General features: G+C 40.0%; 1 protein-coding gene across 1 annotated transcript; it reads left to right on the top strand.

Annotated features, from left to right (window-relative positions):
• The first annotated feature begins 19,374 nt into the window (after positions 1–19,374).
• On the top strand, positions 19,375–65,294 carry LOC126273467 (probable 39S ribosomal protein L24, mitochondrial). The gene is made up of 5 exons (XM_049977028.1): positions 19,375–19,906; positions 45,339–45,521; positions 48,793–48,995; positions 59,777–59,913; positions 64,756–65,294. Exons 1-5 carry the CDS (start codon positions 19,811–19,813, stop codon positions 64,890–64,892), a joined length of 756 nt encoding a protein of 251 aa, XP_049832985.1. The 5' UTR covers positions 19,375–19,810; the 3' UTR covers positions 64,893–65,294.
• Positions 65,295–72,089: the final 6,795 nt, after the last annotated feature.

The following is a 72,089-nucleotide window of genomic DNA, read 5'->3' as shown; positions in this document are numbered from 1 at the left end:
TCTCTGCCATTATCTGTGCATAGAATGTAGACTCTTTTCCCAGTTCTCCTTTCTACTAGGCTTTTCAAATCACGAATTCACTGTGTGATATGACTTCTGTTTCTCAGAGTATACATGGTGAATCACCTAAAACTTACATCGCAGATCTTGCGGAAATGGAAAGTACTATTGATGTACTGTTTTCATGAAATGGAGCTCGTATTGTTAACTAGTCAACAGAGTGTTGATTGTAATAATACTTAGAAAGTGTTTTTTTGCCCATACACTTTTTAAATGGAACAATACCTATTGACATTAACAAGCTGAAAGTAGGGTTAATTAGAATGTCAGTGTTATTTGTTGCAGGATTGTAGTCTGAGTCGTTTACGAGATATCATATTTTGAAAAGTTTCCACATCCGGCATTCGTATAATACTTGAGGTAGCACACGGTAAAGAACAGCACAAGTGATACAGTAGTTTAATATAGTAGTTACGTGGCTTCTGATCAATGACGAGGCAACTGACGATCTAAGGTTGTGTTCAAAATGATCATCGGCAGCGGCAATACACGCTTCCAGTCTGGTATGGAATGACTGCTGCACATGTGCTAGTGTTTCAGCAGAGATGTCTGAGCAGGCTGCAGTAATACGTCGTTACATATTATCGAGTGCAGTTGGTATGTCCTTGTAGACAGCATCTATCACAGGTGTCAAATCTGAGGAAGACGCCGGCCAAGGTACAAGTCCTCTGCATCCATTCTAACAATTTTGGAACAATTCGTGAAGGCTTGCTGTAGTACTTCGTGCACTTTGGGCTGGACGGCCATCTTGTTGGTACCGCAGGTTCCTCCTGGTCTGCAGAGGAACAGCGCCTAACATTCATGGAAGATGGTTTGCTACGAGGGTGCGATACGTTTACCCATTCAGTGTTCCGTCTACGAAAAACTGGTCTATGAGCCTACGGTTCACTGTCCCACACCACACGTTTACACTGCGTGGACCCTGACGTTCCACCTGACGAAGCCAACGAGGATTATCAGCAGACCAGATGTGCATGTTTCGGCTGTTTACCTAGCCAAGATTGATAAATGTGGCTTCATTACTAAACAAGGTACATGATGCATCTGGAGTATCTTGTCTTAGTGCCCAGAAGTTAACACGATTCTCACGATCGTTTCCATGCCGCTCTTGATGAAGAAAGATGTGATAGGTATTGAACGTATGTCGATGGAGAATGCTTAGGACGCTTTCCTGACTCACGCCACTTCCTCGTGCCATTGTGCGGGAGTTAACATGCGGATCAACTGCAACAGCAGCAAGAATCTTAATTTCCCTTTCTTCTGTCGTCTCCTGTTTCTTTCTGTCACGTTGTCTATGAGTTACATTACCACTATCACGTAACTGATTGAAGAGGTTCATAAATTATTGCCGAAATGGTTGACACCTATTGGGATATCTTGCCGCATACACCATTCAGGAACGAACTGCATTATTCCCTCACTCTCCAGACACCATTTGGTTGCTGTGTGTATCAAGCGCTGAGACTCTACTCTGCCTGCTACCGTAATAACAGGTACACCAGAATTTCATCAACACAACAACGGAAATTTAGTTTTCCGTAGAATGCTAAATACAGAGCTCACAAGGATGAACGCTAAATATCAGGCTCGCGAGTCTAGGAACGCGAGAAAAGGTCAAACCGCACTTAGTGAGCTTATTGTTTATTTGCGTTACTAGGTGTATTGTACATAGGAAACCATACTAGACTAAAACAAAAAAACCATAGAATAACCAGCATACAAAAAGTAACAAAAGTAGGAATAAAAGCTCTGCACATCGTGTGAACATAACGCAGTGCCCCCAGCGGAACGTGCAGAACTACTTGCGCGCATACAAGAATTGACCCTTGCACTCTGGTTTACACTCGTGCACTGACACACCACGCGCCTGATGATGCCTATGCTCTCTACATCAGCCCACTCGGCGAGAGTGGAGCGCTATCTAGAAAGCACGTAGAAAGCACGCCGTGAACTGCACGTGACGGCCAGGTCTCGTGGTGCGATGTGGTTCAGAAGCTGCTGGCGAAGGCGGCGCAGTTGTCCGGGTCGCTTCTGGGGTACAGCTGGACGCTGGACCAGGCAGCATAGGAGATAAAAAATGGCTCTGAGCACTATGAAACTTAACATCTGAGGTCATCAGTCCCCTAGAACTTAGAACTGCTTAAACCTAAGGACATCACACACATCCATGCCCGAGGCAGGATTCGAACCTGCGATCGTAGTAGCCTCGCGGTTCCAGACTGAAGCGCCTAGAACCACTTGGCTACACCGGCCGGCATAGGAGATAATGGTTGTCGATCCACAAGTGGTGGCTGTTCATGGAACAAGTAGGCTGGCTTCCCTCAGTGTATGGTGACTTGTTGAAGAGAATGTCCATGGTGCAGTCTCCCGTGATAACGACCAGGTATGCACCAGCAGAATGCAGCTGGAGAGCCAGTCTGATGCCGTCACTATGCAGTAACATATGTGAGCACAAGCTGAGGTATTTGTGTGCAAACAGTGCGAACAGTGGACTGGTTGTGAGGAATGTATCTTCTCTACACGCTCTCTGACATGCCCAACGAGTGTAGATGGATTGATCTCTTGTCGCGGAATGGCTTCTACGAAATCGCAGGGTAGTCTGTTTCCCCATATACTAGCTCTGCCAAGGAATCACCCTGGTCTAGTCTGTAGGCGTTGTGATGCCCGAGTAGGACGACTGGCAGAGCCTCAGTCCACCTGGCTGCATGGCACATCAGGGCGGTGCCATTGTTCCACCATTCTGTTACAGGCAGGATGGTGGTTGGCTGTCCGATGGCTCATGCTGTAAAGTGCTGCCAGTTTTGCGAAAAATTTGGACTCAAATTGTCTGCGTCTATCGGTTGTGACAGGGAGAGGACAGCCAAACTGTGAAATCCAGTGTGTTTCAAAGGCGTGCGCCAAGGTTTCGGCCGGAGTATTATCTATCGGAATTGCTTCACGTCAACGAGTGAATCTGCCGAAAATGGTGAGCAGGTGACGCTGTCCATTCGTGAGCGGTAGCGGTTCAACGACGTCGACGTGGACATATGTAAAGTGTACTGTGACACGGGGAAAAATACCTACTTGCGCAAGAAAGTGCCTGCTAAACTTGCTGTGTTGGCACTGTGGGTAGCACTTCGACCACTCTCTGCAATCCGTCCTCTGAGTGTAGATCCCATACGCGGGTGGCTCAGGTTGTGCAGGGTTTCAAACACTTGCCGACAGAATTTCAGAGGCGGTATGGACGTGGCTTGGCCGTGGACACTTGGCAATACAGTTGTTCGCCAGTGCCAGAAATTTCCACAAGCTGTAGTTGTAGTGCTGACCACATGTCTTAGCTGCGCGAAGTGGCCTCGCGGTTAGAGGTCACTGATTGCGCGGCCCCTCCCGCTGGAGGTTCAAGTCCTCCCTCGGGCATGGGAGTGTGTGTTGTTCTTAGCATAAGTTTTAGTTTAAGTAGTGTGTAAGACTAGGGACCGATGACCTCAGCAGTTTGGTCCCTTAGGAATTCACACACATTTACATTTTTACCATATGTCTTGTAACAGGTCTTGAAGCTCTGGATCTGACCTCTGTGCTTCTGCGAGTGCTGTACAGTACATTTTAGAGATGCTTCCGATGCAAGAGGGCAGTTTGCCACAATGTTGCCCATACCTGAGGTAAGCTGGACGTCTGTGGTGAATTAGGCTACGTACAGCAGCTGATTGTATTGTCTCGGCGAGCAGCTCAGATTATTTTGCCAGAAGTTTTTGGTAAGTAAATATTGTGAAGGTGCAAGCTTAGAGATGGGGACAGATGTACTTGCTGACTTTGTACATCGCCATTAATTCCCTGTCATACACGTTCACGCTCCATTTCCTCTATGAGGCGGCCATTGTTTTAGAAAAGAAAGCTAGCAGTTCCAAGTCTCATGACATGTTGTTGAAGTACACTGCCTATTGCCATCTGACTCGCATCTACTATCACAGCCAACAGTGCATTCGGCTCAGAATGTGCCAACAGTGCTGCATCCGCTATCGCTTGTTTAGTCTTCTCAAATGCCATGATCATCTCATCTGTCCAGGTAACGGCTAAGTTGCATTTGCCTTTGGGGCCACCAGCGCGGCTGTCAGTGGCTCTTGAATTTCAGCTGCATGTGACAGGTACCGCCGATAAAAGTTCAATGCGCCTCAATTGCTCCTTAATTCATTGAATGTGGGCAGCCTGGGCAGCTAACGATAGCCTCAACCTACTCTGGCAATGATAGCGAGCCTGAGCGAGTAATGCAGTGGCCTAGAAAGTCTATCTGCTGCTATCCACCTCACCATGTTCAGCACGATTCCGAGTTCACGCATTTGCTGGAAAACTGTACAAGATGTTTACAGTGTTCTTCTGGTGATGCAGACAATACTAAGATGTCTTACAGGTATGTGAGGCAAATCGACTGGCCATGCAACACTAAACTGACGAACCTCTGCCACAACTGCGCCACATTCCGGAGGCTGAAAGTGATACTTTCAAATAAGCCAGATGACTTAATAATGGCTGTCTTTGGGATGTCCTCGTCTGTCATCGGAATCCATGTGTAGGCCTTGGCGCAATCTTCTTCTCTGTACACACAAGTGTCGCTCAACACATAATTGTAGTCGTGGAGTAGAGGTAGTAAGTATCTGTCAGGAATCGTGCAGGCGCTCAAAGCTCTGTAGTCTCCGCAAGGCTGCCACGCACCGCACTTCTTAGAAACGAGGTGCAGTATCGAAGACTAGGGGTTCTAATGCGGACGTATAGTGCCCTCTTTGATCAAGTTATCGAACTCGGCTTTCGCTGTCTTCAACCGGTCCACCGTTAATCTTCAAGATCTTCAAGAGATCAGAGGCCCCTCAGTCGATATGATGGACAGTGTTGTGTCGGACGTTGTTCGGTACGCCTGGTGGCTTCTTGAACGCCAGAAAGTCTTTCAGTAGCGTCACATATTCGTCGTTCACAATGGTTATCAGCCAGCCAGTCTGGGTAGGTGCCTGGCGTCGGAAGCCTGCGGCTGTCAGCCCAGTGGTCTGGTCTACAAGGTAGGCAGTGGACGTGTCTGGCAAAAGATTATAGTATCCAAAGAAATACGCGCCTATAATTGGTTCATTCACGTCTGCACAGTGAAATTCCATGGGAAGGCGTGGCGGAGGCCGAAATCCAGCTCTATTCTGTGCAGGCTGTACGTGGACATAAGAGAGTTATTCGCGACAGTCAGGGAGAATGTCGTACTCAGTCGGCAACAATGTAGCAGCGTGCGCGATTGGATGCATAACTCGCAGCTGGTTCTATCAGTTACTTACGGCCGGTGCGTTGATCGCTGATGAATAGGCACTGTGACGTTGGCTGGCAATCTGACGAAGCCCCTACGGTCGATTGACGCTGGCGTTTGGTAATGCGCACGGCTTGGTGCAGCGATGCGCACGTTCCCCGAAACGCCGATGGTACCAGCAGAGATCCTTCAACGCATCAGCTGTCTGCACAGGCGAGTGAGAGGCGGTCCTCCTGCGAGAGCGCCTTCTATCCCTTTGTCGGCTACGATCTCCACCGATGCTGCAACACGTTACCGGCTGGCTAACCTGCTGCGTCAGCTAATCGACTTGCGCAGCTAACGCCTCGTACAGGGTGGCGCAGGGAAACGGGAAATTTCGAAATAACGTAATTTCCATGAGTAAATTCATAAAACTAGTAATTTATTAACGAAAGTGAATGTATTCAGTATGCCATTATTCAGTATGTCTTTACAATCAAAAGTGTCCAAAAGTGTCTCTTCACTTTTTAAAGATGACATCGGAAAGATGTGCTCCCATTCGGCGTTCACAGCCTGTTATGAAAACTCTGGAATGCGCGGTGTAGTAAATCTTGGGGAAGGGCAGTGATTTCGTTTTCAGTGTTCTCCTTCAGTTCATGGATTGTTGCAGGACGTGTACAGTACCCCCTGCCTTTAATATATCCCCACAAGAAGAAGTCGCACACACTAAGATCAGGGGATGTCGCAGGCCGTGCAATGTCACCGTTACGTGAAATAATGTGCCTTCCAAACAATTGACGAACTGCTGCCATCGATTGTCGAGCAGTGTGTGACGTGGCTCCGTCCTGGTGAAACCCCATCTTTTCGAAGTTAAGATTAAGATCGTACAGTGTAGGTGTAAAGAATGTTTGAAGCATTTCAACATACCGAGCGGATGTTACTGTCACTGCACTACCATCCTCACATTCAAAAAAATAAGGGCCGATCACACCATGACATGAAACAGCACACCATATTGTGACCTTGGCGCTATGTAGTGGTCGCTGCTAAAACTCACAAGGATTGTCCTGTGCCCAATAACGAAAATTCTGTTTGTTCACGAATCCGTTCAGGTTGAAATGGGCTTCGTCTGATATCCATAAGTAACCAAGGAAATTCGCGTCCTCGTTGATTTTAACCAATATGTGGCTACTAAACTCCATACGTGACGCTGGGTCTCGTTCATGTAAGTGCTGCACAATCTGCAACTTATACGGATGGAAGTCTAACTCGTGCAGTATTCTTTGTAAGCTTCGTCGCTTAATCCCTAGCGAAGATGCATGCTGTCGAACAGAGCGGCGAGGACTTCTCTCGATTGCAGCTCTAGAAGCTGCAATGTTCTCTGGGGTACGTAACGTTGGAATGCCACCTGGAGGTTTATTTTTCAAGGCAGATCCTGTTTCTTCAAAATCACGCACCCACGTTGTAATCGCATGCGCAGATGGGACACCTCCATGACGTCCAAGCTGGTAATGCTGTCGAAATGTTCTCTGCGCGGCAGTCGCACTATCACCATTTTTGTACAACGCTCTCACAGCTACTGCACGTTCCGCACCAGTCCAATTCTCCATGATTACTAAATGGTAATGCGTTCACATCAATTGTGCAAAGTTTTAAATATCTAGCGGCGCTACAGTGCTGCCAACTGTAAAGTTCAAAATTTCCCGTTCCCCTGCGCCACCCTGTACTAAGAGCGCGCTACTGTGGTGTTTATACTCACGCACTGCGAAGCCGATACCATAATGTGCCTCATCGGCCTATTCTTCCATGGCGTCTAGCGACATCTTCGACTGCGTCGCAATAATCGCCTTGGTAGAGGGAGGCAACCGACTGCTCCAGATAGCTGATTGGGTACCGTGTCTGCGACGATTTTGCTTCTAAGATGCCGCTAGTACTTTGACGGCCTTCGGTCGCCGATATCCTCTTGCACCTGTCTAATTTGCTCCTCTAGAGATGCGGGAACACGGCGGATCACTTCCGACCTCAGGTGGTCGTATGCATTCGCTTCAGCTGGCGCGACAATGACGTCTTGAACTTCTGCCGCGTGCTGCTGTTCCAATTGGTTCACGACCAATGCGAATTTAGAAGCATTTGCAGTCACAACAGAAAAGAAAAAAATTTGTCTGTACATCGGCGAACCACAAGGCCTGGTTAGGCGGCCAGAAAGATGGTAGTGTCACGGGTAGTCTGGATACAGTCGGGTTCACAGTCTCCGCGCTTCCATCCATTGTGTTGCTTATTTGTATTACTTATGCGCAGGTGATCTATCATGTTGGGGTCACCAGTCTGGCCACTTGTATGACAGTCAGGTCTTGAGATCTACTATGCTTGCTACAGCAATAATACGTACAACATAATATCTTCAACACAACCACGGAAATTTATTTCGTTGTAAAATGCTAAATACTGAGCTCACGAGGATGAACGCTAACTATCATGCTCGCGAGACTAGGAAAACGGGAACAGATCAACTGCAATTAGTGAGCTCGTTGATTATCTTCCATAGTAGATACATTGTACACAGGAAACCATATTAGAATAAAGATGAAAAAAACATAGAATAACCAACGTACCAAAAGTAACAAAACAAGGAAAACAAATAAATACCCTCAAGAAAGGAATAAATACTGTGCGCTTCACGAGGACAAAACACACTGCTCCTAGTAGAGCCGACCGCTGTGGCCGAGCGGTTCTATGCGCTTCAGTCCGGAACCGCGCGACCGCTACGCTCGCAGGTTCGATCCTGCCTCAGGCATGGATGTGTGTGAAGTCCTTAGGATGGTTAGGTTTAAGTAGTTCTTTGGGACTGATGACCTCAGATGTTAAGTCCCATAGTGCTCAAAGCCGTTTGAGCCAGCTCCTAGTGGAACGCGCAGAACTGCTTGGCGCACGAGCGAAAATTGGACACTTGCACTCGGGGTGACACTCGTGCGCTAACACAAAACACGCCAGTTGATGCCTGCGGTCGCTACAACCAAGGGTTTGCCGGTTTTTGCCACTGGTAAATCCCATCGTCCACTCACGACGTACTGCACAGACTGTCACACATTAACTCACCAGCAAGTCGCACTGCATTTAAGGAACACACAAGCATACTGTACGCAAACATAACAATGTCGTACCTAGAAACTATGCAGGTTGAATGGCACAAAAAAGTACGATATGGATACTTTTCCAAATACGATGTCTCGAAAACGACTCGCGTTAGAATCCTGCAACAAACACCACTGCCATTCTGATTTACCCCACATTTAGTTTGTTAATGTCAACAGGCATTGTTCCGTTTAGAAAAGTGTATGTTTGCACAAAAATGTACTTTATAAGTGTCATTACAATCTGTTGATTGCCTAAGAATACGAGAGCCTGACTACAAATCCATTCTGTGATAACTACACATGAAAAGCAGTTTCCACTTCCGCAATATTTGCAGTGCAAGTTACATGTGATTCACTCCACTCTGTTCGTAAGTACTTGCCTGCAATAGTAGCCGATTAAAATAAGGAAGAATTTAGCTTCTTCAAGTAACCAAGTTTGCATCAGCCCACATAAAAATGAGAATATACTATCTCGACAATTTACATAGTTTTAGAGAATGATCGTGAATAATGAATTTGTATTTGTTTGCCCTCTAAGAAAATTGTGCATGGAGTATATACTAATCAGTCATATAAAAAACTTTCCGATCACATGGTTGGTCTTTTTGGTACATTCAATTATCTGGTAATGCATTAGCAACCATATCTTTAGACGTCTCGTAAATACACTCCTGGAAATTAAAATAAGAACACCATGAATTCATTGTCCCAGGAAGGGGAAACTTTATTGACACATTCCTGGGGTCAGATACATCACATGATCACACTGACAGAACCACAGGCACATAGACACAGGCAACAGAGCATGCACAATGTCGGCACTAGTACAGTGTATATCCACCTTTCGCAGCAATGCAGGCTGCTTTTCTCCCATGGAGACGATCGTAGAGATGCTGGATGTAGTCCTGTGGAACAGCTTGCCATGCCATTTCCACCTGGCGCCTCAGTTGGACCAGCGTTCGTGCTGGACGTGCAGACCGCGTGAGACGACACTTCATCCAGTCCCAAACATGCTCAATGGGGGACAGATCCGGAGATCTTGCTGGCCAGGGTAGTTGACTTACACCTTCTAGAGCACGTAGGGTGGCACGGGATACATGCGGACGTGCATTGTCCAGTTGGAACAGCAAGTTCCCTTGCCGGTCTAGGAAAGGTAGAACGATGGGTTCGATGACGGTTTGGATGTACCGTGAACTATTCAGTGTCCCCTCGACGATCACCAGAGGTGTACGGCCAGTGTAGGAGATCGCTCCCCACACCATGATGCCGGGTGTTGGCCCTGTGTGCCTCGGCCGTATGCAGTCCTGATTGTGGCGCTCACCTGCACGGCGCCAAACACGCATACGATCATCATTGGCACCAAGGCAGAAGCGACTCTCATCGCTGAAGACGACACGTCTCCATTCGTCCCTCCATTCACGCCTGTCGCGACACCACTGGAGGCGGGCTGCACAATGTTGGGGCGTGAGCGGAAGACGGCCTAACGGTGTGCGGGACCGTAGCCCAGCTTCATGAGACGGTTGCGAATGGTCCTCGCCGATACCCCAGGAGCAACAGTGTCCCTAATTTGCTGGGAAGTGGCGGTGCGGTCCCCTACGGCACTGCGTAGGATCCTACGGTCTTGGCGTGCATCCGTGCGTCGCTGCGGTCCGGTCCCAGGTCGACGGGCACGTGCACCTTCCGCCGACCACTGGCGACAACATCGATGTACTGTGGAGACCTCACGCCCCACGTGTTGAGCAATTCGGCGGTACGTCCACCCGGCCTCCCGCATGCGCACTATACGCCCTCGCTCAAAGTCCGTCAACTGCACATACGGTTCACGTCCACGCTGTCGCGACATGCTACCAGTGTTAAAGACTGCGATGGAGCTTCGTATGCCACGGCAAACTGGCTGACACTGACGGCGGCGGTGCACAAATGCTGCGCAGCTAGCGCCATTCGACGGCCAACACCGCGGTTCCTGGTGTGTCCGCTGTGGCGTGCGTGTGATCATTGCTTGTACAGCCCTCTCGCAGTGTCCGGAGCAAGTATGGTGGGTCTGACACACCGGTGTCAATGTGTTCTTTCTTCCATTTCCAGGAGTGTATGACAGCACTGGCTGTCACATAAAATCGAATGGACTTTTTCTACTATATTTTACTGACGGATAGTAGATTTGTGCTTAATTGAGGTACATGCGAAATAACTTCTCCTTTAATAGTACGTTGTTGCCTGTGAGAATTTTTACATATGAATATCCTATTCCTTTATTATTTGCTAGTTACAGCTTGCAATCCTATTACTGTTTAGACAATGTTTCTTCACTCGATATTTGACATACATGTTCTCATGTGTGCTCAGCTGTGTGCGCTCAACAATATGTGCTGATGTCAGTAGTAGGAGAGGAGGCATTGACCTGTGCACATATGTGACAGACTGGCAGAAGGCACAACCAAATAGGAATGTGGTATGTACAAGTACCTAACTTAAATACAAAGTAAACGGAAATACGAAGCAATTACATCTACTGTCTAAAAACTAAGGAACCTATTGATATATGTACACAGAGATTTAATTAAATACTAAGCTATATACAACATATTTATAAACGAAAGGAAGCATTATGAAGAAATATAAGGCACTTGTAAGCTAAGAAGAAACGATAAAATATCGTAGGGAATGTCAAATAATTATTTTTGCAGGGTAAATGATAATAAAGGGTAACAGAATAATCGAATGACTATGAATTTAATGAAAGTACGGAAATATCTGGGGACAGATAAAATGACCAAATGTATCAGTGGCCACCGAGCTATGTAATGCAGTTGCCTTTAAGTTTTTTCTTTCAGCGACCAGTGCATTGTCACGGCACAGAAGAGTAGCAAATACCAAATGAAGAAATGGACCACACTTTGGGTACACAGGTTACTTATAAGGATATTTATACAATGGTCATAAGGCAATGAAAAATAAAAAAAATGCATCGTCACAGTATAGCTCAGTCACATTTACCACTACCTATTCGCTGCAGCCCCCCCCCCCCCCATGAACCATGGACCTTGCCGTTGGTGGGGAGGCTTGCGTGCCTCAGTGACACAGATGGCCGTACCATAGGTGCAACCACACTGCAGGGGTATCAGTTGAGATGCCAGACAAACGTGTGGTTCCTGAAGAGGGGCAGCAGCCTTTTCCATAGTTGCAGGGGCAACAGTCTAGATGATTGACTGATTTGGCCTTGTAACACTAACCAAAACGGCCTTTCTGTGCTGGTACTGTGAACGGCTGAAAGCAAGGGGAAACTACAGCCGTAATGTTTCACGAGGGCATGCAGCTTTACTGTATTATTAAATGATGATGGCATCCTCTTGGGTAAAATATTCCAGAGGTAAAATAGTCCCCCATTCGGATCTCCAGGTGGGGACTACTGAGGAAGACGTAGTTATCATGAGAAAGAAAACTGGCGTTCTACTTATCGGAGTGTGCAATGTCAGATCCCTTAATCGGGCAGGTAGGTTAGAAAACTTAAGAAGGGAAATGGATAGGTTAAAGTTGGATATAGTGGGAATTAGTGAAGTTCAGTGGCAGGAGGAACAAGACTTTTGGTCAGGTGAATACAGGGTTATAAGTACAAAATCAAATAGGGGTAATGAAGGAGTAGGTCTAATAATGAATTTAACAAAATAGGAGTGCGGGTAAGCTATGACAAACAGCGTTATGAACGCATTATTGTGGCCAAGATAGACACGAAGCCCATGCCTACTACAGCAGTACAAGTTGATATGTCAACTAGCTCTGCAGATGATGAAGAAATTGATGAATTGTATGATGCGATAAATTAAATTATTCAGGTAGTGAAGGGAGAAGAAAATTTAATAGTCATGGGTGACTGGAATTCGAGAGTAGGAAAAGGGAGAGAAGGAAACATAGTAGGTGAATATGGATTGGAGGGAAAGAAATGAAAGAGGAAGCCGTCTGGTAGAATTTTGCACAAAGAATAACTTAGTGATAGCAAACACTTGATTCAAGAGTCATGAAAGAAGGTTGTTTACATGGAAGAACCCTGGAGATACTAAAAGGGTTCAGATAGATTATATAATGGTAAGATAGAGATTTAGGAACCAGGTTTTAAATTGTAAGACATTTCCAGGGGCAGATGTGGAATCTGACCACAATCTATTGGTTATCAACTGTAGTTTAAAACTGAAGAAACTGCAAAAAAGTGGGAGTTTAAGGAGATGGGACCTGGATAAACTGACTAAACCAGACGTAGTACAGAGTTTCAGGGAGAGCATAAGGGAACAATTAACAGGAATGGGGGAAAGAAATACAGTAGAAGAAGAATGGGTAGCTTTGAGGGATGAAGTAGTGAAGGCAGCAGAGGATCAAATAGGCAAAAAGACGAGGCCCAGTAGAAATCCTTGGGCAACAGAAGAAATACTGAATTTAATTGACAAAAAGAGAAAATATAAAAATGCAGTAAATGAAGTAGGCAAAAAGGAATACAAACATCTCAAACATGAGATCGACAGGAAGGGCAAAATAGCTAAGCAGGGATGGCTAGAGGACAAATGTAAGGATGTAGATGCTTATCTCACTAGGGGCAAGATAGATACTGCCTACAGGAAAATTAAAGAGACCATTGGAGAAAAGAGACCCACATGTATGAAAATCAAGAGCTTAGCTGCAAACCCAGTTCTAAGCAAAGAAGGGAAAGCAGAAAGGTGGAAGGAGTATATAGTGGGTCTATGCAAGGGCGATGTACTTGAGGACAATATTATGGAAATGGAAGAGGATGTAGATGAAGATGAAATGGGCGATACGATACTACGTGAAGAGCACTGAAAGACCTGAGACGAAACCGAGCCCCGGGAGTAGACAACATTCCATTAGAACTACTGACGGCCTTGAGTGAGCCAGTACTGACAAAAGTCTACCATCTGGTGAGCAAGATGTATGAGACAAGTGAAATACCTTCAAACTTCAAAAGAATATAATAATTCCAATCCCAAAGAAAGTAGGTGTTGACAAATGTGAAAATTACCGAACTATCAGTTTAATAAGCCACAGCTGCAAAATACCAGCCCGAATTCTTTACAGACCAATGGAAAAACTGGTAGAAGCCAACCTTGCGGAAGATCAGTTTCGATTCCATAGAAATATTGGAACACATGGGGCAATACTGACCTTATGACGTATCTTAGAAGAAGGATTAAGGAAAGGCAAACCTATGTTTCTAGCATTTGTAGACTTAGAGAAAGCTTTTGACAATGTTGACTGGGATACTCTCTTTCAAATTCTAAAGGTGACGGGGTAAAATACAGGTAGCGAAAGGCTATTTACAATTTGTACAGAAACCAGATGGTCGAGGGGCATGAAAGGGAAGCAGTGGTTGGGAAGGGAGTGAGACAGGGTTGTAGCCTGTCCCCGATGTTATTCAATCTGTATATTGAACAAGCAGTGAAGGAAAGGAAAGAAAAATTCGGAGTAGGTTTTAAAATCTATGGAGAAGAAATAAAAACTTTGAGGTTCGCCGATGACATTGTAATTCTGTTAGAGACAGCAAAGGACTTGGAAGAGCAGTTGAACAGAATGGATAGTGTCTTGAAAGGAGGGTATAATATGAACATCAACAAAAGCAAGACGAGGATAATGGAATGTAGTCGAATTAATTTGGGTGATGCTGAGGGAATTAGATTAGGGGATGAGGCACTTAAAGTAGTAAAGGACTTTTGCTATTTGGGGAGCAAAATAACTTATGATGGTCGAAGTAGAGAGGATATAAAATGTAGACTGGCAATGGCAAGGAAAGCGTTTCTGAAGAAGAGAAAGTTGTTAACATAGAATATAGATTTATGTATCAGCAAGTCGTTTCTGGAAGTATTTTTATGGAGTGTAGCCATGTATGGAAGTGAAACATGGACGATAAATAGTCTGGACAAGAAGCTTTCGAAATGTGGTGCTACAGAAGAATGCTGAAGATTAGATGGGTAGATCACATAACTAATGTGGAGATATTGAATAGAATTGGGGAGAAGAGGCGGTTGTGACACAACTTTAGAAGAAGAAGGGACCGGTTGGTAGGACATGTTCTGAGGCATCAGGAGATGACAAATTTAGCATTGGAGAGCAGCATTGAGGGTAAAAATCGTAGAGGGAGACCAAGAGATGAATACAGTAAGCAGATTCAGAAGGATGTAGGTTGCAGTAGGTACTGGGAGGTGAAGAGGCTTGCACAGGATATAGTAGCATGGAGAGCTGCATCAAACCTGTCTCAGGACTGAAGACCACAACAACAACAACATTCGCTGCAGAGTTCACATACATATTTAAGCATGTGATTTTATAAAAAGCAATTAATTTTTATTGTGTCATACGAAAGCATGAATAATGAGATTTCTAGGTAATCGCGAAAGGTAAGTCTACAATGGTTGAAACTCCTTCATAATTCACACTAAACTACATGCGAATTGAAGTAAGCACTATTGGAGCATGAAGGAACAAAGTGATTGTAAATGAATGATAAGTACACCTCATTTCCATGAAATAATAGATCCTTGGCAACAAGTCCATGATTGTATGAGTAACATACCACATAAATCCTTAAGCCAGTAGATGAGTACTTCCTTTCTTCCTTCCCAAACAAAGGAGATGGCACCTTGCATAGTTAGGCCAGCAATACATAATCTATTAGTCCTATTTTGAATATTTTCTCTTTCCTCTACCTAACGAATAAATGAGCTCCCACAAGTGATAAAGGCCTATCTATAAAATGAAGTATAAATTTGTCACTTGCTTATTTTAACCATAATAATGTGTTATGTAATTAATTTGTGTATGTGATGTGAGTGAAGTTAAAACTAACAAACAAACTGTAATAACAGAGCCCAGTTAATGAAAAATTTATGGCGTTTTAAAACTTAAGATATTTATGTTCATAGTAAAAACAATTGATGGAATGTCGGCCATAGGTATAAGCTATCTTGTTATATATATTGTTGCAACTCAACGCTTGTAAAAATTTTCTTTGAAAACCAAACTCCATATAAAGGAGTGAGCTTTCAAGACAAGCAATTTATACAATGTTTTGGATGGATATCTTTCAACAAAGTGGACGGTGAAGTGTGGTGACAATAACATATGTGAGCAACGAAGTAATCTCTGAGTATTGTTTCTCACAACGCCTGATAAATTAATAAGTGAACTATAGTTGTTCAAATGGTTTAAATGCTCTGAGCATTATGGGACTTAACATCTGAGGTCATCAGTCAGCTACAGTTGTTCAAGCCAGTACTTACCTCATCGATAGATGCTGTTGGCCAGGGTTCTGTCCACTGAAAATGCGCTTACAACGGGTAATAATGACGTCCTGACCGTAAGAATGGAGATCTTCTGCCACAGCGTCGGATTTTGAACAATAAGCACACACACACTACATCCAGAATGAAGACAATCGCCACGGCAGTTCTTTAATATGTAATACTCAGGTGAAAGTATGACACTCAGTGTGAAATTAACTCTAAGAAAACGAGTGCACGCACGTCTGACAGTAGCAGCTAGCATGTTGACCATTTGCGACTCGTGCTTAGCCACCAAAGCTGCTAGTGTGCAAGCACAAAACCCAGCAGTGAGGCTGAAGCAAACTGAACATAATTGTCGGTGCATTTAATTCAGATATGTAATGAACTATCATATTATGTCGATAATCTTTCAATTTCTTGTAGAACTTAAACATATAAAGAATATGCTGACATATCCATTTTATTAAATAAAGGAGAAATCGACAATAAATGGCAACGATCCCTATTGGCAAATGTAAATATAAATATGTACATGAAAAACACTGCATGTCTCCATACCATGTCAATGTACAGTGTGGGGACAGTTGTTTAGTTACATGACGAAAGACCCTCCAGATATGGTACAGTTAAAATTTATGTAAAAAATGAATGAAGCAGTGATAATGACAGAAGCAAGGACGGACCGTAAACGTAGCCAAAGACATTAATTGTGAACGCGCAGTAAGGCGCAGATAAATGAACAAGAAATATCATTCACTTTTCTTTGTACATGATTTTGTTTCGCTGTCTCGTGTGTAGAAGGATAGTTAAGACGCATTGCTCAAAGTATGATGTGCACGAGTGTTTTGCATTATATGTGATTCTGGATAAGAGAAGACTTAATGGCATTATTAAATATTTTTGTTGAAGTGAAGTGGAGCCAAGTTGGGAGGATTTCCTTCATCTTGAGAGGCATTGGTGTCCTTGGAGTCGGCTACCTGCATCTGCAATTGTAATGTAGGAGAGAAAGTCTGTGGTCCTATTTTGTAAGATTAACAGAAGTATAAGAACCTTCATAAGATGACACATATAAACAAAATATATATAGTGATGGATACACACAAAAAAGGAAGAAGTGGTGAATGGTAAAGTGAATGAAGAATAGCACAATTTCATACACACAGAACATTTACTAATAATGCAGTTCTACTATCCATTAATTTTTCCATTTTAATTATGTATCTTTTTTATTATTATAATACAAGCTACAGCAATGATTTTTAAGGCTTGGCCACGTAAACTGGTGTATCAGAAGTTTCACACTTCTGTTAGCACTTGAGTGGGCTATGCCATGGGTGCTGGCGAAAATCGGCTTCCATTGTCCCTCGTGAATGAAAGGTCTAGGATTATCTTGTGACATGTCACACCACATGCTAACCCTCGCTCCTGCCAACCACGCTTTTTAAAGCTGATGTCTTGTAGCGATGTCCTGCGGATATGCCTGTAGCTGAGGGTCCATGCCTTGTGCCACTGCCACTTGTTCATAATCATGTGAGAGATGGCTTCCACACTTGACCAGAAACCAGCAATGACGTTTACAGCTCTCTTAATACGATACAAATCCTTCATGAACTGGCTGTAGAATTCTAATTGTTGGCAATGCTGTGGAGAGTAGTTGTCTTTATGCTTGCTGAACATGAAAATGATGGGTTTGTGGTCAATATAAATGGTGAAGGCACTGGCTTCTAGTTACAGATGGAAATATTTCACTGTTTCGTATATCGCTAGCAGTTCCCTGGGATAAATGCTCCATTTTATCTGTGTCACTGTGAACTTACATGAAAAGAAACAGAAAGGTTGCCAGTGATTTTCAAGATTTTGGTGGAGGGCTGCTCGCATTGCATTGCTTTCTGACTGGCATCGATCCCTGTTGCTGTTGGTACTGGGTACGCTAATAGAATCATCTTTTTCAGGTTTACCTGTATTTGGTCGAATGCCTTCTGCATTTCCGGAGTCCACTGCAGTGACCATCTGGCTCTACCTTTCTGCCTGCATGTCCTTCTGTCAACGGTGCCTGCAGCTCATCTGCCCTTGTAGATGTTGACAGAAATCTATGTCTCCTAAAAACCTACTGAACTGGTGGTAATCAGTTGGTCGAGGTATCTCTTTGATGATAGCTATTTTATCCTTCAGGGAGTATATCCCAGCAGCCGACACTGTGTGACCCGGGAATGCCACCTGTTGCTGTTGGAACATGCACTTCGCCACATCAGTTACTACTCCATATTTGCATTATTTGTCGATACCCTCTAAAACGGCCTGGAGGTGCTCTTCGTGCAACTGCTCCGACTTTGAGAACAATAATATATCGTTCAAGTATATGAAACAACACTGCAGTCCCTTTAGCATCTTGTCAATAAACCACTGTCAAGTCTGCGCCACACTCTATAGGCAGGACCATTTTCTCATGTTCTCAAACTGATGGGCGTTGTTACTGTCTTCAATAAAACATTTTGCCTGATTAGTACCTGACGATATGTCTTCTTGCAGTCAACTAACGCTAAATATTGTCGCTCCTGCCAAAAAATCGGTAAATTTGGTGATTTTGGAGAAAGGGTCCTGGTCTGGCACTGTACAGGTGTTTACCACCCAGTAGTCGCCACAAGGTTTCCAACTACCATCTTTCTTATACCATGTGCAGTGGCGAGGCCCATGGTCCATCAGCATGCTTGTCTTTAACAAACCACCAAATTCTGTTTTTTTCTGCTATGAAACAATAAGGGGCTACCCTCATGGCTGCTGCAAGGGTGGATGACTTGAAGCTTTCCTAATGTGGTACACTGTGGTGTGTGACACCTTCAGCATATGTACCATGTTGCTGCCGATTTCGTCGATTACCACCAGACTGTGTTTGTAGCTCATGGTATTTGTATTTTTTCCTAGGATACCCAATACGACCTTTCCATCTTTCCTAGTTGGTGTAGTGCTGATATGTACTTCTGTTACCATGTGGCACAAGAAGTTGGCTTGCAGTATGGCCCCTGTCATCCCTGTTAGTACAAAAGTACATTGGTAACTCTGTCAGAACCCTAAATCTACTTCCATTTCACACTTTCTGTATGCCACTTATGGTGACTTATTAACTGCAGTGAATAGCATTTGCGAAGTTCGGGCTTCAGTTCTACCATCTCTGACTGGAAGTACACTAACAACTGATCCTGAATCAATGAGACAGTAGCATCCTGGCCTCACATCTTTAACATATAATCCTAGTGATGGAGTAAGTAAACTTGACAAGTTATTCACCATGCCAGTTTCCTTGGCGTGCTCACCTCTCATCTGAAGGCACTCCTGTTGATTTCCACAGCCTGCCACGAATACTGGCGGCTGCTGTAGCCAATTGGGTGTACACATTGTTTTGTGCACCTCGTTATTCTGTTGCCAAACCACTGGTGATACCAACAAATTTCCCCTGTTGGCTGTTTCTGGCAGCTCTGATGTTATTTGTTTCTTGTCCAGATAAGTTGTTCTTGTTTTGCAGCTACATGATACTTGCCTCTGTAACACAACAAATTGTTCTGTAAGCTGGTGTAGTTGTTTAGTAATATCGAAATACTGATCCTTCCGTGTTGCTATTTTCTCTTGCAAAGCATGCAACTTCAGTGGCGCCACTTGAATGGCTATTCTATTTCGCGTTATGTAGAAGTGACCTCTCTCAAAAATCCGTCATTTTTGCATTGTAAATATTGTGAAAGTGTGATTACATCAGCTGCCAAAATGACTACGGTACACCGTACAACTGGCTCTCGGCTTAAATAGGTTGATAGGTTGTTGTGACACCCTGATTTGTGGCCTACCCTAGGGTGTAGATTGAGTTGAAATTTGATAGGATAATTGTGAATTGTCAAAGCTAACGAATATGAATGCCAGATAAAGGTTGTCGTAACATATTGACCTGTAGCGTTATTTAATGTTTACTTTAGCGCCATATTTAATATATCGATTGCAGCCCAACGCCAGCTGTACCGTACTCATGTTAGTTGTTTACAGTTGAGGCATAGTACATATTGAGTGTGATTAAAATTTGGTTAGATTTTATTTACAAAACAGAAGGCGCATAGAAAATGAGATTCACGTCGTTGCTGTTGAGTAAAGTTGGAGATTTAACTAAACAGTATTCGAATTTGCCGGAAACGTACATCAAAAGGGCTATGGAGAAAGTGAGTATATGTTGACAATTAGTCGTTTCGATGTTTACGTGTTATTACGCGTCAGGACTCCTGACAGCGTTAAACACACAAATGTTTATTGTACTCGAAAGAGCATCTACCTCCACTAATATGTTTGACTGGACAGTCGAGGTACCACTTTCAGTATCTCATGAATGTGCTTCATGCCTTGGCGCATTACGTATTTAAAAATAACGCATTCAGGGAAAAGAACAGCCATAATAACAGAAACTGGCTATTTGGCGACGTTGTGTTCTCTTCATATTTACGCATGTATGTCGTCACACGCCACCACGTTACGTTGTGGGACGAAGTCGCCACCGGGTATCGGTGGGTTCAGTTGACCCGCAGTTTGTTAATGGATTACCTATAAAATGATGACATTATCTGCGTTAATAACAGAATCATTACATTCTTTTACTGGTCCCTTGAGGCATTTTATCTGCATAGCTTGTTTTTTATACAAACTTTTGTAGGCCTATGTGGAGTTATAAGAATGGGAACTTTACTTGGATTAATTCATTTAAGGCAGAACTGTGTAGATGCCTATGGCATCCAGCGAAATATTAAGTTGCAATAAAGACATTTTTGTTTACCACTGTATGTTGCCGTTCAGTGGGCTAAAAGTTTACTCTGCTACTGTTCTCAACATAGTTTATCATGTAGTAGATTTACAGCTCAAAGTGGTGTAAACCACATGCCAATAGTTACAGTTAACACAAATGTATATGTAAAACTGTGTAGCAGTTGGGCTTTTATTTGGACTTGAGAATATACTGTTATTAGTATCTGATGGATTCCTTATTGAAATGTATGTTTTTGATGCTGTTTGATAAGTTTAACTGTTTGACACCAGTACTGCACATCTATCTTGTTTAGGCTATTTCTACGGTCTGTCCATGTTAGAGAAAAAATTTCTAAATGCATTATGTTGCATATGAAGAGAAGTGGCAAGAGCAGTAACTGTTCATTGTTTGAATCATTATTGAACACTTGCTGGCTTGGTACACAAACGCTTATGGTGAATAAAATGAAACTGACATCTCCCCTATCCTCAAAAATGAATGGGCCTGGTATTGCAGTCAGGCGTACCACTGTGATATGTTGGCTGTGGAAAGGGTACATGCACAGTAGTGAATATTTGAATGCAATCAGTAATGAATATTTTATTTGTTCATGAATCCTGATGCATGGAAGCATACCGCGTCACTAATTATGTGAACCTGTGTGGAAGTGGGCCTCATTGTAAAATTAATTGTGAGACCTTTTTCATTGGTCAGTTGTCTGTTGGAATGCTACACTGTTGACTTTGTCATGATCATCATCCTTTAACCACAACTATTTTGCAGAGATGACAGTTCAAACTCTTGTGAAATATTCTAGAAACAGAGGTATAAATTAACTAAATGGTGACTTCTTGAGAGTGATGAGGGCTGCTTGTCAGTAATTGTCTCACTGGACTAAGTTTGCTTTTCAGTCAGTTGAGTGATTTCTTGGAAGTTCTTCATCTGTGAGGTATTGGATTGTGGCAAAATTCAACCATTATGTGAAGTATTAAAATAGTTATGAAGTAATTGCTGTTTCACAAAAGACACATTGAATAATAAAGTAATTGTTCAAAGTGACTTTGTCCAATCCACAGGAATTACCAGTGTATCATGTTCTTTTGGATCACCAGTTTGTCACATAAAATGTGTAAACGTTTGATAAAAGAAGAATATAGTTTTTGAAAACATGATACTGTGAAGACATAAAAATGTGAAAAGAAGAATACTAGTGACCATCAACTTCCACAGTTAATATGGTGTCACCATACCTATGATAACTGCAAACTGCTGTCTGAGCAGTGTTGGTTAGTGAGAGCACAGAAATTGAACCAGCTGAAATTTCATGTATTTGAAGCATTGTTGATGTAGCTGCAGCTCTGGGGAAAAAAAAAAAAAAAATCAAACCTCCCACCTTTGCTGAGGCCAAACAGTGTTAACTCCACAGAACATGGAGCGTTCCAGTCAGTCCTCTTTAAACTACATCCAGTATCGTGATGTTCATTAAGGGAATAAATTGTACATCTTGGGGTAACATGACAGTTTATCATTGCATTATATGTCAAGTTTCTCATTCCCATTGTAGTTTGTTAAAATCATTGCTAAGACAAATGTGTGTACTTTATTTAGGTATGTTTCGCTAAATGTTTTACATGCAGACAAGAATGTTCCATTTAAATTTATAGATGAATCTATGCGAGCTATTAATAACTGATAGACAGAGTTCAAATCTCATAAAACACTTGGAATCTGCACACTAACATAGAATTATGCTGCTTTACATTTCTGTTCAATTTAAGTGTCACATCATCAGTTCCATAAGTGTTACCATTGTGCTCATCCTTCACCACATTTCACAAGTAATAAGTTTATCACATTCTATGATCTGGGTCGTCTCCATTTGATGAGTGCCAGTATTAGTGTGTTCAATTGAAATACTTCTTTTTGATGTATGCTGGTTCTGTTAAATCCAATTTCATTAGTTTCATTTGAGCAGTTGTCAGAGCGCCAGACAATAGGCCATAGTGTGCATGCATAGGTACGATGACATAGACAGCCTGTGCTTGGTGCTTGCTCTGCTCATATACTTTTTGTTGCATTTCTGTGTAGAATTTCATGTGTGGTGGGGCATCACGTGCCCATGTGTAGCCCTGTGGCATGTTGTTGAGAGGACCTAGGGAGTTGTACCTGGAGCAATTGTTTTTGCAGTTTTATCCAGATAAGGAATTCAAATGAGGAAGCAGTTCTTGGCGTGTTATTCGTTTCAAAACTAGACTCTAGAGCTCAAAGTACCATAACATTTTGCTATGTGGTGACTTTGAGACAGTTTTTTTATTAAATTCATAGTCTGCAATATTGTTATGTATCATTTCCAATCAGGTTTACATCTACACGGCACTGCAAAAAGATAGTAAGAAGGAATACAGATTTCTTGGGGGGGAAGAAAAGGTTCCTTGTGTAGCTTACAGCAGAATAAAGGTCAATAGACTTCATGACTATTTCCAGATGTGTAAAAATTAACAAGGTTGTCTGCAAGGCAAAGAAACTGTACGACTAACAGTTTATATTCTACTCTAGGAATAAATATAAAGCCATGTGGAGAGTTAAAACGATAAAACACGGTATGCTGCCAGTCTACAATTTAGCATAGAACGGCATTGCATAAATTTATCATGTAAACAATACAGATTAGGATATAACTTCAGGTCTAGAGGAAGTACTAGACAAATGTCTTGTGATCGAGAAACACAGTTTCACGGAAGACAGACTTGTAAAATTCTGCTACAGCTGTTAACATATTTTGAAACAAAATATTTTGTTCAAAACTACTGTCCAAATTTGCCTGCTTTGTCAGCTTCAAACCTGTTAGCGCCAATAGTGCGGAATGACACACTTTGTTTCAAATAAACTAACTGCCTCAGCGGAAAAAATTAATATAAGCAAATTTCTCCACAAAACTGACAGCAATAGCTTCATTAAGATATTAATGTTTGATTACTAATAATGTGGAAATAATATAAAATGAAGAAATTGAAACTAAATTATTTTAGTCTTTCATGATTATGAGAATGTATATTAATTCACTTCATGGCTCCCGGCCACAGAAATCTGTTTTGTTTTCATTTGACACAGGAGCTGTAAACAAAGACACACCAGCAATATCACAAAACATACACACGGATCATGTGGAGAATGACCCCCCACTATAACTCGGCTTGCTCTGCGCATGTGTGATCTAGCTTGGGCGTGCCAGAAAACTTTTTCACGTTAACCTATGACTACTTGCTGCTACTGCTCTTACAGCAAACAGCCATGTTTCAAGTAGCCAGAAGCTGGAGAAAGCACTGCTCATACACAAATTCAGCTCTGCGCATGTGTACGAGCCCACTGGCAACTGCTCAAACGAACCTATTGAACATTGTTTAGTAGACTTCTGCGGTTAGTGTTGTAACCCTCACTTTAGGGCCAACAAATTAGCAGTGTGTGACAACAATTTAAATTGTCTGCTAGTCCACGAAAACAAACAATAAAATTACCTGATTGAAATACATTTAAGTCCAAACACGCCTACTTCATTATGAACACTTCCAGTTATAATGTTAAGCATAGTTCCAAATATGTCCTATGGTGGTGGAAACAACATGGCTGTCAAAAAGAAGTACTATTTTAAATGGTATACCAGCTCGTGTAGTGCAGGTAACTATTCCATCACATACAAGAGCCTGATCTACTGGAAGATGAGAGACTGTATCCACATTAGAATGTTGAGCAGAAGTGTGGTAGTGAATAGAATATTGGATGTTTGTCAAAGAGAAAGCCCATAGATGAATGTAATTTGCTACATGCCCTGACAGTTTTGTGTTCAAAAATTGATCAGAGTGGTTCGTGGTCAGTAATAAGAGGAAATTTGTGACCATACGAAAAAATGCTAAATTTATGAACACCAAACATGATGGCCAGTGTTTCCTGTTTGATTTGTGAATTATGTTCTTGGACTGAAGTAAATGTTTTTGACAGAAATATGATTGTCCTCTCTGTACCATCCGTTAACTTATCAGTGTGTTGGATGTGTCTGATACTAACACCAGTGGCGAGTGGGGCTGATAAATTATAAGATAAGATGTCAACCAGAGGGCTGATTTTAATTTCCAAAAAGCCAAATAGCATTCTTCTGACCATTGAAAGGGGACACACTTTCAGTGGAGACAATTTAGGTGGTGGTCTATGGAGGCTACCTGCGAAATAAACGTAGCATACATAGTAATGTGCTTTTTCTAGAAATACTTGAATGTCTTTATGGATTTAGGCATAGGCATGTTCTAAATGGCCTCTACATATTCTTTGGTATGCTAAAGCCTTCTTCACCACTGCTTGAAAGAAGGTGTATTTGGGAAAATTACACTTGATATCTTTCTGTGCATAGGCTGCAAAAACAAAATGTTTACTAACTGCAGAGAATTTCTCAGCTTTGTGACTAGTAAGAGCCAAACACTGGTGAATTAATGAAACCAACAAGACAGCATGACATGATTTCTGGTACACTATCATTAGTTTCATAAGGTATATGATATCATTAGGTGAATTCCTCAATGGGGTGAGAGCTGCCCAGTTACCGATGTAAGACACAATTTATTTTCCATTACTGACTAGAGAGACTTTCTTTGGATAGTAAGGGAATATTTCACCCATCAACCAGGATACTTGCTTCCAAAACTACAGGCTGTTACTAAGATGATTATTTTGGACTTCAGCTATAACAATGAAGATCTTTACAGGTGCACTTTCTACATGTGGGATATGAATTGAGCAATGTTATGGTCTGACAAAAAACAGAACAGCAGGAAAAAACAGAACACCTGGAATGACTAGAGATAGCATGTTCATATTCACAGAACATGTAATTAGTATATTCGGCAGAAATGATTAACATTTGAACCATGTCAGCCCGCGGGTTCAAGGTTAACATCGATATTACGACACAACACCACCTACTGGTAAAACGTGCCTGCAGCTCTAGTTGTTACTATAAACTGAAGGTAATTGATCAGTGTGACTTGAGTAGACATGCAGGATGCTTCACAGATGTGTACATGAACCATACCATCAGATCAGTGTGTTTGAAAGAGGGCACATTATTGGCATGAGAGAATGTGATGCATGCCTCTGGGAAACTGCTGCTCGTGAGGGACAAAGTGTTTCTGCAGTGCAATGGGTCTGTGCCGAATGCTTCACGGAATGCTGTAGAACACCTCAAAATGGGTCTGGTCACACCACCCAGAAGATCAACACATCTGCGTCCTCCTTGGCTTTGGTGCACATTGTACGCTATCGGGGGTGACAGTCTGTCGCCATTTGTCATGGCATGGGTTAGATGTGTGTCGTCAACTTCTCTGCCGATCTTTGACAAATGTGCAGAAACATGCTAGATGGCAATGGTGTATGGAACAACATCACTGGGGACAGGAATTGCGTGAGATGGTGCTCACGGACAAATTCAGATTCTGTTTGTTTGAAAATGATGGCTGTGTTTTGGTACACAGCAGACAGAAGAAGCAGCACCACAGTGACTGCATTTGCACAGGACACACAGCGCCAACTCAAGGTCTTATGCTGTGGGGTGCTATTTAGTCTGCCCACAAATCACAGTTGATGCATGTCCAGGGCACTCTGACCAGTGTGACATATGTGAATGAGTCCTGCAATCCATAGCCATACCCATTCTGCATAACACTCTAGATGCCATTTTTCAGCAAGACAATGCACGATCACATGTTGCTGCGTGAACACATGCCTTCTTCGTGTCACAGGATGTCAGCCTTTTGCCCTGGTCCACCACGTCACCAGATGTGTTGCCAACTGAAAATGTGGGGGATGCGGCAAAACGATGGGTGCAGCACTGTGACCCAACACTAATCTCCACAGATGAACTTTGGAACCAGATGAATGTAGCATGGATCGCTATACTGCAGGACATCATTTGCATCTTATTCGCATCGATGCCGTCATGCATGAAACAAGTTATCAGGACCTATGGCAGACCCTGTGCTGCTAGGCAATAGGGCACAAGCTGAACCCAGGCGACTGAAATGCTAATCATTTCTGCAGAGCATACTAATTTACACATCCTGTGAGTATGAACATCCTATCTTTGGTTGTTTAAGGTGTTCTGTTTTTTCCGAACGCGAGTGTAATTGTTCTGGAAGCCATGATCTTTTCCACCTGAACGACAAATTAAGGGTAAAGAATAACTTAATCAACACTATATGTACTGTCTTTACTTAAGATATTATATGTTGTATTAATAATGAAAATTGAATTATGAACTTCCTGCAAGCTAGAGTAGTTTAGATCAACAACTTCTGCTGATCAGTAGAACGAAAAACCAGTCCATATTGCTACTTTTTATTTTTTATTCATTTGATGACTAGCTTCGGGCTGAGAAAATGGGTGTTGGCCCAAGTCGTCATTGAATGAATAAAAAGTAAGAAATTTGCTGGTTGGTCTGGTTTTTCATTCTACTGAAAATTTAATTGTTGTGTTTTATGTGGACTGCATAGATGATGTGACAATTTATTTGCGTATGCGGTGAGATAAGCCTGGCAGCTAATAACAGTATTTTGTGCTAGCCAACAACTGCAAAAGATGGAAGCCCCCTTGTCACAGTGATGTGCACAGACTATTAATAATACTGAAAAGTTAACAACTATTCTTTATTAATAATATCAGTGTAATGTAGTACTGCTAACTGTTGCTGTTAAGCGGTATTGGTATGAAGTTGATTTTTATCTATTAGAATGTCACATGTACTTCATATATAAGCAAGTTATTGCGTGAAACAGTGTAAAATCCATATCAGCAGTATAATGAAAAGGATAGATTACTACTCACTGTAAAGATGACACATTTAGTTGCAAAGACGTAGGACAAAAGCACTGAACTTTCGACCAAAGCCTTCTTCAGAAGAAGTCAAAAGTGTGAGCATGCATGCATGACCACTGTCAGCAGCTGCTCTGACCAAAATGCAACTGAAATGTGTTGAATGGGCACAACAATCTGGAGTGGGTCAGGGAAGGGCGACGGATAGCAGGGTACTGATAGCAGAAGAGGAATCAGCACTGCCTGGTAGAGCATGCAGGGTCTGGAGGTGGCAGGGCAAGGTTGCCAGTTGCAGCATCAGGAGGCTGTGGCGGTTGTGGAGAGAAAGGGAGTGGAAAGGAGAGGAGTGGGGAAGGGGAAGGGGAAAGGGAAAGATACCAGTCAGTGCAATGACAGAGAGCAGTACACAGTAATGATGAGAGGACATGAATTGAGTGGTGGAGATAGTAGAGCAGATGGAAACAGTTAAAACAAGTGGGTGGAGAGTTTGGGGCTGTAGGTTACCGTAAGCTGAGACCAGGCTGATTTCAGGAGTGGAGAATGTGTTGTAAGGATAACTCCCATCTACACAGTTCAGAAAAGGTGTTAGTGGAGGGGAGGATCCAGATGGCGTGGGATTTGAAGTAGACATTGTAGTCAAGCATGTTATATTCAGCTGCATGTTGTGCTACAGGGTGGTCCACTCTGCTCATGGCCACAATTTGGTGGTGGCCATTCATTCTTGTGACAGCTGGTTGGTAGTCACACCAATATAAAAAATTGAACAATGTTTGCAGCAGAGCTGCTAAATAATGTGGCTGCTTTCACAGATGGCTTGGCCTGGGGTAGGGTAAGACTGTGACAGGACTGGAATAGGAAGTGCTGGGTAGATGGATTGGGCAGATCTTCTACCTGGGTTTTCTGTAAGGATATGATCCCTATGGCAAGAGGTTGGGATTGAGAGTGGCATAGGGGAGGACTAACATATTGTAGAGATTGGGTGGTCAATGGAACACCACATTAGAAGGGTTGGGAAGGATCTTGAGTATGTTGTCCCTAATTTTAGGCCGTTATAATAGATGATCAAAGCCCTGATGAAGGATGTGGTTCAGTTATCCAAGTGCAGGTTGGTAGTGGATGACAAAGAGGCACTCCTTTTGAGCTGGTTCTTGGGGGGGGGGGGGGGTAGTGGGAGGATTGGGGGTATGTGGGGATATGGCATGTGAAATCTACTTGCAGGTGAGGTCTGGGGGATAGTGCTTGTCTGTGAAGGCCTTTGTGAGACCTTCAGCATACTGGTTAAGCGAGCCTCATCACTGCATATGTGCGGGTCACAGGTGGCCAGGCTGTACGAGAGGGATATTTCATGTGGCAGCTGTCAAAATGCAAGTACTTTTGGTGGTTGGTGGGTTTATGTGAACAGAGGTGTCAATAGAGCCATCTGAGTGGAGGTGGCCAATGTCCAGGAAGGTGGCACGCTAGGTTGAGGAGCACTAAGTGAAGTGGATGGGAAAGGCAGTGTTGAGGTTGTGAAGGAATGGGAATAGGGTGTCCTGGCCCTGAGTGCAGATCATGAAGATGATATCAGAGAACCTGAACAAGACCTGGGGTTTGGGGTTCTGGAAAGCTACAAAGATTTCCTCTAGATACTACTCAAACAAGTTGGCTTAGGAGGGTGCAATGTGGGTGCCCATGGCTGTGCCACAGACTTTTTTTGTATGCCTCCCTTTCAGAGGATAAGTAATTGTTTAAGTGGGTCTGGAGCCTGAAGGATCTTGGGAGAGGTAGTGTTCAATAGCAGCACGGTCATAGGTTTGAGGAATGTTGATGTATAGGGAAGGGTATTCAATAGTGACAAGTAGGGATCCAGGAGGTAAAGGGTTGGGGATGGTGGATAGTGGCTGAAGAAAGGGGTTCGTGGCATCGTTGATAGCTTGCTGTTTCATTATCAGGCATTTATCACTGTTAGAAGTGGTTACACCTCATACCGAGCACATTAACGTATTTTCGGAATGTGTGTGCAAATCCGTTAAGCTGGAAAAGAACATTTTTGTGTACTGTTATGCATGTTGCAGTTGTTTATGTTCTGGACATTGTTTTTACTTTACTATCTCCTGTTTATTACAGTTTTGTGGCAAAATAAAGGCTTTAATTTTGGACACCAGTGTACCTAACAGAAATTTTAAATTCCTGAATCTAAGTATTCAAATAATTTGTAGAATGAGTAGCTGATGAGGTATGTTTTTAATTTTCTTTTGAAATGACAAGGATTTTCAATTTCTTGCTTTACATAAGTAGAAGCTCGAATATCTTACTGCCAAAGAAGATAACTCCATCCTGAACTCTGTACGAGGAGGTAAAGTCTACGTGAATCTCTTATATTTTTATTTTTTTTACTATATATCAGTATCACTGTTTTAGTCAAAACTGATTTTTATTGTTAGCAACAAAAATGATTAAGAAGTAGATGTATTGGGAAACCAGTGAGAATTTCAGGAACCTTAAAAAGGCCTCTGATAGGTGTATGATTATCTACTTTACACAGTAGTCTTACTGCTCACTTCTGCTTTAGATGCACTGCCTCATAAGATAATTCCACATGAAAACACAAAGTAAAAGTATGCAAAATAAGCAATTGCACTTACCTTTAGGTTAACACAATGGAAGATGCTTCTAAGGAAGCAACATGCTGAACTGAAATTATTGACTAGTTTATCCCTGTGTTGACTTCATTTTAAGTTGTTATCCATCAGACACTATGCAATTTTACACTCTGTGCTTCGTTCAGTTTCTGATTGATAATGTCTGCTTCTGACGCCAAAAGGTCACTTTTAGTTGGTTTGTAATTGCACAATATCAGTCTTTGTATGGTTAAGATTTAAACTGTTGGCTATGAACATCTTGTAGGCCTATTCAGCTATCATCTTAACTTTGACTGCTAGGGCTGAGTTTGGGCCTTTGATTAATATATGCCTGTCCTTGGCATACATTACAATTCTTGAACTGTCCATTGTACACCCGTAGTCTGGCCGGAATTTCAAAAGAGGTTTATAAAACTGAAGCAAATGTATCTTGCATAAAACACAGGACCTGTTGGTAAATATATTAAGATGGTGTATGCCTTCAAGAACCCCGCCTTCAGGTTTATTAGATGCTGTAATGATGATGATTTGTAATCATATGCAGGCTGTGAAACCTCACTAAATCCTTAAAATTTAGAGTGGTGTCCCTCATTTGATCTCTCTCTCTCTCTCTCTCTCTCTCTCTCTCTCTCCCTCCCTCCCTCCCTCCCTCCCTCTCTCCCTCCCTCCCTCCCTCCCTCCCTCCCTCCCTCCCTCCCTCCCTCCCTCCCTCCCTCCCTCCCCCTCTCCCCCTCTCTTGTAGAAAACTCTCTGCAGCCCATTGTTTTCCACCTGCAAATAATTGCAACTGCTGTGTTATTTTTTCGGAGTCAGAAGAGGGTTAGAGAAGCTGCAAAACTGTGCATAAATAAGGAACATTGTACTAAATGTCTTATTAAGGATGTTGTGCTATTTATAGCAGTGGTCGAGTGTGTTGCAGTTCTGGAAGTACACCATTCTGCTTTTCCAGTCTTTCAGACAAAAGTTTGTTGACATGGTGTATGCAAGCCATTAGGATTGGAAGGAACATATGAGTAAGGCAGCCAAGCAAGCCCCATTGCTTATGCTGTGAGAATGTATTGTGCCTTCAAGCTTCTGTAGGAAAGCCTGTTGTGTAGATGACCAGAAGGATCAGGTTGTTGATCATAGAGCAATATCTCCTGCATTTTCATATTGTGAGGAGTTAAGTAGCTACCTGGTGTCCTTTATACAGACTAGGCAGTGGTTGACTGTTCATTCTGAAGTTTTTTCCGCATAGCTTATTAAGGCAACACTTCTGTAACTACTGGGGCACATTTGATCCTTCCAGGTTTGAGGAGGAGGACTATAATTGTCTCCTCTAAAGAGTTAGCAAATTGTCCTGTTTGCCATATTATACTACAAAATTGTAGAGCAATGGCAAACTGAATGAGCATGTTATACGGGTACTTGATGTACTCCTGACTGGGCATGGAACACAAATCTCATGTGTTAAATCAATTTCCCTATTGGGAAACAAACAGTAATAGGACATAAAATTGTTGGATCTTGAGTCTGGTCCATTCCTCTCCACAGTCACATAATGGTGGCATGATGTTGAGTTCAGTCATATGGCAGTGGTAGTGTTACCCAACACTGCTGTACCAAAATCTCATTGTTTCTGGATAGTGGTTTGAGATATCTGTATTTCAGTACAGTTCCTATAAGTATGCAACTCTTTTTATCTGAAATCTTTCAAACAGCTTTCTACGTTTGTGTTGAGCTAGTGGAATAATTGATGCAGTTTGGGAATACTTGTCACAACCTTTTGTCACTCTGGTCATAGGTTCATTGCACCTTTGTCCACGTGACCCAAAACACAGGAAGGTTTTCTGCATATGGGAGGCATTTGAATCGTGGCAGAGTAGTGAGCCTGTCCCTGGTGGCTGAGTGGCTCTTAAACTCCACTAGGGAAAAGGATGTTTATTTATGTGGCTGATGGTAGTGGAAGTGATAAATGATGAGGTGAATTGCGTTTGTAGTGTTATCCATCCCCTCCTGGATGTTGTTGCAGTGTTCAGATACAGTCAGTTTGCTGTACAGCATCCACTTAGCTGTGCCGAGATTTCATTTTGGAAGCTTTCTTTGAGACACTGTTCAGTTAGTTAAATGTATTCTGATCAGTAAGTGTGCAATGAATTGCACTCACAACCTGGCTGGGGGTGGCTATACAGTGGACTTTCATGTGCAAGTAACTCAGCATTGGTGTATTTTGACATTATGAGGGCCTGTGATACCAATTGGGGCTATATAAACCTTGGACAGCTCCATCAATGGAAGATTCAGGAAGAAACTGTCATACATTTTTCCTGAATTGGAGACTCTCCAGATTTGAAAAGGAAAGTGTTTCTCATGGTAGTACCATAAACATAAGCATTTATAGTTTCACACTTTTTGGGAGAGAGCAACTCTTGGATATCCATGAAATATTTTTTCATTCTTTCCTATTTCATCTTCATCTGCAGTGACATCATAATACATCTACATGCCTACTCTGCAAATCATACTTAAGTGCACGACAAATGGTTCGTCGAATCACCTTCACACCAATTCTCTATTATTCCTCTCTCAAACAGCACAAAGAAAAAAATGAACATCTATATCTCTCTGTGCAAGCTCTGCTTTCCCTTGTTTTATTATGCTGATGGTTTCTCCCTATGTAGGTCAGCATCATTCAGAGGAGAAAAATGATGATTGAAATTTCTTGAGAAGGTCCCGCAACAACAGAAAATGCCTTTTTTTAATGATTCCACCCCAAATCTTGTCATATGCATGATACCCTCTCTCCTATTTCTCAATAATACAAAACATGCTGCCCTTCTCTGAACTTTTTGTACGTACTCTGTTAATTCTATCTGGTAAGGATCCCGTAACATTAAGCAGTATCCCAAAAGAGGACAGACAAGTGTAGTGTAGACAGTCTGTTTGGATCTTTTGCCTCCTCTAAGTGTTCTGCCAATAAAATGCAGTCCATGGTTTGTCTTCTCCACGCATTTTCTGTGTGTTCTTTCCAGTTTAAGTTGTTCACAATTGTAATTCTGAGATATTTAGTTGAATTTAAGACCTTAAGATTTGGCTGATTTATTGTGTGACCAAAATTTAATGGATTCCTTTTAGCACTCATGTGGATGACCTCATACGTTTCATTATTTAGGGTCAATTGCCATTTTTTTTTTTTTTTTTTTCATCATACAGATATCTTACCTAAACTATTTTGCAATTGGTTTTGGTTGTATGATGACTTCACTAGGCAATAAACGACAGCATCATCTGCAAACAACCTAAGATGGCTGCTCAGATTGTCTCCTAAATTGTTTATGTAGGTAATGAACAGCCGAGATAAATGCAGAGATTGTATCCTTGTAACATGTCTGTAGCTGATTTCCTATCTGTATGTTTACTTAGCCCTTTCCACTTAAAGCTGACAGCAGAATAAAATGATTTTCTTCTGGAATGGTTCCTTTTGGATTTCTTACTCTTTGTGACAAAATGAGTAATGAAAGTATATTGTTGAAAATCACTAGGAGGATGCGTTGTTGATTGTACTGACACATCTCAATAACAGTTTTTAAAAGTGGATATTGACAATGAGGACATTAACTATATCACATTCCTTGATGTTGCTAAACATATGTATTGGATCTAATAGCAACAAATAGACCTGACCTCTTTGATAATATCCACACCGAAACTGGTATCGGTGACCATAATGTGGTTGTGGCGACAATGATTACCAAAGTACAGTGGACAACTAAAACAAGCAGAAAGATAAATATGTTCAGTAAACTAGATAAAAAATCGACAATATCATATCTCAGTAAGGAGCTTGAAACTTCCAGCACAGGGAGAAGCATGTAGAGGAACCCTGGCAGTTACTGTAAAGAAGCTTATGAAGACAGTGATTACTGCATAATAGGTATAAAACAAAACATAGCCCTGTAGATAGAGAAATGCTGACTGAATTGCATTTGGCTGTCAAGAGAGCAATGTGTGATGTCTTCAGTGACTACTGAAGTAGAATATTGTCAAGTGATCTTTCACAGAACCCAAGGAAATTCTGGTTGTATGTAAAGGATGTTAGTGGCACCAAAGTTAGTGTCCAGTCCACAGTAAATGAGGGAAGGAAAGCAAGGGCTGAAATGCTTAACTCCATTCTCAAATGGTTTGTAAAGGAAAAACCAAGGAGAATGCAATTTAATCCTCTTACCACTGAAAAGATGAATGGAATAAGTATTAGTCAGAGGTATTGAAAAACAGCTGAAGTAATTAAAATTGAATAAAGCTCCAGGGTCAAATGGAACCCCTGTCAGATTCTGTAATGAATTTGCAGTTAAGTTAGCCCCTCTTCTAACTATAATCTATCATAGATACCTCAAACAAAAAAACCACACCTAGTTCTTTGGGGAAAAAAAAAAAAAAAAAAAAGGCACAGGTCACAGCTGTCTACAAGTGTAGTAGAAGTGATCCACAAAACTATCATCCAATATTGTTGATGTCAATTTGTTGTAGAATCTGAAACATAATGAGGTATCTTAAACAGAATGACCTTCTCAATGCCAACCAGCCTGAATTTTGAAAACGTTGATCACTTGAAACTCAATACGCACTTTTCTCACATGACATACTGAAAATTTTGGATCAAGGCTGTCAGGTAGATGCTGTATTTCTTGAGTTCCAAAAAGCATTTGACTCAGTACTACACCTATGCTTACTGTCAAAAGTATGATCAAACTGGATTGAGGACTTCTTGGTAGGGAGGATGCAACATGTTATCTCGGATGGAGAGTCATAATCAGGTGTAGAAGTAACTTTTGGTGTGCCCCAGAGAAATGTGTTGGAAACCTTGCTGCTCATGTTGTATATTAATGGCCTTGCAGACAATATTAATAGTAAAATCAGGCTTATTGCAGATGATGCAGGTATCTGTAATGAAGTACTATCTGAAAGAAGCTGCATAAATATTCAGTCAGATCTTGATAAGATTTCAAAGTGTTGCAGAATTGGCAACTTGCTTTAAATGTTCAGAGATGTAAAATTTTGCATTTCACAAAATGAAAAATCATAGTATCCTTTGACTGTGATATCAGTGAGTCACTGTTAGAATCAGTCAACTCATATAAATATCAGGGTGTAACACTTTATAGGGGCATGAAATGGAATGATCACATAGGTTCAGTCATGGGTAAAGCAGGTGGCAGACTTTGGTTTGTTGGTAGAATACTGGGGAAATGCAGTCAATCTATAAAGGAACTTGCTTACAAATCAGTCGTGTGATAAGTTCTAGAATATTGCTCAAGTGTGTGGGATCTGTACCAGATAGGACTAACACAGGATATTGAACATATACAGAGAAGGGTAGCACGAACAGTCACAAGTTTGTTTAATCTGTGGGAGGATGTCACATAGATACTGAGAAGGAACTGAACTGGAAGGCTCTTGTAGATAAACATAAATTATCCCGAGATTGTCTATTAACAAAGTTTCAAGAACTGGCTTTAGATGATTACTGTAGGAATATACTGCCACCCCGTACAGATCGCTCACATAGGGATTGTGAAGATTAGAGTAATCATTGCACACACAGAGGCATTCAAACAGTCATTCATCCCCCACTATGTACGTGAATAGAAATGGAAGAAACCCTAATAACTGGTACTGCCATGCAACTCACAGTGGTTTGCAGAGTATAGATGTAGATGTAGATCAATGTTTACATATGCAGGAAAGATCACAAGTAAATGCTCTATTGTGGTTCTACTGATCAAGAAGTAATTGGCATTACTGATAAGTTAGCAAAGAGAGAATCTGTGGTAAAACTTCCCCGGAACCTAAAGAAACATTAAGGAAAACTGTTAAATTTCGTGTTCAGAGATGATAACCAAGCCTGACTTTCAAAGTGTAAATACCTTCAAATTGAAAGTAAGTGAAGTAATGCACCTGTGGTTCCAGCAGAAGAGGGAAGGAGTTCCTGTATCAGGTTTGATGTTATTGGCAGGAGAGTTGTATAAAATTCTGAAAATGGAAGGAAAATTCAACACTTCATCTTGATGACTGACGTGTTCTAATATTGCTACAGGAGTCAAGAAATTACCATTCACGTCGAGAAAATTAATGCGGACAAAGATGTAGCTAATGCTAATTTTGATGAGGAATTCTTCAGTTACATTGAACAGAATAATTTTCTCCCTGAGTGATGAACAGCAGTTTGCAACTTTTTGCTGATTATTCTGTAGCGTGTAAAACAAATAATCCTTGAGTGAATGTAGGAGAATAAAGGATGACTTGGACAGAATTTCTATTTGGTGTCATGAGCGGCTGCTTGAACTAAATGTGGAAAAATGTATGATAATGCAGACCAGTGGCAGATACAGAAAAACCTCAAGGAGGGAGCACTAAAGATATCTTGAGCTACCTTTACTTTTACTGTAATAAAAATTAATCAAGTCGTATACAAAGTTTAAAAATTCAAGTTTAAACTGGTTAAACACACATAAAAGACATTGCCATCTTATGATATAAAAAAGTTACAATTGTGGTTCTCTTCCTTAAATGATGAATTCTGTGCACCTATTCTTCCTGGCAAACTGGTTAATTACATCATCAAATACGATGACGCGGACACGCGTGCTACATAAGAAAGTACAACTACTCGATAACTCGATTCAGTCGAGTCGAATGACGAAAGAAATGAACAAATAGTGTGTGGACTGACGGGCGAGGGCGGCACCCCCCGCCCCATATGTATCTACCACTGATGCAGACGAGTAGAAACAACAATCCTCTAATGTTGGAATACAGTATTATTAATGGTGGATTGCTTGATATGGTCGTGATGATTAAATGATACAGCCATGCTGATCAAATATTTTGGCTTAACACTGTAAAGGAACATGAAAGGGATGGTCATGTAAGGTTCATTGTATGGATGGCGAATGATTGACTTCAGTTATTGTGAGAAGTCTAGGAAAGAGTAGCTCATCTGTGTTGATACAGAACACTTATGCGACCAGTTCTTATACCTTCTCGATTACTTGAGATCCATACCAGATCATATAAAAGTAAGACATTGAAGCAATTCAGAGGTGTGCTGCTAGATTTGTGACCCGTAGGTTCATTCAACATGTGAGCATTATGGAAATGATCCATGAACTCAAATGGAAATCTCTATAGGGAAGACAATGTTCTTTTTGCCAAACACTACTGAGAAAGTTTAGGGAATAGGTATTTGCGACAGACTGCAAAATGAATCTACTGCAACCAGTGCACATTTTTTTAAGGACTGCAAAGACAAAATGGTAGAAATCTGAGGTTGTGCAGGCACATGTAGACAGTTGTTTTCCCTTGCTCCAATTATAAAGGGAACAGGAAAGGGAATGATTAGCTGTGTTAAAAGGTACACTCCAACATGCACTGTATGGTGGCTTGTGGAGGGTGTGCATGTAGATGTAGATGAAACTGGACTATACTGGAAGTGCATGCCCACACAAAATTCAGCCTCATTGACTGAAGTGCTTGCTACTGGGCATAAGCCTAGTAGAGAAAGACCAACTGCACTTTCCTGCACAAACTCAACTGAAGGACGCAGATTGAAGGCACTTGTTACTGGCAAAAAGGACCAAAAATTATGTTATTTCCCCCTCCCACCATTTGTTGATGTCACTACTGTTGTCAGTGGCAAGTCTCTTTTTTTCAGAAATACAGAGGAGTAAGATTTGCAATAAACTTTTTACTTATCTTCTTTTCTTGTAGTTGGCTCCAGTTTTTCAAGTCTAGGGGCTGATTCTTGAAGCCGAAATTTTTGTCATGTTAGGTTCTCATGGGTACAACTGACATAATAACTTTGAAGAAAACCTGTGTTGTATTTTCGTTTTCATGATAATTTATTGTCTCTCACTTTACTGGAATCACATTCAATCACATTAGAGGCATGCCCACTACTACTTCACTCAGCTGTAACACAGTCTAACAATATTCCAAATGATTTGTAACAAAGGAAATAGAGTAATTTATTTTTATAGATTTTAACTTGTAATGAAACACATTGTGTACAAAATCATATGTAATGTTTTAGGAAAACAACTGTGGCGATATTGACCTGTTCAGAATTCGAAAATTAGTTGTGGTATCGACTACTTCTGTTGAGGAAAAGTAATGCTAGAGGAGGGTGTCCCTTTACAATATCTCCCTCACAAAATGTGGAAACAATGCATTTACAATATTTTGTAACCTACTATAAAGTTTGCCAAATGGTGTACAAAATGACACCAAAAGATAGAATACATATTTGTAGAAGTATCTGATACATAACATATTTAAAAAAAATAGAAAAATATCTATTATACAAGTCATAATTTATACATATTTCAGGACATGGCATTCAGATTTTCAGATCTGTGGAACATTCTGTCACAAGACAAACAATTCAAAGTCAAAACTACAACATTACAACACTTAAACTATAGAAATAAGTTCAGAGACAATGTAAATTGCTAAAATTACAGATTGCAAGTTTACGTCTATAAAGTCACTTCTTCAAAAGAGAAGAGAGAAAATTTAGAGCCTAAATGTACGGCGAGTGAGTCGACTCGAAAAACTCACGACGATGGTACAGACTAAAAGAATATACTCAATAATAAGTAGGAATATAGGACACAGTCAGTCAGCCACATCAACCAGAGTATGCAAGGATAAGTTGAATCATGAAAGGGCAAAATAATGAGAAAATATTAGGATCTAAACTGACAATGTGGGGACTGACCCATGAATCCAAACCACACTGGATACAGACCAACAAAAGTGTTTAGACACAACAAAATGAAAAAGTTCACAATCATATGTCAATAAGTTCAACCATATGTAAAGAATAATCGTAGGAAGCATCTAGCCTCAATCAATAGTTGCACGCTTTCCTCGAGCTCACACACACTCGCAATGACCAGGGGTACCCAAAATGAGAGTTAAGCATGAGTTTGCCCACAACTCAAGTTCCAATGTGATACAATATTGCAGTACTCAGGATAAATACAGGTAATCAGAGTCATAAATATCTTTGAATGATGACATAACTGACTAGCTTGAGGACCAAAATCAGTGTGTGATAGCAGAACTGTATACATCTTGTTATACAGTCTATACACGTAAATGTCTTCTACACTATTTGTTGATTGTTCATACAAACTAACCTACATAGTTTATAAAAAAGACACATACTAATTTAAATTTTACATACTGTATTGGGAAGTTCATACCCCTACTTGAACGTGCATACATTTATGTGGAATAACACTGTCCATGCCAGTGCTGTTTTCTAAACAGATAGTTCCATGAATTATTCATATAAGATAATTTCTTGACCAACACTTTACAAATCTTAGTCACATCACTGATGTAGTTGACAGATGCTTGACTTCATTACCCAGCATCTGAGATCTCTTGTAACTCGACTGAACCAGCATGGTACAGCCATACAGGAGTGTGGGAGTGGATCCACCCACATGTTTCAGTTTCCTCCCTAGATTTCTCATTACATGGTCCAAGGGATAGGTAACTTCCTGTCTGACATTCACATAAAAACCTGAAACATTGTTTTGTGTTCTACGTATGTTGTTCAATACCTTCCTCGCATCACATGGCATATGCTCGTATATAGGGTTTACATCAGACTGGATTAAAAAGCATTTATATATTAAACTTTAATTAAAAAATGCAATGAAAAAATGAACTAGTAAGGTGATACACACAGATATACTAAGATACTATTCCTAATTTTTACAGGACAAAATGTGAAAATTTATTACTTGATATTTAATGGCATTGTTCCATTTCAAAATTGTAGAAGGATCTACTCATTTAGTCTCACAGCATATATGTACCAAATTCTAAATCACAAATCTATTGCAAAATATAATTATTTAGTTGTATGTAAATATAGTATCATAGATTTTAACTGAGTCAATAGATAAAAGAGAAATTTAGAAATCACATGACCTTACATACTACATTCCTTGCCAACCAAAACATAGTTATGTAGTCATATGAATCTGCAAATATTAGTGTGTCATAGATTTAAACTCAGTCAATAGATAAGAGAGAACTTAAGAAATCACATGATCTTTCTTACTCATTCCTGACAAACAAAACACAATTATATAGTCATATGAATCTGCAAACATAGTGTATATTTTCTTCTAGATTAGGGTTCATTATGCATCCATGTTCAAAGGACTTGTCTCTATACTAAAAGTTAACAGTACCTGAGATTTTACCAATTTGCTTTGCTTAGCCGTAGTTCATCTTATCTTTATGTGTACAATGGGCATTTCCACAAATTTCTTACTACACTTGATCTTGTCTCTAAATTGTTCAGATCACAAATCAGGCTACCCTGTATCAGTCAGTCACCTTCCCACTGATGAATCTTAATTTTAATATAAGGACTCCCAAAATCTGAATCATCTTCCCTGTTGTCAGACACTTTATGCAAAATATCACTGAATTTTATCAAATGCTGCATCCACACGGTCTTTACTCTGTTTTATCAGCTTCACTGGTATCATAGCATTACTTCGGTTACTCATGTTGTCAGATAAAGATTGAACACAATCAGTGGAGTGCACGGCACAACTAACATCACTTGTTACAAAAGGAACACAAAATACATTTTTATCAAAATTACACTTTCTGCTTAGATCTTCTTCCACTTTATTCCGCCAATTGGGATACAGAGTCCAACTAAACATATCTAACTTATTCCAGAATGTACATTTATCTATGTTATCAACAATCTGGTCCCAAACTTCAAAGTATTTTCACCTTTATTCTCCAGGCTCACAGATAACTCACTTTTACTGTTTTGAACATTACTCTGCATGACATTAATGAAAAACTGTTTTGACTGGACTGGTATTCCATGACTCTCACTTTACATCATCATATACATCACTTACATTACCTGTGTTGTCAACATCATTCACAAATAACTCTGAAACTTCAGTATTTTTAAACTACACAAATACCTGATAATAATAATAATAATAATAATAATAATAATCATATTCCTCCAAAATTACCTCATCAACAACATCACTAACAAAAGTCTCATCTCCATCAAAGTCACTTACCTCACCTACATTCAATTGCAGTAAGCCTCCAGTCTCAGACTTACCAACCTCAGTTATTTCACAGCTCTTATTCATGTCTACATAAAAAAAAAATCACCTAGTTCGGATCCAATACAGACATCACCTGATTTACATACACCAATAACACTGTTTATTGAGCAAGAGAAGAAATCATTAGTACATATTACATCAAAATTCTCAGTACTCTCACACTCTGGTTTGTGATTGGCACCTACATCACTAGAATTAAACATAGTACCCCAAAAAGTTTTGCTCAACACATACATGAGGAATCTGATATTCCTCCTATTCAATTTCAGACACATGTGCCATGTCATTGACACTGTTATTATTGTTTAATTGCAGGTGTAAGTTGGGGGTCTGTGCTTGTTGTGTTTCCTTGCCCTAAAACTGTGGACCTGAGGCAATCTGCCATTTCCCAAGTATTTCTATAGTTGTTACTTCTATTAAAATGCCCTTAGTTATCCACATTATTCCTATCCTGTTGATGTTCAAAATTTCTCTCTCTATTGACACTCTGGTCCTGATAAAAGTTATCATTATCTCTGTTTCTGTAATTACTCCCATTGTGATTTCTATCACTCTGCTTATTATGGTACATACTCCTTTTTATTGCCCAATGCAGCCTTTCAACATGTCATAAAAATTGTTGTAGACAATCATCTGGTCTGTGTACTAAATTCCATGGCAACTTTTCTGGTAATCTCCTTTAAGTGCATCAATCAATGTCATTTCGTCAAGTGGTTTGTCAAGGTGTGTTAATTTTTTAAGTTATTTCTTACAAAATCTTTCAAAGTACTGTCCCTATACCTATAATTAGAACCATTTAAAACTTCACTTTTAATTCTTCCCTGCTCAGCTTCCGAACAAAATTTATTTAAAAATGTTTTCTCAAAACTTTTCCCACTGATCTAAATTTAAATTTACCCATCATAGAGCTTCACCTTCAAGACATCTTTTAACAAATTTAATTTTTTGCATGTGATTCATACCTGTCACGAAACTCTCTCTACAGTGGTTGCAGAAAATCCACTGGATGTAAATTATCTGCTGCAAAACTTTTGATAGGAGTGTGGGACCATGCAATGTTGGACCATGCAATACCATTGTTTGCACACAGATTTTTGTAAATGCAATTTTCCTGAACTGCTGAAATTTTTTGATCAAAAACAGTTACATTAGTTTGCATTTTTTTTTCAAAATTTATTTTTTTTTGGTTAAGCTGGCAATGTTTTGTTCCATTTTTTCCACTACGGCTTTCTGTTCAACTCTGATGTCATCAACATTCTTCGATTGTCTCACTGATTCAACTATGTATTCATTTTCCAAAACAATAAATTTATTTTCTAACACATTAACTTTTTCATTCACACTTTTAACCCCTCTGACAACCCAGCTCTGAAACTTGAGCTCTGAAACTTGATTACTAAGTTGGTCCATTTGATCTTGTACTTTGTCTAATTTACTATTGTTATCTGTCTTCATTTCTTCTATCTTTGCCATAATTAATTGCAAAATATCAGTTTTTACTGTTACTTTGCTGACTATGATTTCACTCGGCCCAGACATGTCCTTACTGGATCCTACAGCTTTCACTTCTACCTCGCTCCTACCCTCACCTCTATTCATTTTGTTAACAAGCACACGAGTCCGCAAACAAATAAACTTAACAAATAGTTTGTACTTACCTTTCCTTTTTGATGTCTCTGGTTGTAGATGTAAAGTCCTCTTTCATTCGATCTGGTTCATCATTGTTGGTTGTACATTGTCACTATTGATATGATTTACTGATTGGGCAGTCCTCGGTCTTATTTCTTCATGTGATCGGAAATCCATTCATACATAAACTGCAAATGACACAGATCACTCTCCCTTCTCCTGCAACAGACAAAACTTCATTATTAGTCAACTTATCCCAGACGACGCCACCACTTGTAATCTACCTTCTCTCCTCTGTTGACATCACTACTATTGTTGATGGCAAAGTCTCTTTTTCAAAAATACGAGAGGAGTAAAAGTTATAATAAACTTTTTAGTTATCTTCTTTTCTTGTAGTTGGCTCCAGTTCTTAATGTCTAGGGGCTGATTCTGGTAGCTGATTTTTTAGGTTCTCATGAATCAAATGGACATAATTAACTTTAAATAATGCCTGCACTGTATTTTTGTTTTCACAATAATTTATTGTCTCACATTTTACTGTATCTCACTCTCTTTTGAATTTTCACATTAACAAAGCAAAAATTACATTGTTCTTCCAAAATACAAAATCACGTTCGATCACATCAGAGGCATGTCCACTACTACTTCACTCTGCACTAGTACAGTTTAACAATATTCCAAAGGATTTACAAATTTTCTTGACAGATGGCTTTCTATTAATTCATATATTATTTTGTAAATGCATCCAGAAGTAAACATAATAAAGAGCACCAAATTGTATAATTAATAAGAGAAATTTTAAGTGTGCCAAATATTTTGTAATTTCAAATGTTTCTAAAAACAATAATCTTAACAATGGTAACAAAAAAAAGTAATTTCTTTTTATAGATTTTAGCTTGTAATATAACACATTGTGTACGAATTAATGATGTAAATAAAATAGAAAGAAACTTCCACATGGGAAAAATTGTGTACAAAATCATATATAATTTTTTAGAAAAACAGCTGAGACAATATTGACCTGTTCAAAATTCGAAAATTACTTCTGGTATCGACTACTTCTGTTCAGGAAAAGTAATGCTAGAGGAGGGTGTCACTTTACAGTGTGCATCCAGAGGACTGATGACATTATCACTTTATTACATGTAACAGAAAGATGCCTACATGGACAGTACTATAGTTGGAGGTGCATTTTCTGTGATTGTTCTTGTCATGTACATGTTTATGTGGAGGGGAAAGGCTTACCTGAAAGAGCTGTTCTTTTACCATACAACAAATCTTGACATACTGCTGAAGATGTGCTTGTTTTGGATAACCAAATGATTTTTGTGAGATACTTTTCATCTGGTGTTGTGTACTCATCCAGGACTAAGGTGTGACACATTACCAGTTGAATCTCATAAGACAGGTTGTTTTCTATTTGCCATCGCAGTCTCTATACTGCATTTACCTGGATAGTTGGGAACTTGCTGTAAGATAATAGTAGCTGTGTATCACAGACCAAGTCAGACTTTCTTATTGATGGTTGATGGCCTCTGCAATAGGAAAAGGATAGTCATTGTTGACTGTTAAAGAGGATGGAAAATTAATGATGCACAATTTTTTTCTTGTAGAAAACTGTACAAGAAGCTTTTACTACCCATCAGTACTGTTCATTAAAGACACTGATGTGAAGTTGAATTACGTAATCAGATTTCTGTGTCTTATATTTGACAAGAAGCCTTTTTTTTTTTGGAGGCAAAATCCTCGGGTACTTATCTTAAAGAGCCTAAGTCAGAATGTCTTAAAAGAGGAGGCTGAGTGCATCTACTACAATTTGATAGAGAATCTATCCCATCCTGACTTGATTTTGGATCAACTGAAAATCATTGACACAGTGCACTGTGAGGGACTTTGATGCATGTACATCCAGTCCGTAAGCACCTCACTTGCTGAAGCTGTGGTCTGCTCCCAACATGCTGGCAAGGGGCTCTTTGTGATGTAACAGATATAATGGGGTTTGGCCTGCAGTTACCAGTATTCGATCTAGTTGATAACCTCACCATTTAAACATAAATTGCCCATGTTCTATGAAGTCGTATTTGTGGCTAGGTGAAGGAAAAATCTTGTGCCTCTGTGCATGGACTGAGTTTCAGTCTTTGCTCATAGGTAGAACCTCCTTCCATTATGGATTCTCAAAAGGCCCAGAATTATTTTCGCTCTGCCAAAATGTAGGAAGGAGAGAGAACATAATCACACTTGTGAATTTACAGTTCGTAACATACTATACAAGTAATTTATGCTGGTGGGTCCTAACAGGGTTTGCTTCAATTGTGTCTTAAAGTATTGTTCTACCTTATTATTACTATGATTTTCATTAATTTATTTTTTGAACATATAAATATTGGTGTGCACCATTAGGTGCACCAACAACAAACTTCAGTCCATTGTCCAGATGCCTTCTTTAGATATTACCGATGGAAATGTGTAAATTTTTTGATACCCTCCTTGCTATATTACAGTTCTGAGAGGTCTGAAAAGTTAACGGTTAACTGAGGTTTAAGGAAATGAAATATTCTAATAAAACTACTATTCATTTTTAAAGGTATATTGGCGTACACCACGGGGATTTCCTCAGTACCTGCCAAGGACTGTTGCAAAGAAGAAATATCGATTTACTACTAATCGACCATGGACTGGTCAGTTTGAACAACAGAACATGTCTCGGCAAAGGAAGAAAGTGTTCTTACAGCCAGTACTTGAATGGAGCTTCTTCAGAGGAGATCGTGTGAGTAATATATTATTCAGTTATGAGAGTTAAGTTAGGGTTTTTTTTTCTAATTTCTGTATAACATTTTTTGACAGATAGTGAATAATATAATGAAGAAATAAAGAATTCATTATAAGCCTAATATGCTGAAACTGTCAGCTTTTTATTTCATTTGGGTAACAGCTATGTTCCATGTCATAAAAAATAGCATAAATAACAGAGATTTGTTAATGCTTTTATGTTCATGAGTAATTGTAAACCTTAAAAAAATTCTGCACGTTTTGAGATATTTGTTCTGAAGACACGTTTCTCATACTGCCACAACATTGTAGCCATTTTGAAAGTTACAAGGAACTTAAGAAGTACAAAATGGAGTTCTTCTACAATAGCTTTATCTGATATATATATATATATATATATATATATATATATATATATATATATATATATATATATATATATATATATATATATATATTTTAAAAACAAAGATTCCAAGACTTACCAAGCGGGAAAGCGCCGGCAGACAGGCACATGAACAAAACACACAAACACACACACAGAATTACGAGCTTTCGCAACTGGCAGTTGCTTCGTCAGGAAGGAAGGAAGGAGAGGGAAAAATGAAAGGATGTGGGTTTTAAGGGAGAGGGTAAGGAGTCATTCCAATCCCGGGAGCGGAAAGACTTCCCTTAGGGGAAAAAAAGGACAGGTGTACACTCGCACACACACACACACACACACACACACACACACACACACACACACACACACACATATCCATCTGCACATACACAGACACAAGCAGACATATTTAAAGGCAAAGAGTAAGGGCAGAGATGTCAGTCGAGGCGGAAGTACAGAGGCAAAGAAGTTGTTGAAAGACAGGTGAGGTATGAGTGGCGGCAACTTGAAATTAGCGGAGGTTGAGGCCTGGCGGATATCGAGAAGAGAGGATATACTGAAGGGCGAGTTCCCATCTCCGGAGTTCGGATAGGTTGGTGTTGGTGGGAAGTATCCAGATAACTCGGACGGTGTAACACTGTGCCAAGATGTGCTGGCCGTGCATCAAGGCATGTTTAGCCACAGGGTGATCCTCATTACCAACAAACACTGTCTGCCTGTGTCCATTCATGCGAATGGACAGTTTGTTGCTGGTCATTCCCACATAGAAAGCATCACAGTGCAGGCAGGTCAGTTGGTAAATCACGTGGGTGCTTTCACATGTGGCTCTCCCTTTGATCGTGTACACCTTCCGGGTTACAGGACTGGAGTAGGTGGTGGTGGGAGGGTGCATAGGACAGGTTTTACACCGGGGGCGGTTGCAAGGGTAGGAGCCAGAGGGTAGGGGAGGTGGTTTGGATATATATATATATATATATATATATATATATATATATATATATATATATATATATATGGAGAACTCAAAAACTATCTGCACATTCAATTTATTGAAAACACCACAGAATTTTCAGTTACATCATTTTCACTCTACTTTTCAATTCACTTGGTCTATCACTGCACAATACCCTTCGGGCCGGCCGCGGTGGTCTCGCGGTTCTAGGCGCGCAGTCCGGAACCGTGCGACTGCTACGGTCGCAGGTTCGAATCCTGCTTCGGGCATGGATGTGTGTGATGTCCTTAGGTTAGTTAGGTTTAAGTAGTTCTAAGTTCTAGGGGACTAATAACCACAGCAGTTGAGTCCCATAGTGCTCAGAGCCATTTGAACCATTTTTGAATACCCTTAGGGACTTTTTTTTTCGCTGAACAGAAGGCCATGTATGCACCACTTCCTTCATCTCTACAAGTGGACCAAGAAAATGGAAATCCAGCAAGGTGAAATCAGGACTGTGTCCCAGATCTTCCAACACCTTGAAATGCGTAGTCTCAAGAGTTTGTATGGGGTGACAAGTTATGTGAAAACATGAACTATCACGTAAAAACAAGAATATTGTTTGACAATAGAGTTTGTAGTTTATAATTTTTGAAGTCATGTTAGGTGTTTGTTTCAAAATGCAGGCTTTAGCTTGTTGCAAAGCATTGGTCATCTACGGTTTACCCCTTCCCCAGTTAATATGCCAGAATTTGCCATTGTGCAGTGTTTGATCTCTGGTTAAAAATAATGAGCCTCTGTTTCATCTCCAGTGATGATTCATTAAAAAAAAAAATCACCTCCATTAGCATGATGGTCCAGTAACTGCTGACAGATTCTCATTTGATTAAATTTGTTCATTGAGTTGTTTTGGGGCCGTCTTGACTTTTTGCACTTTAAGCCTGTTATTGTTTGTGTCATAAGCAGAACTCTGATAAATTTGAATTTGGTTTCCTACATATCAACTTGTCCATTATTCAAAATCACGCAGCTGCTCAGTGTTGGCATTAGTGATGAATTTGACTGGACGTCTTACTCTTTCCATATCCTTCATGATTGTTCAGTCAATGATAAACACATTACTGTGCTAAATATTGACCCTAAATCATTCTGAAAGTTGTCTATAGATTTCAGCTGCTCGTGCTCTTTCTGACCACACAAAATTGAATATAGAACAATTTTTCATTGGTACAAAAAAAAAGGGTGATGCGGCCATATTTACTTTGCAATGCAAATTTACTGACGTGATGATGCTGAAACCTAACACAGGTGAAAAGAATGATGCCATTTAGTGGCTGGTGAGGTCAATAATCAATGCCGCGAACCTAAAGATAACTAGAATGAAAGTGTTCATGCTTATTGACTTCGCATCATTTTAACTGTAGACAATCTTGTGAGACAGTTGTTGTTTAATACTCTTACAGAGAATCTTTATTTTTGTAGATCATTGTGTACAGAATGAAGTAGCACTTCAGTTTTTGTCGTTGGTTGATATCACTTCATTCTATTCCAGTATCCCTGCAGTTTCAACCATATACTCCTGGTATATAGAAATTTTAGTTCCTTTATACCACTGTGACAGTAGGAGAGCCTGCTTTGCCTGATGCTATGTATGTCTTTCTGTCATAAAGTCAGTCGCAAATGATGTTCTTAATGTAACATTGACTGTTTGCAAAGCTTTATTACTGACAGGTGCAAATGAAGACTGTTGAGTGTTGTGATCATCATTGGTAGTTTGTTGCAGATGAGCCTCCAGTAATACAATGTGGAGGTAGGGAGAGGTAGAGGACACAGTTGTTTTCCATTTAAGACCCTTACAATATACCATTTACAGTTTTCTTATAATGTTATTTTCACTTGTCTGTTTAAGTAAAATATTTTTGATTTGATAATTTGTATCTGGAATTGTTTCAGGTTGAAATTCTTGTGGGACCAGACAAGGGAAAGCAAGGAATTGTTTCACAAGTAATACAAGAACGTAATTGGGTTATTGTTGAGGGAATGAATTGCCATTTACGAACCATTGGAAAATCGAAGGATTTTCCTGGTGTTGTTATCCGGTCAGAGGCCCCACTTTTGGTCACAGATCAAGTTGCTCTTGTTGATCCATCAGATTTGTAAGTACTAAACATGACATTATTTCTGTCTTTTTGTTTTGACAGTATATTTAAGGATAAAAATTGCCAATTGGTGAGTGCGACGTATGTTGTGCGACCTCATGGTGGCAGGTAACATGGTGTAGCCATCGATGATACCACAGAAGTAGACGCAGGAAAGTTATTGTGATGATTTCTACTTTCTTGTTAGATGTCCCCCTGTATATTTTAATGTTGATTGTTTCTACCTAGAGCTTTGAACTTCAGCATGTTAATGAAATGTTCAAGTGGTACAACTTTGGACTTCGTCACCTCTGCAGTAGTTCTTGTACAGAAACCTTTGTCTTGACCTATTTCCAACTTTCTACAAATGAATGGAAAGTACTTCTTTTTAAAAGCAGTTAGATTACATCTCCAAATACAGTTAACTGATGTAGAGAAACGTTGCATGTATGTACAGTTTTAGTTTGTACACTCCACTCTGGCTTTACAAGAACAAGTGACATTTTGACAGTTCTTGCTTTGTCTTCTGCTTGCTGTGACACAATCAGCATTGTCACAGTGCATTGCTTACTTGGTGGTGCACCTCATTGTTCCAGTTGTGGAACAACTGCGAAGCCACGCAGGTATCACAGCCTGCAACAGTAGGGCAAATCCCGCCCCACCTTCAATTCGGGTGGCATACATCTGTTTCATATCATCATGCAAAAATAAATTACACAAATGTCCAAACAGTTTTGTACTCTTAACTGTTTAACTAATAAATTGTTCCATTCATCATGATCATCATACTTCAGCTGGTTACAGGCAAGGTTACACATCACTGTACGTGATTGTTATGTTGCAGCACATGTTCCTCCACTCAGACAAATGATGTTGCAACAGATACATAAAATGGAAGGAAATAACTATGCAGCAACATCTAAATTTTTAAACTTGTCACTTTTGAGTTGCTACATTGATTTCATCTTTCATACTGGATTAAGGAAAACATCAGTTTGTTTAATGACATTAATGTTGGATAACTTCCTCCACTAGCTACTTGGGTTCTGCTACATATCGGGCAGCCCCATTGAAGTATACGGACGAGAGATGGGTTTGAATAAAGGGACTATTGAGTGTGGAAAGAGGAAGGATACAATGGATGTAAGAAAGGAAAAATAAGATTAGGAATATGTGAATGTAGGCTCTCCTGGTGTATATTGTTAGTGAAAAGCTCCTGGGTTTCCAGCACATAGCAGTGTTAAAATACCATGACATTTCGATGAGTGTGATTCTAATCATCTCACTAGATGATGTTGCAATGCAGTTGCTGTAATATTAACATTATTGTAGGGCACTCCACCTGGCTATGGGCAGCTGTGTACTGCCCAGCCGGCAGGAGGTTGGGGGATGAGGGTGTAGTGATGGGGATAGCAAGTGCTCCATTTGTGTCACTGTGGGTGCATTCTGGCTGTGGCTTTCAAGTTTGATGATGCTGGTCACACTCTTGCGTATTGCCAGTTGTGCTGGATTCCAGATCGCAGGTAGTTGGTGTCCATCATCTCTGTTGCCAATATTGTTGTGAAACTGTATTTCAATGGATTCCCTTAGGATGCTGTCCCAATAGCAGGTTGCTTGGCAAAGCACCTTGGTGTTCTGGAGGTCAAAGGTGTAGTCTTCCTTGAGGTTATGCTCTGCTATCGCGGATATTTATGTCTGTCCCAGTCATGTGTCTGATCTGCTCCTCACAGCATTTCAAAACACAGCACTGCATTTATCCAATGTACTGTTTGCCAATTCGCAGGCAGTGGTGTATATTCCCGGTACGTTCATTTTTAGTAGGATTTTCACAAAGCCAAACAACTCTTCTGTCTTTGGCAGTGGTCATAAGACTTTTTTACGTTAGATGTTTTGGGTAGCCTAGCAATTTTGGCTGAGACCAGTTCCAGATATGGTAGGAAAGTGAATCTCTTGTCGACCGGCCTGAGTGGCCGTGTGGTTCTAGGCGCTACAGTCTTGAGCCGAGCGGCCGCTACGGTCACAGGTTCGAATCCTGCCTCGGGCATGGATGTGTGTGATGTCCTTAGGTTAGTTAGGTTTAATTAGTTCAAAGTCTAGGCGACTGATGACCCCAGAAGTTAAGTTGCATAGTGCTCAGAGTTTCTTTTTTCTATCGCCTTCTTCTTCTTTATTTTCTTCTTCTTCTTCTTCTTCCTCCTCTTCCTCTTCCCAGTTTCCAGTATGTCTCTTCTGGAATGCCCTACTAATATGTGGGCATTGTGGTACCCATTTTTGTGGAATACCTCTCTCAGTTGTTGTAGTTCATCTGGGGAACTCTCTTTATTGCAGACAGCGTGCACTCTATGTACATGGTGGTTAGCACTATTTGCGCTGGATGGCGGTAGCTCATTGCACGCCCATACAGGTCTGTGTGTCTCCTGTGTACAGAATGGCCTAGCGTACCATCAGCCTGCTTTTTTTATTAGTATGTCCAGGAAAGGAAGAAAACCATTTTCCTCTATTTACGTAGTGAAAGTAATATTATGATTAATGCTGTTGTGGTGGTTCAGAAACGCATCCTGTGCCTGTCTGCCATGCTTTCGTACCACAAAAGTGTTGGCGACATAGCAGAAGAATTACTTGAGAATGCATGAGTTTCTGATGAGCAGTTGGAAGAACCACTTCCTCAAACTGTTCCATGAAAAGATATGCGATCCCGGGAGCCAGTGGGGATCTCATGGCCACTCCATCAATCTGTTCACAAAACTATACATTGCACTTCAAGTAAGTGGTCATAAGTACACATTCAAAGAATTGAATTGTTTGCGACTAGAAAAGTTGAGACAGCAGCACAAAGAAGTTGTGCAGAGATACTTTCGTGAATAGCTGTGTAATGTCAAACCTCACGAACAGGTCATCTCTTCATAATCGTATGTCCTTAAGTATTTTCATGAAATCAGCAGAGTTCTTAACTTGGTGGTTACAGTGTTCCACAAGGAGTTTTACCAAGTGTTGCCAGATATTTGGCCAATCGGTAATTGTGAGAATTTATGATTTTGTATGTTGCCTGCAGAGACACCCCTCCCTCCAACAAGGAGACAAATATGATCAGAGGTATTGTAAATTTAACATTTGAAGTACTGTATTCAGTGACAGTTTTGGTTCTTGCGAAAGGACTGGACTTTGCATCTTTCCCAAGGATCACACCATAATGAGACATTATTAGTGGTATGGAAGAAGCAATCTGAAGCCCTCCAGAGGAGGAAGCAGAGGAGGTTGGCGGGAAACCTGCAGAGTCATCGACAAGTCCTGGCTTCTGATGGTGAACATGGCAGCAGCAGAACAGGAGGCTATCCGATCTGTGAGATATGAAGCTGATACTGTGGTCCTTCCAGCAGACGAAGGGAATGGTGCTAATATGCACTGACAGTTACCATCATAAAGTGGGCTTGCTGCGACAGGATCTGGCATACAGGACGCTCAAGAATGATTCAATCTCACTGAAGACCATGAAAACCGTGGCTCTGCTGAAGAATTTAGTTGTACCAGAGGCACTGAAGAAGCAGTCGTATCCCAGTGTGCCAGTGAAATCATACCTGTATGGACTGCTGAAAATTCACAAGAAAGGGGTGCCTCCGTGGCAGGTACTTGTCACCATCAGTTCACATACTTATGGGTCAAATACTCTGGTCAAATATCTGGGAATGGTTCTAAAACACCTTGTGGAACACTAGTTATCGTGATAAGAATTCAACCAATTACATGAAAATACCTAAGGATATGCAATTACAAAGGATTACTTAAGGATATGCAATTACAAAGAGATGACCTGCTTGTGAGTTTCAATTTTCCATTGCTGTTTACAAAACTACCTCTGCAAGAATTCTTAGTGCAGCTGTCCCAACGTAAACTCTTTGGACGTGCATTAACAACCATCTACTTCTTGTGCAACTGAGAGTCTTACGAACAGATGGATGGGTGGCCGTGGGATCCCTTCAGGGACCACAACCATCTACATGGAACACTTTGAGGAAGTGGCTCTTCAAACCATTCATCATAACCCAAGCACTTCTTCCACCATGTTACAATGTTAATGATACTTTTGTGGTATGGAAGCATGGCAGACAGGCACTGTATGAGTTTGTGGACTACCTTAAAAGCATTCATCATAACATTACTTTCACTGTGGAAAAAGAGGAGAATGGTTGTCTCCCTTTCCTGAACATGCTAATAAGGAAGAAGGCAGATAGTGCACTAGTCCATTAAGTATATAGGAAGAAGACACACACAACCTGTACCTGCATGCAACAAGCTGCCACCACCCTGGTACCTCTGGAAAAATTGGTATAGTTATGCACAGATTAGTACATCATTTGAGAAGAGACAAGATGCTGGAAACTGAAAGAGGAAGAAGAAAACAAGAGACTCACTTTCCTTCTGTACTTACGATCACTCTCAGCCAAAATTGGGAGGCTACTTGAAAAATCCAACACAAAAACCATCTTCTGACCATTGCCAAATGTGAAGAATGTCTTGGCTCTGCGAAATATATTGCATTTCCTGTAAATGTGGCCAATATTACATTTGGCAAACACAGCACTGTATTTTGAAATTATGAAGAAGCACATCAGACATAAATGACTGGGACAGACAAAAGAATCAGCGTCTGGGACAGCAGCAATATGATGAGTGTGTGACAAGCACCATCCAATTTGCAAGCTGCTGCCAGAATGCCCACACAGAGATGCAAACAGAACACCTTCCACCCACACCACTGCAGCCTCGCTCCGTCCCCACCCTGCCAACTGGACAGTATGTGACTGCCTGTAGCCAAGTTTAAGGGGACACTCCACTATTTTAAATATCACAGCAGCCACATATTTCAACACTTCGCTAGAAGATGATGAGTATGACACTGGTCAAAACATCGTGGCATTTTAACACTGCTACCCGGCTATAAACGTCAGAGCTTTTCACCAAGGTAAGTAATGTTAGTGCCTGAGAGAGAAGGAGACATACCACTGAGACAGATACCTTTCCCATCCCCAGCCTAGGATCTCTCCCTGGTGGGACCTTCACTGGTGAGCCAGAGGACAAAGATCTTTGTCAGTTCTACAGAACGGACTCCAGCAGCTTCACCTACACAGACCCTAAAAACTGGTTCTCGCACTCTCCTATTGAAAGCATATGGGGAGAGCAGCAGTGAAAACACAATGAAAATAGCAAATTCCATATGATGTGAGTAGTATACGACAAAGAGGAATTACTAGCTATTTACACATCTTGGTCAATCTTAAATTCTTTAGTTATATCAGGGTAAAAAATGATCTCAAATAATCAACAGTAAGATATTAACCAGTTATGCCTTTTACTTACTCACCAGTTTAGTTAAATATCAAAAAGTTGAAAATCACGTTGAAAGGTTCCAAACTGTAATTCAACTCGGAGAAGTCAAGGGACACCCCTATAGAAGTGACCATGTAACTAGTTTGATAGGTAGCTGTTTTCTGTCATGAGGAAAGCTACACTGTCACACGGGGGCATAATATCTTCAAACAGCTCTGTAAATGTATCTTTTTTTGTACAGTTCTTCCTGTCAGGTTACTACTGTGCTTGCTTACTTATGTGTGGAAGGCCTCTCAAACATGTTTGAGCAGAATAGCTGCATTTCATAGGGGAATGTTTTAAGTGTGACCACAATTGTATTGGCTAGTTCATGCTTGTCTAGCCATGGATGAATTTGTGACAGTTTGCTCTTCTAAGTCTGCAACTGCTGTGTGGCAGAGAGAGAGAGAGAGAGAGAGAGAGAGAGAGAGAGAGAGAGAGTTGATCAACAACAGGCTGCAGGTGTGAATGGTGAGCACACGTTTGTGTTTTCTCTGGAGAAAACAGTATGCATCCATTTTCACCATCTAATTTGTATTTACAGTCGATCAACACTGATTATAATAGATACTGTCGTCAAGGAAAATGATTTGGTGATGATATATTTGACAAAACATTAAATGTCAACATCATCTGAGGAATCTTAAGACTAAAAGCCTTAGGACACGTTCTATGTGTAAGTGTTTGGGAGCAGATACAGTACATTTGGTGCAATTATATGCAGCATTCATGTGATATCTGTAGGCTTGTTGATCGCAGGTTTGTGAATCAGCAGGTATTGTGCTCGAAATATTTTACACACCGTGTACCATGAAGGGATATGGCAGACCCTAGGTGCCTACATGGCCAGTCCCCTGTGCTGAACTGGTGGGTTGCCATTACCCATCTCATGGATTCTACTGGGGAAACAAGACATATAGCATTGTATTAGATATTAAGCCACCTGCATTACATCTGGTTGACAATACTGTCTAGGAAGTAGCAAAAAATTGTCCATGTTTTACCAAGTCATTCAGGATCCACTCAAAGCAAGATATTGTGGCTCTAGATGGGGACTGGATTTCAGGTCTCCTGACTGATACCACTGTTGTTGGTCTAGAAGCACAGGATATCTTCAGTTTTCTGTATTATAAGAGGAATAATACTCAGAACTACATTTTAAAACTAATATTTTATACCAACTTATGTCAGTGCTGCAGACACTCTTTGAAAGGTAATATATTTGGAACAAAATGACATTTCATTGCAATTTTGCATGGTAGTGCCGTCCTTCTCCCCCCCCCACCCCCACCTCTCCCCTCCCCTCCTTCCTCCCCCGCTGCTCTGCAACAGATCTCAATGCACATTTTCCAGCAGATATTGCAGCAATGAATGAAGTAAGATTGTCATTTCAGCAATGCAAGGTTGTATTGAAATGGTACAATGACAAGGCATAATGTGTATGGAACTCAGCCATCAACACTTACCACTTACAACATTTTATCGTATTTGGGATAAATTTTAAGTTGGCAGTACTGTTCAAGATGGGCATAATGAAATACATCAAATCCAGCTTCCAGTGCTGCTGTATTGGAACATTTTACTAGATCACCTTAAAAATCTGAAGCAAGGTGAACGTGAAATCAGGGTAAGCTGATCAAGTGTACAACAAATTCTGAGGTCTGGAAGGTGAAAGTGGAAATTGTATTTCCAAGATTGCTACATGCTGTGAACAATGATGACCCACATTGAAGGATGGGTTACTGCGAGTGGTTTGAAGTCATGCTTCATGAGGATGAGTGGTTTGCAGGGAAGGTTATCTGATCTGACAAGGAAAAATTCAAACTGAATGGTACTCTAAACCACCACAGATGCATGAACTGGGCTCCTGAAAAACCTCATGTTCATGTGGTCAAGCATGTTAATCTGCTGGATGCTAATGTGTGGTGTGATCTTTCATCCCGTCGTTTGATTGGCCCATTCTTCTTTGAAGATACTGTAACTGGTGATTTGTGTCTTCGTGTTCTGCAAACACTGATTTTTACCTGTCATCCAAGAGGTGTTCGGAAACGAAATATTTTACTTAAAACAAGATGGTGCTCCTCCTCAGTACCACAAAGATGTCAGAGCCTACTTGGATGAAAATATACCTGGATGATGGATAGATCAAAGAGGAGCTGCTGAGTACCCACCACAGTCTCCAGACCTTTCACCTCTTGCTTCTATGTACGGGGGACCTTGAAAACTGAAGTTTATCAACAAAAGCAAGCTACACTGAATGAACTATTAGAAACCATTGAGGCATCTTGTGCTTCTATCACATCAGCAGCACTGACAGTCATAGTTTGGTCAACAGCTGAGCAGCATTGATGTTGTTTCGCTGACAGTGGGGGTCACTTTGAACACACAAAATAACCTTCCCTCATGCAAGAATTGTAATGATATGCCATTTGTTCCGTTGATATTGACTATCAGAGAGTGACTACGTTTTTATGGACCCCTCTGTAGATATGACTATGTAGGGCCTACCTTTGTTGCTCAGTATTGTACTCTGGTGGTGTCCTCATTATTTTATTGCCAAACAAAATCACAATACAAATCATTATACATACAGCCTTGAGTTCAATGGAACAGATCAGATACATTCAGTCATCTTCATGTTTTTAGCATATTGACTGAACAATTAAAGTTCAAAATAGTTTTGAGTTGATTATGTTCCATAGCTTTTATGAATCGAGGAAATGTGCTATTCAGTTTATTCTTTATTGTGTGAGTGGTTTCAATAAGGGACCATTTTCCAGCAAAAGTTATATGCACATCAAAAACCATAGTGCCAAAAATAAAATATTTTAAAATAATGTTTAGTCATGTGGAAGTAGATGCTGAAGATATAAATTTCATTTTGAACGAAAAAAAAAAAAATTGAATTTTTTGTGAAAACTGTGTTGCTACAAAGGTAATACCACAATCGTGACACTCCATCTCATTTTATTACCCACAGTAATAGCAAAACCCAGAACTACTAGTAAGCGACGCTTCTGAATACGAGACCACATGAGTGCGAATACTAATGTGTATATTGATTTGTAACATAGTTTTTACCATAAGGAGTGTATGTAGTGCCGTAAAAATCAATAGTAACTTAAAAAAATTGCACCACATTTGTGATTACTTAGTTTTCTAAGAACTCTGGGAAATATGAAATGGTGGGTTACAGGACTATTACAATGCCTTGTAACACACAGACATTTACTGAATAATGTCATTTTCCTTTAATAACAAAAATTGCTTGTAAACACCAGAATACCTGATCTTTTGCTGAGGGATGATGTACATCTACGCGACAAAGCAGAGCTTTGTTCGCTGCACTTTCAGCCAGATCAGTGAATGTGGAATGTAGGAAACCTCTATGGAATGTAATACCTACATTGTTTAATGTATCAAGTGAGCCACTATAACTGTAGCAACTTCATAATAAATTGTCAAAAGCAATAAAACTGTTACCCAACACAGAAGAAACCAATTCCACAATTGTTGCTGAATCTGAGCCACAAATCTTCAACACTTTCACTTTTGAAGCAAAAGTAATTATATTTACAAAAATATTTGTGTATTAGAAAGTCAAGTGTAAGAAAGGTCAAATCATTGGACTTCATAAAAAATTTGTAAGTGCCATGGAAAGCACCAATGATGATAACAACAGAATTGTATGCTACTCGAGCATGAAATGTGCTTATATTGTCTCGCTTTGAGCAGAATAAGCTGCAAATATAGACACATTCAAAAGTTGTAGCTTATGTCATTGAATCAGTGTGATTCGTAACAATATTATGAAAAGGAAAGTTGCTACTCAGTGTGATACAACTGTTTTTACACGTATTTCACAATTATTTGTCTCTCTTGGTAGCTTACTAATCTGTGGAAATGTACAAATATGACAAAAAATAATAATAATCCTTACAGTGCATGTAACTGACTGCTTTCTCACCACTTGGAGCTTAGAGTGCTAGTGTTGCTCCAGCTGCCAAATGATATTAACTTTCTCACCAGTGAGTGCTGTGATTGTATGTATTAGACTGCAGTAATATTAGACATGCAAGCAATTCTTTTCTGTTATATTTTGTGTAATCTTTGGATAGTTGTCTGTAACAGATATTCCATGCATCTACCTCTGCATTACGTTATATTTTTGACATGGTATTGCTTGTGTATTTTACTACAATTTTCAAATGTCATTTTCTCATATCTGTGATGTGTGCAATAGAGGCTGGAAAATGGTCTCTGTCTGAAACCATCACACAGTAAAGAATAAATTAAACAGCAGCTAAAGGTCTTACAAAATGTTATTTGTACAATTTTATTTCAAGTGTGCAGTCACAGAAACTCTGTTTCTTTGACTAGTACTTCAGCCATATACCTTTTAGCCATTTCCAAGTGAGCTGAGAGAATGAATGTACAATATTTGCCTCTGTCTTTTTAAACCTAAGGACTGTGCCCTTGCAAATGTGGCCACGGATGCTCAAGAAGCTGAGATGTTGTTTTTACAGCGAAGAACTCCTATATAATTGAGTCTTTCATTAGATGTTCGATACGTGCTGGGATATAGATGCATCACTAGGATCTTCACAGCAAGGATGTCATTATGAGCTGGTCAAAGAAAGTGCTGTATTTCATACTTTGTCCAAAGTGGAACTGCTATCTCTATTAATTAAAGACTTTCCACTATGTCCTTCACAACTGAGTCTCAGAATGAGGAAGTCTGTGCTGTATGGCGATGTTGAAATTCTAGCACTGAGCGGCTAGTGTCAATGCAGTGCACTGCACAGCCAATTTATTGGACTGCAAGAGCCGGGTGTAGGTTTGCTGTTCTGTGCGTCATTCAGTCATGGACTGAATGCATTATCTTATGGTTTTCTTCTGTTGGTGTATGATGTACGAACTGTCCTGAGGTAGAAGCAACGTATGATATCATGTTCAGTAAATCTGAGGATAGGCATTAGTTTTGCAGATTTTCTATTGATAATTTTTGCAACTACTGTACCATTTTTGTACATGCTCTTTCTTTGAAATAGTTGCAAGTCATAACCATGTGCTATAGTCACTAGGTATGGAAATTTGAGAGGTATTACTAAGAAAACAGCACATTTAGTTGACATGTAACATGCATTTGCTGTTGTTCCCAATGACTTCTATGTTATTTTTAATATGTATTTGGTTAAAATCTTATTCAGTAATCTTGTACATGACAAAACCCATACAAAATAAATGACTCATGGATCTGTTGAAGTTTAGAAATACGCCACTTTAAAAAAGTTAATTACATAGGGAAGTTTTTCTTAGTAAAAAAGCAAAAGTGATGTTTGTAAACTACAAGCTGTAGTATTTAATTCATTTCAAATATGAAACAAAAATGTGGAACTTACCTGACCAATTTAATGTGCATTACCTGTGTTCAGACAACCAGCAGCTGTGGAGTGGCGTTATACGGAAGATGGAGATAAAGTGAGAGTTTCTGTCAGGACGGGAAGGATAATTCCCATTCCAAAATTGGCAGCAGAAACTCATGATTATAAAACAAAGAACACTTACAAAGGTAAGCATGTGCCTTAGAAAATTATTTGTTCAGCTTCCAGGTTCTCAATGGTTTCTTACTGTGCATCATACTGGTCTTGTAAGCATCTCCCCTACTGCTGCCACATTGTTGCCTTAGTGTTTCTTTTTTTTTACATTCAGGAAGATGTTCAAGACAGAAGATACACACAACTATGCAGTGACCTTCGTTTTACTTCAAGCCAGTGTTCAGAACTTTCTTTGATTCTGTACTGCAGCTGTTGAATGTTTTCAGGCTTTTCCCCCCATTTGAATGACATCAGTGATTTAGCTTTGTGTATGAAAGTGTTCTAGAAGGTAATTGATTGTTGTCTAGTGAAGGGCTATTTGCACCCAGACATGACAGTAATCTAGCCATCCTAATATGAATTTTCTTGAATCAATTGAGGCAAATGTCAGCATGGTTTCTTCAACAAGACCATTTCTCGTGCCTTTTGCAGTATTTGTACAGTCTTAGTTTTTGCTCTGTATCTGACAACTTCAAAGCTCAAGTTAGATTCCATCCATCCTTCCTTCCTCCTTTCTTCTCTGAGGAGAATAGTGAACCATTACATTTCTGGTGGCAGTTTCCTCTAGAGTAATGGTGAACACTTGGATTTGTATGCAGAAGGAATCAATTTCAATCTCTGATATCCATGTTTGTTCTATAATAAAGTCCTCCTTTATGGTAAGTACAGTGAAACCGGGACTTGATGTTAAATGAGACCACTGACAGTGGAACTTTAAAATTAGAAGTGAGAAGTTAAAACAGAATTTTCTGGAACTGACAGTTAAGGGAGGTCTTAATGAACATAATGTATACTACAAAAACATGGCATTGAGGTTGAATCAAGTTCTTGCAAGACATTTATATAACCTGGAAAATTATTTTTTATTTCTGTTAAAATATAAAACTCAAGAGCTTCTTAGCATACGTTTTTATTTCCGTGATGCAACATGACTGCGAGGTTCCGTTGCTTTTTTTATTACCCATAGTTCACACTGATCTTACAGTTTTGAGCTGAAGTGTGTCAAATTTTACTTTTCATTTAAGTTTCAGTTGTTTAAGAAACAGCATTTTAAATGAATGACACAACTGTATAGTTGTGTGCTCCCATATGAAAAATGAAGATTACCCTCGATAGTGTGATAATTTTTCTTTTAAAGTTATCTATGTTTCATTCAGAGTTCCATGTGACCCGAAGAGCACTACAACAGATAACAGATTAGATATTAGACATCATGATGGTGATAAGTTGTATTTATTTATATTATGAGTGTCATACCGAAAGTCATGAGCAACTCCTCTTAAAATTCAAATTCCAACCGTGTAACAAAAATGACTAAGAGGACTAATTCTAGAAACTGTCCACCACATGCTGCCGTATTGTGATATCATTAGTGTCTATCTCATGACCACAGGCAGTATTTTCAAAATGGCAGAGATTGATATTTTGTTTCAAAAACATGCTGTCATTCCTTGTCAAAGAGGGAAAATCTGCTGCTGAAATTCAGCTCGGACTTCTGCTTGCTTATGGATATGTCTGAATGGATGCAAGCAGTGTTGGGAGGTGGGTGAAGCATTTCAAATGGGAAAATGAGTATCCAAGATGAGCCCTCTAGCAGTCGCCTGCGAAATCCCTCCGTGGAAAGAGTTGGTAAGCTCATTAAAGAAAATGCAGTTCGAGAAATGATTCAAAGCTCATGTTATCGAAACGTTTGTGTCTGCTGGTCCCATGTTTATTGACTGAATACCACAAACTTCAGCGAAGAATCATCAGCCAGAATCTCATTCAGAGATTTCAGAATGAAGGCGATTATTTTTTGACAAATGTTGTGATAGGCGATGAACACTAATAGATGGAGGAGCATGTTCAGAAAGCAGTGCCTCAATGTCTTTGTGCAGTTGGAATGAAGTTCTACCATAAGGACATTTTCAAGCTTATGGAACAGTGTGAAAAATGTATGCAAAGAAATGGAGACTATGCTGAAAAGTGAGAGTAAGGTCTGTAGACTACGATGACATATTTGGTTTAGCTAAAAAATAAATATTAAGAGATTTAAAAACTGTGCCCACTACTTTCAGTATGAGCCTTGTGTATGGTCTCTAGAACATTTGTGGAGAGGGGTCACCAGTGTGTCAGGTGCAGTTTTTTTAAAGGCATACATCATACCATTTGGTACAAGTCCAACTTTCCAAAACACAGTTATTTCAGCTTTTATATTCATGCTCTAACATATTTCAGCATAATTGTCATTTGCAATATGTGCTATTTAATTACTGATAAGAAATGTTCAAGAAAAGTATGAGAGATTAAAAAAGATGGCAGTTGACTTAAAACTATTACAGCATTTAATATACAAATGAATTCATGTAAAAAATGATAAATTGATTTGGAAAGTTTTTAAAAGTTTACAAATAAGTAATATTTAAGTCTTATGGTACTGCTGTATGGTGCCTCACAAACATAAATACATATGACCTTTTCTTATCGAACATTATTTTAGTTTTAATGTAAAATTGGCCTTTTTCTGCCACACAAGCAGTTCTCAATTAATCAAAATTTCAGATTGATAACCAAAGAGTTCTCACGGAACATGTAATAGCTTTGAAACACAAAAGCAAAAGTAGAAACAACTGTTTTACGGTGTAGGTCTCTGCAGATAATTTTAACCAACATGCGCATAATTGGGACAAAGAACTAATTACCTTCAAAATGATTTTTGGAATCACTCTTGCTTTGTAAGGCAGCAAGCAGATTATTCCAGGAGGGGTGTGTGTGTGTGTGTGTGTGTGTGTGGGTGTGTGTGTGTGTGTGTGTGTGTGTGTGTGTGTGTGTGTGTGTGTGTGTGTGTGAGAGAGAGAGAGAGAGAGAGAGAGAGAGAGAGAGAGAGAGAGAGTGATTCTGCAGTGAACTTTTAATAAAAGATTTTACTGTAACGCCATGTTAGATGTAATAATAGTTGACATACACTGAAGAGCCAAAGAAACTGATACACCTGCCTAATATCGAGTAGGCTCCCCAAGAGCGTGCAGAAGTGCTGCAACACAACCTAATACGGACTCAACTAATGTCTAAAGTAGTGCAGTACGGAATTGGCACCATGAATCCTGAAGGCTGTTCATAAATCCGTAATAGTGTGAGGGGGTGGAGATCTCTTCTGAATAGAACGTTGAAAGGCATCCCAGATATTCTCGATAATGTTCATGTCTGGAGAGTATGGTGGCCAGTAGATGTGTTTAAACTCAGAAGGGTGTTCCTGGAATGACTCTACAGCAATTCTGTACGTGTGGGGTGTCACATTGTCCTGGTGGAGTTGGCCAAGTCTGTCAGAATGCACAATGGACATGAATGGATGCAGGTGACCAGACAGATTGCTTATGTACAAGTCACCTATCAGAGTCATATCTACACATTTCAGGGGTCCCATATCACTTCAGCTGACATGCTCCACGTCTTTACAGAGCTTCCACCAGCTTGAACCACTACTGACATGCAGGGTCCACGGATTCATGAGGTTGTCTCCATACCCATACACATCCATCCACTCTATACAATTTGAAATGAGATTCGTCTGACCAGGCAACATGTTTCCAGTCATCAACAGTCCAATGTCAGTGTTGACGGGCTCAGGCAAGGCATAAAGCTTTGTGTCGTGCAGTCATCAAGGGTACGTGAGTAGGCCTTCGTCTCTGAAAGCCTACATCGATGATATTTTGTTGATTGGTTTGCACACTGACTCTTGTTGATGACCCAGCATTGATATTTGCAGAAATTGGCAGAAGAGTTACACTCGTGTCCCATTGAATGATTTTTTTCGGTCATCAAGATGTATTACCGGATTCGTGATATTCATAGTACATTCATGAAATGATTGTAGGGAAAATCCCCGCTTCATCGTTATATTGGAGATGCTGTGTCCCATCACCCGTGCGCCAACTATAACGCCATCATTCAGAATCTCATAAATCTTGATAATCTGCCATTATAGCAGCACTAACCAATCTATCAACTGCCTATTGCCAACCACAGTGCCACGTTCTGCCTGTTTACATATCTATGAATGTGATTACACATGCCTGTACCAGTTTCTTTAGTGCTTCAGTGTATGTTTTTTTTGTGTATGGGCTGTTATGATAGTAATTTTTCATGCTACAGAGTCGTACGGACATCCAAACAGCTGTGCTTTTGTTAACCTTGTACAAATTTCAGTTTTATCAGTGGCAAAAAATTTAGTTGTGTTATGTTCAGTTATCTAATATTAACTCTCTTTTTTAATCTTATTCTGAGTGTTTCTATCTACTCTTCACTTCCTTGCACTTTCCCCCTATCATTCCTTTGTGAAAACAAAGTCTCGACCTATTCCATCTACTATTGAATTAAATTTGTGCTACTGTTACCCTCAGTACTTTGTGTGGTATTGATAAGTAGTCAAACAATTGTTAGATGGCTTATTGACACTTTTGATTATCAAGTTTCAGTATTTTCACAGATTTGTGGCTTTTGCTTTAAGTATGGAATTGTAAAGAGCGTGTTATAGTTGGTGTTGTTGATTTTAATCAACCACAATATTATTCCACCTGGGAGTGGTGACATTTCGGTCAGCTTACAGTGAATTGATATCTCATGAAGAGAAGCTGAACTACTGGATAATATATGGACAACTGTCATAAAATCATTTAAAATGCGATGCACTGATGTGTTTCTGATAATGGCCATGGGCGGCCAGTTGCAGTAATGTTGTGGTTAGGAAATACTAGTGTATGCCTTTCTCAGCAGTGCCTGACTGTGTACAAGAATTGATTTATTAAGAAGTTTCTAAGTTTGTGTGTCTTTTGTTTTAGAGTCTGAGAAGGATACAGGAAGAGATGAAGTAGCAGAAATTACATTTGAACCAAAACTAAAAACTTTTGAAATGGACATAATGGATTCAATGGGTATCAAAGAAGACAGGGTTCCAGCAAAGACATATTGGTATTAGTTCTTTGAGATAGTTATTAGGGTCAGAACACACTAACAACAAAAGGACTTCCTTATGGACATCAGAGATGTTATTTATTTTTCCTCCTAACTTAAAAAATATTTTTGTTAATTGTGCAGAGTTATGTACTGTTTCATAAACAGACCTACATATGTTAGTAGTTTCTAAAGAAAATATAAGGAGCGCGAATTTTTTTCAGGACCTTGATTTAAGTCACTGTGTCAATGTTGTGATGATGTGGTTCAGTTTTGTGTTCCACTATATAAGCTTTTGTATATCTAAAACCATAAAGCAGATACGTGCGTGTGTGAGATTGTTTGTGATCAGTCAGTCATCCTGATAAAGTGTGTTGTAATGTACATAATTGTATTTACCTGTACAAAATAAAATGAGTAAATTTTTTTGCTTGTGTAAAAACTGACCTGTTTTCTAGGTAATGATAGAGATGTGAATAGGTGGTACAAAGGAATACATAACAACATTGTAATTTTCATGTCTACTAATCCTCCGCGTGTATGTTTTGTATGGTGCCAGCTGTGATGAATATGTTTCTCATTGACTTCATTTCTGTTATCTATACCACTTACGGCTACAGCAGGAATAGACTATTATCACAGATATTTCTGTTGGATGCATGAAATATATACCGTAAAGCACATTAACAGAATCCTCACAGAACATAAAGTTAAAAAGTATTAGAAATGTATCCATACAAGTTGAGAGATTTCATAAAATTCTCCATGCTGATGCAAGTCTAGAAATTGAAATGTGAAACATAAATTGGGAAACAAAATTTTGTTAAATATAGCTACATTACACAAATAAGATATGCAAACACTGCACACAAAATTCTTATAACCAGCTCATCATGCAATTTTTGAAAGTTCTTAAAACTTAATTATGAAATGCCACATCATATGCCACATAGGGAGATGAAGCTTCTAGATTCTGCAAGTATCAACAATGAGTCACTCTAGACATAGAGTTGTTGTGAGTGTATGTAGTTCCTGAACATTCAAAGGTTGTAGCTCTCAGCTATACAATGGAGATTCATCAGCACTCTGGAGTGTTTGCCAGATTGTCTGTGAAACACTTGGTTTGTCCACATGGTTACAAGTTATTGTACAATTATGATACATATACATAAATCAATGTGGGTTATAGGGAATCCTTAGTTGACATTATTAACATGTTAAATGATGCAGAGGCAAAAGTCATAATCTTCGGTCATCTAACGTAATTTATTTAAGTAGACTGTTCAGTTAGAAGCTATCTGTGCTTAACACAAATTGGCTAAAGATGTTACTTCGGGATTATTGTAACAAATGGCCAACTTAATGAAGTCTGTGAAATAATTTACCATTCCAGTAAAGCATCATCAGCAAAACTGAACAAAAAGAAGCCAAAATTGTTACAGCTAGTAGCAGGCTTCCAATGTAAACATGGAAATTGGACAGTAGACAGGATAAACACATTAGAAATTGTAGGGTGCAGTTCCGTCAAAACAATAGTTAAAGCCTGGTATACTAAAAACTTACAATTAACTGAAATAAAAAATGAAACAAGAGAATTTTCACAATTTCTTACCCCCTATTGAAAGGTTGGTGTACTATCCAAGTATGTATGACAACGAAATCAACAGCAAAATCAATCCTGTTAACCTTAGGGTGGTTGCTACGAAAGGAAACATAGGTATTTGTGGTCAAAAAGGAGTCTCCATAATTCTACAAGCTGAGAACTTATCTTAATTGACTGAAAAAGCACAGAAAATGTGTTGCTACTAACTGAAACTTGGAAATTAAATGAGGATTTTCCAAAAAGTCTAAAAAATTCTCCATCCATTGATGCCACAAAGTATTGCAGTACACATAATGTTAAATCACATTCACTGCAAACTGAAATATGCAGAATTTTTGGCGAGAGAATTGAGTGGGACCTGGAATAATTTCAATCAAATATGATACATGCATGACATACTATCTGGAAAAATAAACTCTTGAGGTAAGACAGTCTACACACCCTTAAAAGTGGAGTGAGGCTGTGAATGGGGTGATGTGTAAAAATTAACAAGAACAACTGCATTTGTGTTGAACCCACTGCTGTTGCATTTGGTGGGCTAATTGTTGACAGTCCTTACTACGCCATCTATATTGTAGGGTAAATAGGGGTGGTTGAAAGGGATGACCTGTGTAGCATATTTCTGGAAGGCCTGGAGTAATGTCAACCAAATTTGATACACAAGTCTTACTATGTGGGGGAAAAACAAGGATGGGTTTATGATAACATTACTGGAGGAACGTCATTTTCTTCCTTACTCTTACAATAAAATAAGTACCATGTTAACTGCTTACACTGGGGGGGGGGGGGGGGGGGATGCATGGGATGATTGGCATTCTCCCGTGAGTGTAGAAATGAAACTCGGGTTGTTTTTTACAAAATTAATCCTGACTTTATACCAGGGATCTGACAGCTACAACAAACAACATATACGAGCAGATACTAAATAAAACAACTGCAGGAGATATTGCTGGACCAATGTTCAGTATCTTACAGTTATTCCAGGGATCTGACAGCTACAACAAACAATGTTCACGAGCAGATACTAAATTAAACAACTGCAGGAGATATTGCTGGACCAACGTTCAGTATCTTACAGTGCCAAAGAAGAGTCTACAGAATACTGAGTTGAGCTCAATGCATGGGACCTGCTGCTTCAGGGGTGGATGGGAAGCTTACTGGCGTGTTCGTACCTCCTACCTAACCAAAGCAAACAAAAGGGAGATATATGAGTTGCTATGTGAGTCTAAATTAAGACTAAAGAACAGACTTGTCTGCTGGTGAAGGGAGTTAGCATGGTCAGGAAACAATTTGTCTCTGGGCACACTTGGCAGTAAAGGGGTGCCAAAAATGGCCAGGCATGAGACTGGTAAAATAGTTTGCCTGGTACTTTTGGCACTCACTAATCATGTCACTGCACTAATGATCACTGCACATGTTTAGTAATCAAGCACTGATACCAGTGGGATGAACCAGGCATCCGACATCAGACTTTGTAGAAGTGTGAGAATCTTCTAGGAAAATGCAGGTCTAAAATGGCATGCAGGAGATGCAGTAGAAGTCATCTTGCTTGCTGGGGTGAAAGAAACTGTGGTAGCTGGTGCTGAATATGAAACTTTAACATTAAAGCAAATTCTGTGGAGGCATGGTGGCTAAAGACACAAAACATGTCGCATAATGTGAGCTGAGTTTTCAGGAGTGTGGCCAGGACATATTGCCTCGCCGAAATGGAAACAAAATACTGGTAGTGATGGTTACAAAAGTGTGGCTCCTGGAAAACATGGAGGTCAAAGATATACCTGAAGTGGAAGTTACCATTGTGGTGGTGGAGGAAAGTGGTGGTACACTAGCACAGATCCTACTAGAGGCAGAAATGTGGGGTGGAAACGGGACAGAAGAGGTTGACATGTTAGTGTAACTCTTGGATACAAGGACGAATTTCACCAAAACTTAGCTATACTTGGCCTATTAACTAGGGAAAAAATACTGTAGGAATAAGATACTCTTAATATCACTAGTAGTGTGGTTGGTGGTGGGTGGGAGGTGACGCGTGAAACTATACAGTGTGTTTTGAAATTTCCATTGCAAACTTATAGGACTTGTAGAGGAGAGTGAGTACGTAATATTTTGAGTAGGAACTCATATCCTGACATGTATTATTTCCATTCCATTCTATGATGATTTCAAATTGGGTGTTTAACTCGTCCACTTCTGCTTGAGAAATTGAATTAGGCATGATGCAGTACAATTATTAGGGAACAATTCAAAAGGAAACACAATGAAATATACATCTATCAATTAAGCACATTTATTTGTTTTAACACTTAGACATTATTTTCTGTACATACAGTGTGCTGGGTTCTTTTTATTCTTGAATAATATAAACATGTACCGTTTAAGTTTTAATACAAACATTTTCGTATGTTTCGTTTGAAAATGTTACCTGGTAACTGAACTGTTTCATGCCTAATTCAGTTCCTCAAACAGAAGCGGATGAGTTGAACATTTGAATTGAAACTGTCATAGAATGGAAGCGGTACTCCTTCGGATGTTGGTTCTATTCAAAATATTGTGTGCTCACTCCCCTCTATAAGTCCTAGAAGTTTGACTATAAAGAGAGTTGACTATATGAGGAAACAGAAGGAAACTTCGATAGCTGCTAGCAGGTTGCACATATAAAGTTCGAAAGGTGGACTTGAGTAAATAAAGTATCTGAGTTGACTACTGTGAGAAAGTGGTTATGTTGGTATGACAATTCTGGTTCATTTTGAACAGTCACAGCAAAAGCAACACACCATATAGGTGCAATACCAAAAAGAAATCAAGACTCGGTTGATCTAGTCACATCACTGTCAGTCATAAGATTATATTTAAAAAAAGAATACACACACACACAAGACTTTCTACAGAACTTTCGTGTTACTTACTAGTTACTGCTAATTGTGCATGATCTTCAATACTACACAACTTAAGGAATACCATAATGTTCAAAAGACAATTGTGATAGGAAAAAAGGGAAGGGGTGGAGGGTTCTGTTGGTTGTTGATTTTCTGGTAAGTAGAGTGTGGCTGTTGGAGCTGTGATGTTAGAGGAGGAGTGACCTGCATTGTGAAGACGATGGTGTAATTTTTTTTTTTTTTCAGTGTGGTACTAACTTCTTTTCCTCCTGTCAGACGACTACTACTACTACTAGTACTACTACTGCTAAAGATTTATCATAATTTCTGTAAAATCCAGAACTGATATCGCTGCTATTCCCAACCATAGGGAACATTGTGTTGTTTTCACACTCTATGGTTTAGTGCAAAAGTTACTAGTGATGGTGGAATCAACATATGTATGTACAGACTGTGTTGTTTTACGATATATGGACATGTGTGCTCGCACTACTTAACAGCCTTACGAATGTATATAACAGCAAATGATGACGACATATAAATGTGTTGGCATGTATAAAGTAGATACAGCGTAAAGCCAAAACATCTGCACTTGATAATGGCCTAAGGCCAAAATTGCAATAGTGAAAATAAAAAGTCACTGGCGTCAACATGATGTCTGTCAAGAAATACCCCTGATATGTTGGATAAATTGTATGTTAAAGCTGGCGACAGGCATTAAAATGTCATCCGAAATTGTACTGAATGCTTTCTCAGAAAATTATTTTGAACAATTAGTTCATGAGCTCACTCGAAGCCTAAATGTTTGTGAAAGCATACTTGAGCTCTTAGCAACAAATAATCATGGACAAATAGGGAATATCATGACGAATACAGGGTTAGAGACTACAAGGCAGTTGTTGCTAGGCTGAATACTGTAGTACCTACAACCACCAAAAATAAAGGCAAAGTACATCTATTTAAAAAAAGCTGATAAAAATGCTGTTAACCCCTTTTTAAGAGACAGTCTCCACTCCTGATCTGATCACGTATGTGTAGAAAATATGTGCAATGATTTCAAAGAGACAGTATCGATGGCAATTGAGAGATATATGCACACCCCATAAATTAGTAAGTGATGTTACCAATCCCACATGGTACAAAATGGGTGAGATCAGTGTTCCAGAAGCAATGAAAAAAGTTTTGCAGAAGTTCGAAATATAGCGCGTACTTCAATGCGAGATGCTTTTAATAATTTCCACTGCAAAACTCTGCCTCAGAATCTGGCAGAAAACCCAAATGCGTTCTGTCATACATAAAGCACATCAGTGGCAAGACGCAATCAATACCTTCACTGTGTGATAACAATGGTGAAGTCACTGATTGATGACAGAGCCATTAAGGCAGAGTTATTAAACACGGTTTACCGAAAATGCTTCACCAAAGACAACAAAGTAAATATTCATGATTTCTAATCAAAAACAACTGCCAAGATGAGAAACATAGAAGTAGATATCCTCGGTGTACCAAAGCAGCTTAAATCACTTAAAAAAGGCAAGGCCTCCAGTCCAGATTGTCTACGAGTCAGTTTCCTTTCAGAACATACTGATACAATAGCACCGTATTTAGCAACTCTATACAACTGCTCACTCACAGAAAGTTCCCTACCCAAAGACTGGAAAATTGCTCAAGTCACACCATATCCAAAAAGGGCAATAGGAGTAATCCGCTGAATTACAGGCCCATATCCCTAATGTCGATTTGCAGTAGAGTGTTGGAACATATAAAGTGTTCTAAGATTATGAATTACCTGTAAGAAAAAGACTTATTGACACACAGCACGGATTCAGAAAACACCGTTCTCGTGAAACACAGCTAGCCCTTCATACTCATGAAGTAATGAGTGCTATCGACACGGGATGTCAAATTGACTCCAAATTTTTAGATTTCCAGAAGGCTTTCGGCATTGTTCCTTACAAGGGTCTTCTAACCATATTACATGCCAATGGAATATCGCTTCAGTTGTGCGACTGGATTCGTATTTTCCTGTCAGAAAGCTCACAGTTCATAGTAACAGACGGAGAGTCTTCGAGTAAAACAGAAGTAACATCAGGCGTTCCCCAAGGAAGTGTTATAGGCCGTCTATTGTTCCTGATTTATATTAACGACACAGGAGACAATCTGAGCAGCCGTCTCAGACATAAGATATCTGTATGGTGCGAAAGGTGGCAATAGACCCTGAATAAAGAAAAAAGTGAAGTTATTTCCATGATTACTAAAAGAAATCCGCTAAATTTCCATTACGCGATAAGTCGCACAAATCTGAAGGCCATAATTACATAGATAACGTTGTGGGCAGAGCAAACCAAAGATTGCGTTTAACTGGCAGAGCACTTGGAAGGTGCAACAGGTCTATTAGAGAGACTGTTTACACCACGCTTGTCCGTCCTATTCTGGAGTATTGTGTGGTGTGGGATCCGCATCAGGCGGGACTGACAGATGATATAGAAAAAGTTCAAAGAAGGGTGTCTCGTTTTGTATTATCGCGAAATAGGGGAGATAGTGCCACAGACATGAGACGTGAATTGGAGTGTCAATCGTTAAAACAAAGGCTCTTTTCGTTGTGACGGGATCTTCTCATGAAATTTCAGTCACCAGTTTTCTCCTCCGATTGTGAAAACATATTGTTGGCATCCACCCACACAGGGAGAAATTATCACGATAGAATTGGAGAAATCAGTGCTCGCACAGAAAAATTTAAGTG

The sequence above is a fragment of the Schistocerca gregaria genome, chromosome 5 (assembly GCF_023897955.1).
Source record: "Schistocerca gregaria isolate iqSchGreg1 chromosome 5, iqSchGreg1.2, whole genome shotgun sequence".
In the NCBI taxonomy this organism is placed as follows: domain Eukaryota; kingdom Metazoa; phylum Arthropoda; class Insecta; order Orthoptera; family Acrididae; genus Schistocerca; species Schistocerca gregaria.
Note: the sequence above shows the minus strand (reverse complement) of the source record. Positions and strands in the feature narration are given on the sequence as shown.

What these genes read in the sequence shown, in the direction of transcription:
- LOC126273467 (XM_049977028.1), top strand. Translation starts at nt 19,811, where the DNA reads ATGAGATTCACGTCGTTGCTGTTGAGTAAAGTTGGAGATTTAACTAAA. An exon ending in GCTTCTTCAGAGGAGATCGT is followed by an intron (nt 45,522 to 48,792) that starts GTGAGTAATATA and finishes GAATTGTTTCAG; the next exon opens with GTTGAAATTCTTGTGGGACC. An exon ending in AACAAAGAACACTTACAAAG is followed by an intron (nt 59,914 to 64,755) that starts GTAAGCATGTGC and finishes CTTTTGTTTTAG; the next exon opens with AGTCTGAGAAGGATACAGGA.